This window comes from Toxorhynchites rutilus, chromosome 2 (assembly GCF_029784135.1).
Source record: "Toxorhynchites rutilus septentrionalis strain SRP chromosome 2, ASM2978413v1, whole genome shotgun sequence".
Lineage (NCBI taxonomy): Eukaryota > Metazoa > Arthropoda > Insecta > Diptera > Culicidae > Toxorhynchites > Toxorhynchites rutilus.
In genome coordinates, this window is record NC_073745.1 from 226,569,116 (window position 1) to 226,632,538 (window position 63,423).

General features: G+C 38.6%; 1 protein-coding gene across 9 annotated transcripts; it reads left to right on the forward strand.

Annotated features, from left to right (window-relative positions):
* Positions 1-666: 666 nt before the first annotated feature.
* On the forward strand, positions 667-57,973 carry LOC129765203 (aldehyde dehydrogenase, dimeric NADP-preferring-like). 9 transcript variants are annotated; one of them, XR_008741405.1, is made up of 12 exons: positions 668-1,219; positions 2,532-2,884; positions 43,599-43,633; positions 43,713-43,771; positions 44,044-44,446; positions 44,980-45,374; positions 45,441-45,638; positions 54,390-54,505; positions 54,685-54,820; positions 54,877-55,027; positions 57,501-57,594; positions 57,671-57,973. XR_008741405.1 is itself a non-coding variant. In XM_055765234.1 (11 exons), the coding sequence occupies exons 2-11, from the start codon at positions 2,572-2,574 to the stop codon at positions 57,513-57,515; spliced, it is 1,821 nt and encodes a 606-aa protein (XP_055621209.1). In that variant the 5' UTR covers positions 667-1,219; positions 2,532-2,571; the 3' UTR covers positions 57,516-57,973. The 9 variants fall into 9 exon arrangements, 8 of the variants coding, with proteins under 8 accessions (XP_055621209.1, XP_055621210.1, XP_055621208.1 ...); XM_055765234.1 differs by lacking the exon at positions 54,390-54,505 and adding an exon at positions 49,667-49,782 and having other exon boundaries at positions 667-1,219; positions 57,501-57,973; XM_055765235.1 differs by lacking the exons at positions 57,501-57,594; positions 57,671-57,973 and adding an exon at positions 55,358-55,566 and having other exon boundaries at positions 667-1,219.
* Positions 57,974-63,423: the final 5,450 nt, after the last annotated feature.

A 63,423-nucleotide genomic window follows, 5' to 3' on the forward strand; every position in this document is an offset into this window, starting at 1 on the left:
AAGTGCAGATGTTCGTTCCAACACATAATCAAAGAAAAATTATCACATTATAAGATAATGCTTTTATAGTCCAATGGAATATCGTCATTTCGCGATGGATGTGAATTCTATGAACAAGTGAACCTAGGACTAGAAAATTAATGTTATTACATACGAAGGATAATTGGCGTATCGTTGAATATTTTACGGAATCAAACTGGTTGCTCGTATGCATGTTCGTTGAGTGAATTTCACACTAGAACGCGCCTGGTTTACCTGCTCTACTGATAATGATTATTGAAGCAGCAACACGTATAGACAAAGAAGCGTAGAAGCGAAGAAAACACGTGGTCATCTCATACTTGTTGAACGTCAGGAGTATGAAATTGCCTTTCGTTCTGTCCAAAATGAAAAAAAGGTGTAAAGTTTTTGGCTTTACCATACCGAACGGACACATTGGGAGAGAACTATAAATGACTTTTGAGTGATTTGAATTCGCGGCTGCGTCGTCATACCTGGTCGCCGCCACGCATTCGTCAAACCTCGAGCTGCGTATACAAAGCAGCAAACGACCACGACAGCGACGGATAACATTGGACTTGAATTTCTTTCCCCATGTGCCCTGTCGACGGGTTCGACGGGTGTGAAGCATCAGTATCAGTTAGGGTCTCGATAGATTCAGATTGTCTCACATTTTTTCGTGCGCATCTTAGAAACGCGCGCGGTGTTCCGTGAGAATGAAGGATTGTTGTTTTCTGTTTGAGCGGATCTATTAGAGAATGCTCGCGTTTTAACAAAAATACTGAATAAAAATAGTGTTTTATAGTAAAACATTTCGTAGGTGATTCAGAATTTCGCAAATGACGAGTGACTATTTGTTCTTATTTTTGTGACAACAGAAAGATACAAATATTATGCGATAATAAGTGTATGTAAACTAACGTCAATTGTTCACATGGTGCATATGGAAATTTGGATTTATGAAGAGGAACCTGTGATTAAAGTGTGATTCAACTTCAAACTTACTTAAAGAAGGTTCCTTGTAGACGTTTTCTCTGGCTGAGAATATTAGCCGTAAGAGGGGCAGCAAAGGTGAAATGCATTAAATACATACGGCACGAAGCAGTTGGATAATATTGATAGATAAATAAACAGAGAACACAACTGAGGAATACTGCGTTTGTCGTAAACACGGCCCGGTCTATCGATTGAATAGCAAAGGATAGAAAGTAACAAAGGCGTGAGTTACTGAATGTTATTACTTTTATGGCACTTGTTGAATTTCCGCATACCTTATGTGCAGGAGTTAGAAGGTTAACATACTGGATGCTAAATTAACACGTGAAACAAAATACTGTCTCTAAAAATATGACATCAGGAAACAGTTTCAATTACAACGAACTATTATGATGGTATAGGTTGGTTGAAATTTTATAAGATGAGATATGATTCAGTTTTGGGAAAAACGATTCTGGCTTTATATAAATTATTATCCATGGCGCGAAAACTATTTCCGCATGATAAGTTTTAAATTAACATTCAGTTGTTGTGATTGCCTTCGCTGGGAGATGTCTTCGAAACGATACTTCTCATGCGTTCCGTGACTGAATGAGAACATAATTCCAATGCGTAACTTGATCCAGTAAACTAAGATGTTAATTCCATCCTATGTTCGTTCTGTTCTATTCTAATAATAGGGAGTGAATGAGCTTTTTTTGCCTTCAACTTCATCATCGATCTGCAGATATCATATTATTATTGTTAGTTTGCCCTTCTGAGTACATTCAAATTGCCATTAAATTTCCGCCAGGGGACAGTTCCGAAATGGTCCACTGGCAATATCTCAATACCGAAAACAAACAAAAAAAAGTGTTTTGTAACCGCTCTAGTTTGTTTCGCGTCGGTTCGCTTTCATGTTTTTATTGTTTCTCTATCAGAATTAAATAATATTCGGATGTTGTAACCGTTGGAGTTTCAGTGAAAGTAAAATGACTTTTATCAGTTGGAGGACATTCCATGCCAAACATTATCAAAAATTAGGACCTAATGGCCAAATATGCGTAATATGCGTAATATGCGTTTTGTTCCACAAGAAGCACGAAACAAAACTTTGAAGCACGACAAAAAATGTTTCATTTTTAGTTCCGTGGAGGTAGAGATAGGTTTGTATACACATTCTCTGCTCTATACAATGATAATATTCAAATTTGATTATCTGATTAGCGCAGATATAAGTTTAGGCAGCGACGGAGGATGACGGGAAGAAAAAAAGAGGATGACGAGTATTCCGACTGGAAACAGGTTTAACCCGGTGGTTGTATTGGCATTAGTTTTTTCTATCAAATGAAGTCGTCATCCAGAGGAAAACAGTTTTGATTAAACATCTTTCGAAAATTATTTCCAGAAGTTTTCTTACCAGTTAGATATTTCTACTTTTCTTAGCAAGGCATGATGAAATATCATTGAAACTAACTAAGATGAGAATTAGAAATGCAAACTTTCGATAAAGTTTATCCACATAAAACAGTTGTATCTTTTTTTTCTATTTTCAGATTTCGAAAAATCCTCGTCAAATATAAAGTAATTTCACTGATGGATGAAACACATCTATTCGGCGAGATGCCAAAATCAGTTGTCTCAGATGCACCACGCGATCAATCGAAGACTCCTTTCGGTTTGGTTCCAACAGAAGAAAACGAAAAAAGCTCGGGGATTGGAAGCGCCGTTAGTAGCATTCTTAGCGTTGACATTGATCAGTTGGAGGACAATGAAAGATTAAGGTACACTACATTCGAACCGCAACATAGCTCAGCCTTCACTGCTACGGCCAGTAACGAAGGTGGAGCAAGCGATGATCGGAATGAAAAAGCTCAGAACATAGTGATTGACATTGAAAGCGATGGAGGTAAGTTCCGTCTGTTAATATTATGCTGCCCTAGTTTATCGATGTGGTTTTTTACGTGGATTCTACTCATGCTTCACGTGAGTTGAATGCCCAGAGATTGTTTACATGTACATAATTAATATTTCCTGTAATGTTCAAACATTTGTGAACGATATGCCTGAGAGGAAATATTCAATGAATAAGATAGTTGGGAATAATTTTAAGGTAAAGGTTCAAATGTATAAAACCATAATAGACAACAATAATGGAAATGCTATAGATAATATACTGAACGATCGAGCAGTTACCACATCACTCTTTTCGCCAATTTTTATTGTTCTAGTTTGAAAAAAAATACTGATTTTGTTCGTTGCCGTGTTTCATGCTTTTCTGACAGGCATAAGAATAAAAAAAGGACGAACGGGTAAAGCTTGCGTTGCAAACATGCTTCTTTTAAGGGATTATATTATACTTTTATACAACAAGATTTACATATGCCTAGAGGAAAAAAACGACATACAGAGCAGACTCGATTATATACACTTTCCAAATTCTTTTCGCTGTATATAATCGAGTCAAAAAAATGTTTTTAATCGTTTTATATAACGGGCCCTTCATTAAGTACTTGTCAACTTTTTTTAATGAAACACAGTTTTTTCAGACCTTGAGTTAAAATGCTGTAGTTCAAATTTTTTTTGCGAATGTAATTGTGTTCGCATATTTTGCTTGTTGACAAAGCCAGAAATGAGCCTTGTCGCTGAAGATGATTTTGTGATGAAAATAATCATTTTCTTCAAGATTCGCTAGAGCCCAATCGGAGAAGTTTGGGCGCGTCATATGATTAAGTGACTTTAGTTCTTGAGTCAATTTGGCCTTGTAAGGATGTAATCGAAGATCTTTCCGCCAAATACGCCACAATGAGGGATGCCAATTCTCGAGAACCCCGTGCAATTGACTGATTTGGGTCATTTCGGATGGATTCACTTGCGGCTGCGATATTTCCGTTGCCTCGTGCGGGGCACGAAGGCACGAGAACATCCAACAGCGAAAATTTTGACTCAAATTTGGTCACTAAAATGTGCATAGCCTGCCGACTGGAAGATTTTGACATTAACAGGCAATTAAAATCTTTCAAGGGTTCGTTCACAAAAGAAGAATTTTATGTTTGATTCAGCTACTTAACCGTTTGAGTGCGGAGCAAATTTTGTGAGCATATGCTAAAAATGCGGATGGATTTGGGTACATTTGAAAAAATAATAAAGAACGCCAATAACTGATTAGGTTACAAAAATTGTATTATTGAAAAAATACACATAAAAAGTGGGTTTTATAAAATTCATTAACATTAACTTGCTTTTTTGTATATATATATTTTTATACAGGTCGGACTCGATTATCCGGAGACTCGATTATCCGGGATTCGATTATCTGGAAATTTAGACTCGATTGTCCGGAGTATTTTCTATTTAATTTTCGAAAATTTTGAATAATTTGTATAATAATTCCATATTGAATAGCTAATATGGGGATCAAATGAAAGGACTTGACTAGTAGAATGCAGTTATTCATGAAAAATGCAAATCCAAGATGGCGGATTTCATATTTTCTCAGAACCCCATCAATATGAGTATCAAATGGAGGGGCTTGACAAGTAGAACACAGTTATTTATGAAAAATGTAAACCCAAAATGTCCGCCACCACAGGATGGTGCTATATATATTTTTTTTCACAACCCCATCAGTATGGGTATCAAATGAAAGGGCTTGGCGAGTAGAATACAGCTATTTATGAAAAATTGAAAATCTAAGATGGCGGTCACTACAAAATAGCGGATTACATATTTTCTCAGAACCCCATCAATATGGGTATCAAATGAAAGAGTTTGACTAGCAGAATACAGTTATTTATGAAAAATGCAAATCCAAAATGACCGCCACCACAAGATGGGGGCAAATATATTTTTTTCACAACCCCATCAATATTATAGTTATTTATGAAAAATGTAAACCCAAAATGTCCGTCACCCAGGATGGTGCTAGATATATTTTTTTTCACAACCCCATCAATATGGGTATCAAATGAAAGGGCTTGGCAAGTAGAATACAGTTATTTATAAAAAATGCAAATCTAAGATGGTAGCCACTACAAAATGGCGGATTCAATATTTTCTCAGAACCCCATCAATCAAATTTACATCGAGCGGCTCTTTGTAGGTTGCTTTTTTGCTTTTATTTACAATTTCAACAGAAGGCCAGCTAGGTGTACACAGTAGGTGTCAAAGATATTGATACACTGTATTGCAAGTTTGTACATAACAATTTTTGATATTTTATCCACTGTACTTATTGTAGTCAACTTCACTTTAATGTTGAAATACTATATTTTTTCTTGAAATAAGCCACATTTGAAATATTTTTTTAAATTTTTTACACTGTATATAATCGAGTCTAAAATCATCGAGTTCGACCTATATTATTTTCGATTCTCGGAAAAAATCTTGAAGGAAATAAGACCAACAGAAAAAAACCACAGAGAAAAAAAGCATAATATCACAAAACCTACTATAAATATTTCGACGCTGAAAAAACACTATTGGTTAATTATTGATTAACGGTAATGATTAACTAAACATTTTCGAAAATAGCTAAATATCCAAAACAAAATACCTATAAGTGTGGAAATTTCTTCAGACCATGGTACAATAGTTTTGAATTGCAATTAATTATATATTTAAAAATAAAAATCAACCGGGCAAATGTTATGCACCAGGCAAACGTATGTCGACCGACGCTCGCTAAAGCTCGGTCGAACCTTACTGAAGGATAGTATGCTATGTTTCAAAATAACTGGGAAATCAGTGGAATATATGAGAGAGATCGCCGCTGAGTGGAGGCGATCTGGCGTAGTAGTAACATCTATGCCTCTCACGCTAAAGGTCACGAGTTCAATTCTCACTCCCGAAATTCTTCCAAAAATGGAAGTAAAAGTGACGAACCAGCCAAATGAGTTGAAAGTCACTATAATACAGATAAAAAAAACCGCCGCTTCCGACGGGACGTCGCCCAATTCAGATCGCGCCACTACGGCGGCGTGGGACGGTTTTCCGCAATGTGCTGCGTTCTACTAGCCAACCTCTTCCATTTGACAACCATTTCGACGGGATTGTAAATGATACGTAATTCCTTATTTTGTTACGGCGGCCATTTTGGAAGCCGCGATTGCATCCAGGTAACATGTTTTTAATCTAACAGCCAACGGGTTGGTGCAGTTTGTAGCTAAGTGTTCCCCCGGAGGAATTCCCACATTACATGATACAGAATGCACATCATTGTATTGTCATCAGCACTGAAAATTTGTGTCAAATTTTATATTAATCGGTCCACATAATATGTTGAGTTTTACCCACACAAAATACATCAATGAAAAACTAAATAAATTAAATAAAATTTAAATAATAAGGTTCTGCTACTTTCAAAAGTCAATGGATTAACGCAATGCGAAACCGTTTTGTTATACAGCGCGGACTCGATTATATACAGTTTCTGATTTCTTTCCACTGTATATAATCTAATCCTGTATATAATCGAATCAAAAAAAAAATTTTCTTTGTTTTTTTTTGCTTGTATTTTTTTTTAATATAAAGGAGGAATTTTATTTTTTATTCATCCCCTTGAAGTCAGAAAATACTTTTCTCACATGAAAAAAATTAATTTATCCAGATTCTCTCAGGGGGGTGATAGACGATCATATTTGATGAAAAAAATCATTCTACGCATATGTTCGAATTTCAACAATGACAGAGTTATAGAACTTTTTTTTTGTTTCGGACTCTGTTGCCTCAAACAGGCTCTACATTACAAAGTACGCTACGAAAGACGATTCTGTTGCTTTTATTTGAAAGCTGATAAAATTTAGTACAGGATATAGTAGTGGAACATCTAAATTAATGGATTTTAATAACATTTTGGAAGTGAAAACGTCCAAAATTTTATATAATCGAATCACATATAATCGAGCCTGTATATAATCGAGTCCGACCTGTATATACAGTCAATCCCAGAAATGAGTATATACTTCGTGCTGATTTGTTATTTTTGAGTTTTTCGGGGTTAAAAACTATATAATTAAATATGAGTCGCATTTAAATCAACGTACAATCGATCCATTTTAATTATTTAATTATTTTAATTATATCAAAATTAATTAAAATTAAAATGGTCATATTTCTACTTCATGTTTAAAATACAAACAAAAATCTCCAATTAAGACGTGGCAAAATTGAGTGTACAATTCAAGTTTTTTTTTAAAAAAGAAAATTTAAATCAGTTCAGAAATGTTAACAGAAAACAAAAATCAATCCCCTAGTATTTGGTATGGCCTTTTTTGGCGTCCAGCACTTCCTGCAAGCGCCGAGACGAGATTTCTATTCACTGTAGATGGAAGTGCCTCCCAGATCCCCGTAATCGTCGTTTTGAGTTCCGCTTTGTTCCCTGAATTTTATTCCTCAGATAGTTCATCATAGATACTCAATAGTGTTCAAGTCTGGTGATTGCAGAGATGTTTTGAGTTGATTGGGACATTATAGAGCAGGTATAAGGTCAGATTGCTTCGGGTTATTATTCTGTTGAAAGCAGTAATCACGAGGGAGACCCAATTTCTAAACGGCAAACTGCAGGTTACGTTTTTGGAAGATCAATTAAGCCATCTTGTCTATCGCCGAATCGTTAAACTCCATGGTTCCTGATGGAGCACCGCTCCTGGCACACCATATGTCTTTCATCCGAAGAGAGTGGTTTCCGGCACGTCCGTATAAAAGACCTTGTTCCAGAACTCCTTAAGTCTGTGTATATATGCCTTAGCAATCTGTAGTCGTTTGTTTCATGTTCACCTTTGAGATGAAATACTTTTTACGGCCAACACGACCTCTTAGATTGTTCCTGTATGCTGCTCTCCGGACAGTGTCTGAGCTGACAGGTCTTTCAATGATTCCGGCTACTTCGGTAGTCGATTCAGGAGTGTTTGTTTTAGGGTTCTTTCGCAATGCTTGCACTCGTTCATCATCAGAAGATAGGATCTGTTTGCGTCCTCTAACCGGGAGAATATCCATGGTTCCTTCGTATTTCTGCTTGTTTATGATTTTCTTCACTGTAGAATGGGTTCTTCCGACAGGTATTTCTTTGTTCTTACTTGCCATTTTGATTAAAACTTTTTCAAACATCTACAAAAAACAAAAACCAACACTGCCCAAGCAGTGGTTCGGTGCTGACGTCTCAAACTGACGAACAAAGTACGCTAATTCGCAAAGATCTTACTAAAAAGGTTAATTTGTTCGGAGAAATGTAAGGCGCTCACTCAATTGCTTGAAAAATTATTCTTTTAATTTTTTGGAATAAATAATAATAATAATAAATGAATAAATAAATAAATAATTTCAATAAATAAACATATAACTAATTTTAGAACTAAACTAATTTTAATAAATAAACTTTTCGCGAAATTTTCTTGTGCGCATAGTTGGTTAAATGTGTGTGTTATTAATATGCATCGAAAGCACCAAATAAAGAGAGAGTATCGTCAAGTAGTATGAGTATTAGAGTGCCAATGGATGTATGGAAAAAATGACCTTCGAATTTTCAAAGCGAACTTGATTAAAAATGTTGATTCCCACGAAAAACTACACTATTCAAAATATCAGCTCAATCGGACTTCATTTACTAGTGTCGCACAGTTTGAGAAAATCGGGGAAATCGGGGTTTTCGAAAAAAAAATTCTGATGCCAAATGTCTTGAAATTGCATGAAACGTCGAGAACTAGTGTCATCTCAAATTTTTTTTTTGTCAAAAATCGACACTCTAGGATGATTTTTCGGAATACGAGGCAAAATATATGGTTTAGAGTGCCAATGAAAATCGTCATATCGATAAAATACCCTATGCAAAATATTAGCTCATTCGGGCTACATTTATAATAGCAGGTGTCAAAATTAAAGTTTTCTGAAAATCAAAAAATCGGAAATCGGAGTTTTTCAAAAATGAAAAATTAAAAAATTTTCGAAACCCCCGATTTCCTTTGCTCCTCCCTTGGGTGATTTTTCGGTTTTCAAAAAACTCAAACTTTGACGGCTGTGCGACACTAGTTAATGAAGTCCGATTGAGCTGATATTTTGCATAGGGTAGTTTTACGTGGGAATCAACATTTTTAATCAAGTTCGCTTTGAAAATTCGAGGTGGCCATTTCTATTGGCACTCCAATGTATATACTCAATTTTGGGATTGACTTTATGTACACCAGAGAGATGATCATAGCGAAGATTGTAACCATGTCAGACGTTCCATCCACAACATAGCACGAGCGATCATTAAATGTTAATGTGACAACATTTTGTCCGAACGTAACACCAACTTCAAATACCTCAAATAGCTTTAACGGCTCAAGATAGAGATTGAGCCGTTGATAAACAACCGTACCTGAAATCTTCATATCAACGCGTTGCATTTCTTTCCATCAGGTATGTAAAATTACCCTCGACGACCAAACGACTTCCTCCGGCAGTGAAATTAAAAATATCTCCTAGGCCCACAAATACATTGCATGTTGCGTTTTCTCCCAATAATGGCTCCTGAAAAACGCGAAAAAAATCATTACTAGACATTGTTTTCGCTCACGAAAAAACTCGTTACACTTTTACTTAAGGTGGCCGTACACTGTTTGCCCGGAGGTCAAATATTTGATATTTTTTGACAGATAAGATTTGATTTGATATTTGTACAAACACTATTTTGTTTGCCACTCTTCAATTTTCAACAGTAGTAAACAATATCAAACACCGAACATGGAAAAAAATCAACTGAAATATTCAAGGTAACCTAACCATGTACCGACAGGTTCGAAGAACAGACTAAAAAAATATTTTAGGCATCCAATAATTGAATATTTGCTTGTCGTGTTTTGTGTAGAAAATATTTGATCGTACACGTTGACCAAATTTTATCTGTCAAAAAGAGTCAAATATTTGGCTTTGGTCAAACAGTGTATGAGCACCCTTAGAATATTCATTTGATACAGATAGTTTGATTTTCATTGATAATTTTGTTCTTAAAGCTGTGTTTATTTTTCCCGCCGCAGAGAAAGCGTTATTTTCTACTGCAACAAAATATGTTTCCACCACTTTTTACTTTGCGTTTTGTTTATCTAAATTCAGCTACGATGTCCGCGAAATTCGACGCAGTGCTCCGTTCAGCGGTAGCACTCCGACGGAGCACACTGCCGTAGTGAAAGGGTTAAATCTTGATTAGTAATTACAATAAAACAAACACATCTCGTGAACATCGCACAGGCACAGCGCATGAAGCTTTTGCAAGAATTTCAGACAAAGCTCAACAGAAAAGCTTTCCTGCAACATTTTCATATCGTTAGGCAAAGTTCTGCTTTCAGACATAATGGTTTTAGGAGGGGTCCAAAATGAACGCTCGTGATGTTCTGTTTACTTTTTGTAACTATTGAGTTGTTTATTTCTAACTATTTAATTTGCAATATTTCGGCATTAACATGTTGGGCCTCGTCGTGGGGATTGACACTGAAATTTCGTCTTTTTTGCGCCGGTCTTATCGCTCGGAGAGTGTCGGCACTGAATTGAATGAATGCTGGATGTAACTCTTCGATGTAATATTGATTATTTATATATTAGGTTGAGAGAAAAAGAAATCCATTGATTTTACGTAAAATTCAGAAATTGAGATTTTTTTATTATTTTGAACATTGCAGAAGTAGCATAACTAACACATGAGTTGTTTAATAGTGACACCATCTGTATGACAACCAACCAACGCCTGGTTTTTTTTTCTCTATTATAGTGATTTTCAGCACATTTCGGCTGGTTCGTCACTTTTACTTCCATTTTTGGAAGAATGTCGGGAGTGAGAATTGAACTCGTGATCTCTGCGTGAGAGGTATGGATGTTACCACTACGCCAGATCGCCTCCCGCCTATAATGGTTAATCACGAATTATTACTCAAAATTATATTCATTTGATTGATAGATACTGAGATGAAGCTCATGATGTTCAAAGTAGCGGATAGAGCAAATGCAATAGGGCACTACGATAGTATTAGGCTGTCAAAAAAGTCCTGCGGTATTTCCGCGAGGTGTCGTTGTAAGCGCGTAGTTCTAGTTGTATTCATTGTATCGAGTCATACTATAGCTTGTTAGAAAGGTATTTTTGCGCGCTATAATACAGTCCTGGGTAAACTTTCCAAAGTGCAATAATTGTTATTTTATTACCAAGAGAACGGTTATTCTAAGAAGTTAGGTATGTGAATGAAACTTAATGTGATAAAGTTCTGGTGATTGTGAAGTTGATGATTGTTAGTGGTTCTAATGTTATATAGCGACCCAAATGTGGACGCGCATTACGGGAGGAAACAAAAACAAATAGCAAATATATAACAATACGCATGGAGTAAGAACTGTTGTATGTTGCGATGATCCGGTTGACAAAGCGCACGTTTTTTCAACCACAAGTGCCGATATTTGCATACAACACAAAACACAAAGATGATAGAATGTTTTGAACAATCATGATTGAAGGTTGTTAAATTGTTCGAATTCATTTAGTTAAAGATTGACATCTGAAACAATGTTTAATCATTCAAAAAATTATTGTAAATTTTTTTTTGGAGATTATTGTAATGTATATTGTTCGATATGATCAGCGTTTCCGCGGGATGCGTTTGCCGTCTCTGGTACATTGGTCGTGGTTTTTTGCTGCATCGTTTTAAATTTAGTTTGAAGCTGATAGTGTTAACGGCATTTGGAAAAAAAACTAGCTGCCGTTCTAATTATAACTAGGGTGCGAAGTCTATATAAATTGGAGGATAGTGATTTGGTTCGACATTATAACGCACCGTTGTTCGGTGCAAACGTTGTCACCAGTTTTGGCTACAATACTTGTATCTATGATTTCACATATAAGAGCAAAAAATATAATAAAGCAGAATGTCGCCAAGGAATAATAAGACCACATAGACGACGTTATGACGTTATTTACAGCACTGTTATCATTACGGATTACTTGTTATCGCTTTTTGATTACTAATTTTCTGGCCGATTGTACTACAGGGCGGACTTAATTATATACAGTCTACAATTTCTTTTCACTGTATAATCAAACCCTGTATACAATCGAATCAAAAAACTTTTTTTAATTGACAGACTGTTATTGTTTTGACGTAGAACTACGTCTTTCATTAAGGGTGCCAAATCAGAAAACAGGTCACGTTTTTATGAAATAAAGTTAACATTAATAACTATTTTTGCCGTGAACGGAAATTTGGTGGTTTACATACGAAACGAATCGGAAATTCCCTAAGATTTGTTTGATATGCTATACATTACAATCCCATAGTCTGTATATGGTTTAAATTGATGAAAATTGGAAGCATTCCCATTTCCTCATACATTTGTTCTGTACATTTCTGTGCTTTCCCGAACAGAACGGTCAATAACGAGCAACTTATTGACGAGCAACGAAGGGGAAATCTAGAGGCGAATGAACTGAAAAGTTTAAACCCTCTTAAAGCCAAAAAAAAGAAGAAGAAGAAGGGGAAATCCTAATATAGTCCTTGACAGTGTTTTGTTTGGTTAAGTCGTTCGTGAGTTATAGTGTCGCAAATATGGAGCAAAATAAAGAGAAAATCCGACATATTTTACAGTACTACTATGACAAAGGCAAAAATGCATCTCAAGCTGCCAATAAAATTTGTGCACGGACCCGATACAGTTTCCATTACCACCGCACAACTATGGTTTCAACGTTTTCGTTCTGGTGTAGAGGTCGTCGAAGATGCGCAACGCTCCGGAAGGCCTGTCGTCGAAAATTGCGACAAAATCGCTGAATTAGCCGAGAAAGACCGGCATAGTAGCAGCCGTAGCATCGACCAAGAGCTGGGGATAAGTCATCAAACCGTTATTAACCATTTGAAGAAGCTTGGATTCACAGAGAAGCTCGATGTATGGGTGCCACACACGTTGACGCAAAAAAACATATTTGACCGTATCGACGCATGTGAATCGCTGCTGAATCGCAACAACATCGACCCGTTTCTGAAGCGGATGGTGACTGGCGATGAAAAGTGGGTCACTTACGACAACGTGAAGCGCAAGCGGTCGTGGTCGAAGCCCGCTGAAGCGGCTCAGACGGTGGCCAAGCCCTCATTAACGGCCAGGAAGGTTCTGCTGTGTGTTTGGTGGAATTGTCAAGGAATAATCTATTATGAGCTGCTTCCCTATGGCCAAACGCTCAATTCGGACCTGTACTGCCAACAACTGGACCGCTTGAAGGTAGCACTCATGAAGAAGAGGCCATCTTTGATAAACAGAGGCCGCATTGTCTTCCATCAGGACAACGCCAGTCCACACACTTCTTTGGTGACGCGCCAGAAGCTCCGGGAGCTCGGATGGGAGGTTCTTTTGCATCCGTCGTATAGTCCGGATCTTGCACCAAGTGACTACCACCTGTTTTTGTCCATGGCGAACGAGCTAGGTAGTCAGAAGTTAGCCACAAAAGAGGCCTGTGAAAATTGGCTATCCGAGTTTTTTGCCAATAAGGAAGCGAGCTTCTATAACAGGGGTATTATGAAGTTGGCATCTCGTTGGGACAAGTCATCGAACAAAACAGCGCATATTTGACTTAAAACAGATGATTGTAACTAATTTTATGAACAAATGAAAATTCAAAAAAAATACCGCAGGACTTTATTGACAGCCTAATATTTGGTGAAGTTTATGGAATGGATAATTTAGAAAATTTACCTGGTACTCTTTACGATGTGAACTATCGAGATTTTTGAAATTAAGCTTGCACGTCCAGTCAGACTGACTCCGAAAAAAACACATATCAAATTAGAACAAAAAAATTGTAAATAAGTTCATTTTTCATTCACACTAGTTCTTCACATTGTTTATATACATTTTATGGATGGTTTTTGATAAATTTATCATCTGGCTATCTGGCCAAATATGACAGGATCACCATGTTGACGAATAAATGGAAAGAGACCTAGACTTATTGAAATTAGAATGGTGTCATCTATCATCGATCGCGAATGTATGTTCAGAAGAAAACGTGAGTGTTCGAAATTATTTATTACTTAGAGGAAAAATTCACTATGACGAAGTTGATATCTGTTTATTGTACATTACAAGTATCGATAAAAATAAATTCCAAATAGCTTTCAAAAATATTCTCTTACAATATATGTTTGTAAATATATTTGTGTGTGAGCAATAACTGTTTGGTGATTTTAATGTTCCATATTATTAGAACGGCTTGTGTTAAATATTCAAGAAAAATTTTCCAGCATGTAATCATTAGAGCAGAAATACCGTATCTAACGGGAGTATTCATGGGAGTTTGGCACAACCGTATACAACTGTAATTCAAATTTAAAAATTTCTCTGACAGAAAATATCAGTCTCTTCGTGGGTTAACTTTCCCGCCGTGCTCAGTCTATAAATGCATACAATGTTTTGACACTTAATATGGGAAGCAACTCCGTTCACATTCACACAGCACAGTCGGCTCAATTACTTTTCCAACACTCGTGTGCAGTGTACAAAAGATAATTCAAAATAATTGCTGTCCGACATTACGCACACAAGACGAAAATTCTATTTTATATGAATAATATGATGTAGCGCGTTGATGCCTCCACAGTCGAGTTTCGGTTGGCGCAGATATCATACGCGGGTGTAGATCACGGTCGTTCTTTCACAGCTGGGTAAACTTTCCAAAGTGCAATAATTGTTATTTTATTACCAAGAGAACGGTTATTCTAAGAAGTTAGGTATGTGAATGAAACTTAATGTGATAAAGTTCTGGTGATTGTGAAGTTGATGATTGTTAGTGGTTCTAATGTTATATAGCGACCCAAATGTGGACGCGCATTACGGGAGGAAACAAAAACAAATAGCAAATATATAACAATACGCATGGAGTAAGAACTGTTGTATGTTGCGATGATCCGGTTGACAAAGCGCACGTTTTTTCAACCACAAGTGCCGATATTTGCATACAACACAAAACACAAAGATGATAGAATGTTTTGAACAATCATGATTGAAGGTTGTTAAATTGTTCGAATTCATTTAGTTAAAGATTGACATCTGAAACAATGTTTAATCATTCAAAAAATTATTGTAAATTTTTTTTTGGAGATTATTGTAATGTATATTGTTCGATATGATCAGCGTTTCCGCGGGATGCGTTTGCCGTCTCTGGTACATTGGTCGTGGTTTTTTGCTGCATCGTTTTAAATTTAGTTTGAAGCTGATAGCGTTAACGGCATTTGGAAAAAAAACTAGCTGCCGTTCTAATTATAACTAGGGTGCGAAGTCTATATAAATTGGAGGATAGTGATTTGATTCGACATTATAACGCACCGTTGTTCGGTGCAAACGTTGTCACCAGTTTTGGCTACAATACTTGTATCTATGATTTCACATATAAGAGCAAAAAATATAATAAAGCAGAATGTCGCCAATGAATAATAAGACCACATAGACGACGTTATGACGTTATTTACAGCACTGTCATCATTACGGATTACTTGTTATCGCTTTTTGATTACTAATTTTCTGGCCGATTGTACTACAGGGCGGACTCGATTATATACAGTCTACAATTTCTTTTCACTGTATAATCAAACCCTGTATACAATCGAATCAAAAAACTTTTTTTAATTGACAGACTGTTATTGTTTTGACGTAGAACTACGTCTTTCATTAAGGGTGCCAAATCAGAAAACAGGTCACGTTTTTATGAAATAAAGTTAACATTAATAACTATTTTTGCTGTGAACGGAAATTTGGTGGTTTACATACGAAACGAATCGGAAATTCCCTAAGATTTGTTTGATATGCTATACATTACAATCCCATAGTCTGTATATGGTTTAAATTGATGGAAATTGGAAGCATTCCCATTTCCTCATACATTTGTTCTGTACATTTCTGTGCTTTCCCGAACAGAACGGTCAATAACGAGCAACTTATTGACGAGCAACGAAGGGGAAATCTAGAGGCGAATGAACTGAAAAGTTTAAACCCTCTTAAAGCCAAAAAAAAGAAGAAGAAGAAGGGGAAATCCTAAGATGTAAAGTCTACCTGAACAAAGGAAAAGAAGAAGAACGAAGGGGAATATTTGCCTAGAGTATAAACAGTGGATCTTTCTGAGGCAAACTTCATTCTTCGTGAGGACACCGACTGAACAACACCATTGCTGGGCAAGCTGAGTGGCGAGGGATCGAATGGTTTTCTCAAGGCAATGGATGAGAGTTTTCCAAGGACCTTTTTGAAGGCTAGAGACGAATGAACTGAAGAAGTTTAAAGTCTCCTTAATTCAACAAGGAAAGGAAGGAAAGGCAAACTTTCAGTATCGTTCTAGATACGAAACAACTGAGCTGTGGACGCGACCAAATTACTCACTCGCTGATGTCTCTGGCATTGCAATCATTGCATCAAACTGACGCCATTGCATTAATGTTTTGAGCTATCAGGGAATTTTGCTATCCAGGAATTTTGAGGGAATCATCAAGCTTTGCTATCATCAGCTCACCAAGAAAATAAATGCTCTGGAATTTTGTCAGTGATTCGGTTTCGCATGACGGTAGGAAAACTCTCTTCACAAAGGATGATAGCTAAACTAATCTAGACTAGCAATATTAACAAAAAGGGCTTCTGTTGAGAAGAGCGCAAAACATAGATAAGTGTGCGTATCTTTAGTTGCTTCAAGCCATCGATATATGTATATTTGTGTGTGACATCTTGTGTGACTTTGACATTGCATCAATGCATTGAACTGACGCTATGGTGAAGCAGGTGTTAAGGTTGTGCACCAAAAATTATTAAAATTATTATTATTACCAAATTATTCAATAAGTTATAATAAGGCATTAATTTATTTGGATTCTTAGTTGTACGTCTTGAACACAACCTCCTATAATTTTTTTTGAATATAACAGAAGAATGTGAACAACGTAATACTCCGTATCAGCAAGTTAATGGTGGTACCCTAGAACAACCCGATACTAAATTCCCTGTAATGGGACTGGCCGCTAATTGGACAGAACTATCACTCCCACTATGGAAATGTAAAAAAATGCCTATTTTTTTCGATTTAATTTTCGATTTTCGAATCCTGGGACTTTTCAGTTCATGTATTAGGTGTACCGGTAAGTATCTTCGGTTTTACAATAGATGGCGTAACTTGATTATTATTCCAGTGAATCAAATTTCCAGACATTCATTGGAAAGCTACTGCCATTGCGCGCCTTTTTCAGTATATGTCAAAAAGTTGAAGCGTAAACAACATAGTTTTTTGCCACTTCGAATATGTCGAATTTCGTACCAACGAGAGTGTTTTTTCGGGGAGTGTTACTTCATTACATCAATATGAAGAAAAAAGCTGTGGAAAATCATCGCATTTTGGTTTATGTTTATGGTTTATGGTCACAATGCTCCAACTGAGCGATCGTGTCAGACGTGGTTTGCACGCTTTAAAAGCGCTTATTTTGACTTGGAAGACGAAGAACGTTCCGGACCTCCAAAAAGTTTGAAGATGAAGAATTGGAGCCGATCAAGATCCATCACAAAGAACTTGCAGATACACTTGGAGTAGCTCCCCAATCCATAATCGATCGTTTGAAAGCAATGGGAATGATCCGAAGGATAGGACATTGGGTGCCGTATGAAATGAAACCACGATACGTCGAACACCGTTTCCTCACGTGCGAACAATTGCTGCAACGACATAAAAGAAAGGGGTTTTTTGCATCGAATCGTTACTGGCGATGAAAAGTGGGTCCATCACGACAATCCTAAACGTCGGGCAACGTATGAATACCCCGGCCATGCATTAACATCGACGGCCGCGCGGAATATTCTTGGCCAGAAGGTTATGCTGTCTATTTGGTGGGACCAACTGGGTGTGGTGTACTATGAGTTGCTAAATCCGAATGAAACCATTACGGGGGACCTCTACCGACGACAATTGATGCGTTTGAGCCGTGTACTTCAGGAAAAACGGCCACAATACGAGCAAAGACTCGATAAAGTTATAGCACGACAATGCTCGGCCAATGGTCTCGAAATCGGTCAAAACATACTTAGAAACACTGAAATGGGAGGTCCTATCCTATCCGCCGTATACTCCAGACATTGCTCTGTCCGATTTCTACCTTTTTGATCGATGCAACATGGCCTGGTTGACCAGTACTTCTCCAATTTCGATGAAGTCAAAAATTGGATCGATTCGTGGTTAGCTGACAAACCGGCTATTGTCAGATTGATTTATTGATTCTTTGTTTTTAAGAGGCTTTAAACTTTGCGGTTCATTCGCCTCTAACGAATTGCCAGAAAGATGGGAAGAAGTTGTGATTAGCGATTGGTAATACTTTGAATATCAAATTAGTAACCATTTTTGCAGAATTCGCGTCATCGAAGGTACGGTGTCGCCACCTATGAAAGTTTCGCGTGTGAGTGAAAAATATGTAAACAAACCGTTGCATATTTTCTCTATAATTAATATACTGATTTCTCGAAAACTTGTACCGTGTGTTATTTTACAATTAGTGTAAATTGTTGAAAAATAGTTTTTCTTAGCTGTTTCGATGCTCCGAACCGAAATTTATTGTCATTTAGTAGTGAAAAAAAGCCGTTGAAGTACACCCTCTGTCAATCTACCTGCGAGAGAGGTAAACCGAATTAATGAAATTTGATATAAAAATATCCGCTTAGTGTTCATAAAATACCTAAAATAAAAAGATCTGGCTTCTAATCAATCACACTTTTGAAAAAGTGTGAAACGAGAAAATACTGAAGCCTTCATCGTGAACTTCTTCAACACCAACTTTTAAAAGATGTCCAGCTTTGAATACTCTTTCGCCTTCGACGGCTTCCACCCGCAGCGTAATCGAACACATCCGCAAACTCCACAGCCACGTAGCAGGTTTCATTTTCTCCGACTGATGGCTCCTGATAATGCATGAAACAAGGTCACAGAAAAACACTTATAAGTTAAATTCAGCTTAAGCTACAGCAAAGTTTTTTTCACTGCATAAGGGAAACTCATTTTCCAACCGTTTGGAAGATAAATTTTGCACACAATTATTAATTTTTATTAAAATTTAGTATCCTGAAAGTTTGTTTACTTTTTCACAAGTAAAGACAGTGTCCTTCGGATGCGGTAAGAAAACGTTTTCCCCTGCAGTAAATTTATGTGATTTAACTAAATTAGCATCCTAGAGGATAGCTCTTTCGATACATACTCACCATTACGAAAATTTCTGCTAAAAACGTTAAAAACGGTGCATTTAAAAATCACATTTAAAAAATTATTCATTGCTATTTCGAAGAAATTCTCGTACTTTTCCCGTAATACGGCACATTAGGCGGCGCACACCCTTTTCGTCCACCGTTTTGGCGATTTGATTCCACCAGTTCTTCATTTGAGTCATGTTCCTAACAAGTTTTCCCTTTGCCTTAAGCCTCCGCTTCGTGATTGCCCAGTATTTCTCTATCGGCCGGAACTGGGGGCAGTTTGGGGGGTTGAGGTCCTTCGGTATTACGCTGACTCCGTTCGTTGCGTACCATTCCATAACCGTTTTGCTGTAATGGCAGCTTGCGAGGTCCGGCCAAAACATTACTGGACGGTCGTGGGCACGAATAAACGGCAGAATCCGTTTCTGTAGGCACTCTTTTTTGTAGACTTCTGATGTCATTGTCTTGTCAGTGAGAAAGACTTTGGTTTTCTGTACACAACTGCATATCCCCTGCCAAATCATGTACTTGCGGGCGAATTTATCCGCAAACACGAACTTAAATTTTGCAGGTACATCCCCCCGAGCCGTCGCCAAATAAAATTTTTGACCTGGGATTTGCCCAAAGTCCGCCTTTACGTAGGTCTCATCGTCCATCAGAATACATCCGTCGAACTTGGTCAGCACTTGGTCGTACAGCTTTCAGGCACGGATTCTGGCCACATTGTTCTGCTTCAGCGTCCGATTTGGCTGTTTGCTGGCTCGGAATGACCTTATTCCTTCCCGGAGACGAACTCGTCGCACCGTACTGTGAGCGGCCTGGAACTTATTGGGCAAATCGCGGTCTGAAAGATTGGGATTCCTCTTGACGGCCTTGATGACTTTCCCACGCAGTTTCCGGTCGACAGTTCCACTCCGACGCTTCGAATGCGGCTTCCGAGCCGTCGTCAATGTTTCCTTGTACTGCTTGATAACACGCCATACGGTATTTCTGGGCATTTTAAGCTGTTTAGCTAGCTTAGATGCCGACAACAATGGATTTTCAAGAAAACTGTGCACAATTTTATCTCTCCGTTCGGCTTCCATGGCGGTTGTTTACAAAATGCTATCGTTTGGTGTTATGACATAAATACATGGTGAAAGGTAATGAATTTCCCGACACGTGGGTGAAAAAAGTTTCCAAATCCGTCCACTAGGAGCGCCACAATGAGCAAAAGAATTTGTTCCAATATTAAATGAAGCAGACTTTATCAACCAAAGAAAGCAGTTCTTGCTACCGACAAAATTGAACCTGATTTTGCTTGTCCGCTGCACTCGATTTTTTAGACATGCTAACAGGGGGTATAACCGGTGGGGCTTGTCCTTGAACTTTGGGAGTGGTCACATTTTTGCGCCGGGGATTCCCTTGGAAAATGAACGGTGTGCCCCCGTTAGCTGTGTCCGCTTCCATTTCGTCAACGGGCAACGTGGCGAAGACATTTTGAGTGTTGATTGATTGTTGTTGGGCAAGTGGAGAAGCGCCCTTTAAAATATCCGCAAAAGTGCGTTTTGAGCGTTCCTTCAAAGAGCGCTTCTGTTTCTCCCAGCGACTCTTGTAAGTTTCACAAGCTGAGAGCACGTGTGGGGATCCCCCGCAATATGGACACTTATGCTCAGTCGCACTGCAGGATTCCCCCACATGTTGCTCTCCGCAAGTTGCACAGCGCTCCTTGTTGGCACAATAATCTGAAGTGTGACCAACTGACTTGCATTTGTTGCAAGTCATGGGCTTTGGCTGGGCCGAACCAGCAAAAGTTACTCGAAACGAGTCTGACGGCGTGAATTTCGTTTTTCCCTCTTCTTGGGATACTTTACCTAGTTGGCGACTGTCCAAAATTTTAACGCCCACCAAAGGGAGTCTTTTGAATTTACCAACTCCTTATTTTATCAATTGGCACGTCAGACCCGTTTCAGTTACCACCCCCGAGATTTCTACGTCATGGGAGGGCACGTAGACACGATACTCTAGGGTGAACCTCTCGTCGATCACAATTGCATTTGCGTGTTTCCGATCACTCACGACAACACGCAGTTTGTTCGGCCTAACCTTAGAGATTTCGACCACGGAGGAATAAAATCTTGCCAGATCTTTCGAAACCTGAATGACATTAATAGATTTTCCTTTAGGTTTGGGCCGGAAAAAAACAACCCATGGACCAGCTCCAGGTGCATCGTCTGGATAGACCTTGACACGAGGAGAGGAAACAACTGAGGGGGAGGACGACGTCGATTGTTGAGCGGGAGCGGGATCAGTAGGACTGGGAGGCAAGTTCGGGAGTTGAACGGAAGCGGAAGATTGAGGCCACCAGCCACTGATAACGGTATAATCTCCACTATATGATAGACGCGAACAAATTTGCGACTGATGTCTTCGGACTGAGCGAGCTGAATGTATGTCATATTATGTCACTTTAGAATGCATTGGTATTGGGAAAAACTTTTAATAACTCTTCTTTGAAAGGTTTAATGGCCCTGAAAAGCGCCGTGTTTTACGGTGGCTGGTTTTGCCACCAAAGCAGTCTGTATAAACAAACTTTTTCTTTCTTCTACCTGCTGCCGTTTTGCGATTGCGTTTGCCACTCGCTGAAACTAGTTGTTGCCTTGATCAGCGCCGAACCGAAGCTCTCTTCTTGATGCGTGTTTTCTGATTGTCGTGAGCATTTTTGCAAGCCAACTCGAGCACTCCGACGGCCGAAACTCTATAATCGCTGTTAGGTATACTGGTGCTCCGGCACCAATCCGTTCGACCTAGTTACCCTTGCGGAGCAATTGGCGGATACACCTACGGGGAACTGCACACCTGCACGGTTCGAGTGGGACTTTGCCTTTCCCTTAACTTGTCCTCCTTTGTTACGTCCACAGTCCACGTTGCTGCTTGTTTTCTTTTTATGATGTGATGCGATGCGATGTTAAACGATGCCGTACAACCAAACGGGTTTACGGTTTGAAAGAAAAAGAGATATTTTTTGAGGTCCGCGCGTTTTGTACTCTAGCGGTACACACTCACAGGATAGAGACAAATCGGCAGACTCAGCCAAAGGGGCGAGTCCAACGAGACGAACGAATGAGCGTTAAAAGGCAGCGATGACAAAAAAATACATTCATTACGATTTGTTCGCTCGTTGGATTCACATGCAGGCTAAAAAGGGTCCTTTTCAGGATCACAAAATTATCTTCAATCTAAAAAGTTTATTGTTTTGTTATCACTCGATATCCCCATCTTGTTCGGGTAAACCTTCCTGTTTAGCGATTGCGTTTGCCACTCGTCACAGCTTTCATAGTTGGAAAATTTCTTCCCATCCAGCTTGTGACATGTTGTACAGTAAATTACATACAATGGCACGTCGTATTACCACCACTCAGTGTCGGATTGGAGGTAATTTTAACCTGTAATTGAACATTTGCGATGACAGTGGTACAGTGTCGACTTTCAATGTGGGGTCATAATTTGGATCTCTATGTTTACAAAAAAGTCCAACTAAATATGTCGCATTACATGTCCGTCCAATTAGCTAAATGTCGAACTAATTGTAAATTACTGTACTTTCAATCTGGAAACAATTTAAGAATTGGTGAAAATTGAATAATCAGGAAAGTCCCCAACTATCAATAAGCTCAGAACAACTGCCAAATTCACATACTCATCAGATCCTGGCAAACAAATTATGAAAAAATCAATTTGTGTTTTATTATTATTTTGGATAATGTTTTAGAAAGCATTGAACTGTATTTCCTAAACTCTTTTTTGGAAGGTTTAATGGCCCTGAAAAGCGCATTGTTTTATGGAATGGTTCCAATTTAGAAAACTTAGTACTCGTGGTTTTGAAAAAAAAACAGGAAGTGGGTTATATCTATGGTATAACCGCAAGGGTGACGTAGGACTATCGTTAATTTAGAGATCATTTGTTTGAAGTTGAATCTAAATCCATTCTGAATGAATGGATAAATGAATATTTGGGGGACTTCAAAAACGAGAGCGTTACGTTGGAGGCTCATGGTTTTATGCATCCAACATTGGATACAAAAAACCTTGTTGTGAAGAATAATCTTCAGAAGCTGCACTTGACTGACAAATCACAAAACCAAATGTATGTGGTCGCAGTATTGTATGGATAGAAAACATTAAAATAAACTCTCTTGAATTTAATTTTCAATTCCAAGGGGAACTGGCAGATTATTTTTCAGCAACGATCATTTCTTTCCAGGTTTCTTCTCGATAACCAGCAAACGAAAAGAGTTGCGCGTGTGTATGTGTGTGTGTGTGGCGGCTGCTTCTATGTCTTCCCGAGGAACCGTAATTCGATGCTGATACTCTCTTGGTCACCTTCTCTTCTTCTTCTGATCCATCGGCTTTTCTGCGCTCCCTCACAGTTAAAACCAACTGATTGCATTTCAGGTCAGGTCAGGCCAGGTAATGAATCCCTCGATCCCTCGCCGTTCAGCTCGTTCAGTAACGATGTTGTCTTGTCGATGTCCTCAGGCGTCGTGCATAAATAACGTAACGCTAAAAATCCGGATTTTGGAATTTTCTCGATGCTGTATGCCATCCAAACAAAAATTCTCGTTTCAGTTTGGCCTGCAAAAAACTTTCCTGAACTCTAATTCATCAAATTTGGAGCCCTGAAAAGGGCCGTTGATTATATGCTAAGCTAATACAGCACGCTCTCCTTGGATTCGACGGGCCAGCTGAATGTCCTTGGGCATGATGTGACGCGTTTTGCGTGGATAGCACACAAATTAGTATCTTTGAATAGGCCTCCTGCAGCGTCATAACCGCGGAACTTTGGAAGTGCTAGTCGGTTTTGAAGTCCTGAGCAATTCCACGAACCAAATGCTACAAAGGTAGCTTGCTGATCAGCAATTCGGTCGACTTCTGATAGCGACGAATTTCATGCGAAGTTCCCGGTCGATAGCGATGTGGCTTCTTCACATATCCTGCGGCTGGTGCGCTTATCCGAGCTGCTTTCGTGGTGCCTTACCACCGAAAGACTAACGAGCTGTCTGCTTAGTCCCGATGAAACGAGTCCTCACGGTGCGAGAGTAGAGTAAGAAATGAACGAAAGCAAGGGAAGCGTCATTTTATAAAATGTATCGAATGTAAACGTCAAAAGTATCGAATGTAAACCCCACCCTCTTTATTGTATTAGCTTACTGTATACTTACTTCGATGTTATTCGTTTCTCTCTACGCTACGAAAATAATAAGGGTGGGGTTTAGATTCTATTCTTTTATGGTTTATAAAATGACGCTTCCTTTGCTTTAGTTCATTTTTTACTCTACTCTCGCACCGTGAGGACGTGAGGAAAGAGAAAATGAAGATGTTTTCTGCCAATTTCCTTCAACCTCCAAACATCTTTTTCTCCCGTTTGTCGTTTTTGCGTTCGCTAATCCTTTCTCACAAAACCCATTTCTCGTTTGAGAAAATGTTGAGTAAACATCGTTTGCCAGTGCGCGTAGAGCGGGAATTCCTAAAGATTCATTGCACCTCTAATAAATTGCCGAAAAAAATCCGCAGCATTATATGAGTAGAAAGCAAATAATCGCTCGAAAATTACTTGATTTTCGCGATGTGAAACATTTTCCGTTTTTCATGTTATGCATCCAATATTGGATACGAAAATTTTCCACTGATGGGGAAAAAATATTCAGAAGCTTTCCTGTTAATTGCGATTGATTGAAAAATCACAAAACCAAATGTATTTGGTTGCAGTGTTATATGGATAGAAAACATTAAAAGAAACTCTTTCGCATGAATGTATTTTACAATTCCCAGGGGAACTGGTAGATTATTTTTCAGCAACGATGATAACAACGAGGGTTCCGCGTGTGTATGTGTGTGTGTGTGTGTGTGTGGCGGCTGCTCCGATGTTTCAAGCGGAACCATTGCATCACTCTCCTCCTGATGGATTCCCTTCTGGCCTTAGGTGCACAAACAGGCTCTTGGTGACACCGTTCATCAGCGCTTTCATGATAAACGAAATTAGCTTCACAACAACAACGACAACATGCTCCAATCGCTGTTCAATCATAACTGAGTGGGTTCACGAGCGGCGCTCGCTTATATACCGATTGGTGATTTCAATAGCCTGCTTTGAAAGCAATTTTAAGACTATTGAAACAAGTTTTTGGATGAAAAAGTAACAAGTATATGACGCGTAGACATTTTATCTTTCGAATGAAGTGTTTATCATACCATTTCGTTCAGTTGTTTAAGAGCTATTAACGCTCAAAATCTCGGTCTCCGGCGTAACGCTTTCGTTTTCGAAACTTTGATTTTACACCCCGGTATAGAAATGAAAGACGTAGTCCTACGTCAAAACCATTTCGAACGCCCTCGATGCCGCCTTGTTCTGGATTTGCCACCAAAGCAGTTTGTATAAAGAACAAACTTTTTTCTTCTGCTACCTGATGCCGTTTTGCGATTGCGTTTGCCACTCGCCTCTCGCTGCAACTGCCTGTTGTCTGTATAAACAAACTTTTTCTTTCTTCTACCTGCTGCCGTTTTGCGATTGCGTTTGCCACTCGCTGAAACTAGTTGTTGCCTTGATCAGCGCCGAACCGAAGCTCTCTTCTTGATGCGTGTTTTCTGATTGTCGTGAGCATTTTTGCAAGCCAACTCGAGCACTCCGACGGCCGAAACTCTATAATCGCTGTTAGGTATACTGGTGCTCCGGCACCAATCCGTTCGACCTAGTTACCCTTGCGGAGCAATTGGCGGATACACCTACGGGGAACTGCACACCTGCACGGTTCGAGTGGGACTTTGCCTTTCCCTTAACTTGTCCTCCTTTGTTACGTCCACAGTCCACGTTGCTGCTTGTTTTCTTTTTATGATGTGATGCGATGCGATGTTAAACGATGCCGTACAACCAAACGGGTTTACGGTTTGAAAGAAAAAGAGATATTTTTTGAGGTCCGCGCGTTTTGTACTCTAGCGGTACACACTCACAGGATAGAGACAAATCGGCAGACTCAGCCAAAGGGGCGAGTCCAACGAGACGAACGAATGAGCGTTAAAAGGCAGCGATGACAAAAAAATACATTCATTACGATTTGTTCGCTCGTTGGATTCACATGCAGGCTAAAAAGGGTCCTTTTCAGGATCACAAAATTATCTTCAATCTAAAAAGTTTATTGTTTTGTTATCACTCGATATCCCCATCTTGTTCGGGTAAACCTTCCTGTTTAGCGATTGCGTTTGCCACTCGTCACAGCTTTCATAGTTGGAAAATTTCTTCCCATCCAGCTTGTGACATGTTGTACAGTAAATTACATACAATGGCACGTCGTATTACCACCACTCAGTGTCGGATTGGAGGTAATTTTAACCTGTAATTGAACATTTGCGATGACAGTGGTACAGTGTCGACTTTCAATGTGGGGTCATAATTTGGATCTCTATGTTTACAAAAAAGTCCAACTAAATATGTCGCATTACATGTCCGTCCAATTAGCTAAATGTCGAACTAATTGTAAATTACTGTACTTTCAATCTGGAAACAATTTAAGAATTGGTGAAAATTGAATAATCAGGAAAGTCCCCAACTATCAATAAGCTCAGAACAACTGCCAAATTCACATACTCATCAGATCCTGGCAAACAAATTATGAAAAAATCAATTTGTGTTTTATTATTATTTTGGATAATGTTTTAGAAAGCATTGAACTGTATTTCCTAAACTCTTTTTTGGAAGGTTTAATGGCCCTGAAAAGCGCATTGTTTTATGGAATGGTTCCAATTTAGAAAACTTAGTACTCGTGGTTTTGAAAAAAAAACAGGAAGTGGGTTATATCTATGGTATAACCGCAAGGGTGACGTAGGACTATCGTTAATTTAGAGATCATTTGTTTGAAGTTGAATCTAAATCCATTCTGAATGAATGGATAAATGAATATTTGGGGGACTTCAAAAACGAGAGCGTTACGTTGGAGGCTCATGGTTTTATGCATCCAACATTGGATACAAAAAACCTTGTTGTGAAGAATAATCTTCAGAAGCTGCACTTGACTGACAAATCACAAAACCAAATGTATGTGGTCGCAGTATTGTATGGATAGAAAACATTAAAATAAACTCTCTTGAATTTAATTTTCAATTCCAAGGGGAACTGGCAGATTATTTTTCAGCAACGATCATTTCTTTCCAGGTTTCTTCTCGATAACCAGCAAACGAAAAGAGTTGCGCGTGTGTATGTGTGTGTGTGTGGCGGCTGCTTCTATGTCTTCCCGAGGAACCGTAATTCGATGCTGATACTCTCTTGGTCACCTTCTCTTCTTCTTCTGATCCATCGGCTTTTCTGCGCTCCCTCACAGTTAAAACCAACTGATTGCATTTCAGGTCAGGTCAGGCCAGGTAATGAATCCCTCGATCCCTCGCCGTTCAGCTCGTTCAGTAACGATGTTGTCTTGTCGATGTCCTCAGGCGTCGTGCATAAATAACGTAACGCTAAAAATCCGGATTTTGGAATTTTCTCGATGCTGTATGCCATCCAAACAAAAATTCTCGTTTCAGTTTGGCCTGCAAAAAACTTTCCTGAACTCTAATTCATCAAATTTGGAGCCCTGAAAAGGGCCGTTGATTATATGCTAAGCTAATACAGCACGCTCTCCTTGGATTCGACGGGCCAGCTGAATGTCCTTGGGCATGATGTGACGCGTTTTGCGTGGATAGCACACAAATTAGTATCTTTGAATAGGCCTCCTGCAGCGTCATAACCGCGGAACTTTGGAAGTGCTAGTCGGTTTTGAAGTCCTGAGCAATTCCACGAACCAAATGCTACAAAGGTAGCTTGCTGATCAGCAATTCGGTCGACTTCTGATAGCGACGAATTTCATGCGAAGTTCCCGGTCGATAGCGATGTGGCTTCTTCACATATCCTGCGGCTGGTGCGCTTATCCGAGCTGCTTTCGTGGTGCCTTACCACCGAAAGACTAACGAGCTGTCTGCTTAGTCCCGATGAAACGAGTCCTCACGGTGCGAGAGTAGAGTAAGAAATGAACGAAAGCAAGGGAAGCGTCATTTTATAAAATGTATCGAATGTAAACGTCAAAAGTATCGAATGTAAACCCCACCCTCTTTATTGTATTAGCTTACTGTATACTTACTTCGATGTTATTCGTTTCTCTCTACGCTACGAAAATAATAAGGGTGGGGTTTAGATTCTATTCTTTTATGGTTTATAAAATGACGCTTCCTTTGCTTTAGTTCATTTTTTACTCTACTCTCGCACCGTGAGGACGTGAGGAAAGAGAAAATGAAGATGTTTTCTGCCAATTTCCTTCAACCTCCAAACATCTTTTTCTCCCGTTTGTCGTTTTTGCGTTCGCTAATCCTTTCTCACAAAACCCATTTCTCGTTTGAGAAAATGTTGAGTAAACATCGTTTGCCAGTGCGCGTAGAGCGGGAATTCCTAAAGATTCATTGCACCTCTAATAAATTGCCGAAAAAAATCCGCAGCATTATATGAGTAGAAAGCAAATAATCGCTCGAAAATTACTTGATTTTCGCGATGTGAAACATTTTCCGTTTTTCATGTTATGCATCCAATATTGGATACGAAAATTTTCCACTGATGGGGAAAAAATATTCAGAAGCTTTCCTGTTAATTGCGATTGATTGAAAAATCACAAAACCAAATGTATTTGGTTGCAGTGTTATATGGATAGAAAACATTAAAAGAAACTCTTTCGCATGAATGTATTTTACAATTCCCAGGGGAACTGGTAGATTATTTTTCAGCAACGATGATAACAACGAGGGTTCCGCGTGTGTATGTGTGTGTGTGTGTGTGTGTGGCGGCTGCTCCGATGTTTCAAGCGGAACCATTGCATCACTCTCCTCCTGATGGATTCCCTTCTGGCCTTAGGTGCACAAACAGGCTCTTGGTGACACCGTTCATCAGCGCTTTCATGATAAACGAAATTAGCTTCACAACAACAACGACAACATGCTCCAATCGCTGTTCAATCATAACTGAGTGGGTTCACGAGCGGCGCTCGCTTATATACCGATTGGTGATTTCAATAGCCTGCTTTGAAAGCAATTTTAAGACTATTGAAACAAGTTTTTGGATGAAAAAGTAACAAGTATATGACGCGTAGACATTTTATCTTTCGAATGAAGTGTTTATCATACCATTTCGTTCAGTTGTTTAAGAGCTATTAACGCTCAAAATCTCGGTCTCCGGCGTAACGCTTTCGTTTTCGAAACTTTGATTTTACACCCCGGTATAGAAATGAAAGACGTAGTCCTACGTCAAAACCATTTCGAACGCCCTCGATGCCGCCTTGTTCTGGATTTGCCACCAAAGCAGTTTGTATAAAGAACAAACTTTTTTCTTCTGCTACCTGATGCCGTTTTGCGATTGCGTTTGCCACTCGCCTCTCGCTGCAACTGCCTGTTGTCTTGATGTCCACAGAACCGAATGTGTTCTGTTCCGAATGCGGGTTTTCTTATCGTCGCGAGCAGCTTTACCAGCTAACTCGATCACTTCGGCGGCCGAAACTATATAACGCCGGCTAGGTGGACTGGTGCACTGGTACTAACGCTCTCGGCCTAGCTACCCTTGCGGGGAACTCCAGACTAAGCGTGGAAACACACTAGACGGCTCTCTCGCGCGATTCTCGCAATGACAAGTCGCAGCAGGAGCTCGATGAAAAACACATTCAGCGGCTTTCGACGGCTTCACTAGCGGCCATTATCATATTTTTATAGACGGATGCAAGACGAGTCTATGGTACAAGGTACAACTGTTTGGACAGTAAGCGGATTAGAGGGGAGGTATATAAAGACAGAATGGTGGAAAACGGAAGAGGGATGTTTACCTGAGCGAGAGGGAGAAAGAAGTTGATCGCACACGTCTGAAATATTGCATTTCTCGATAATTTGGGTAGTATTCGAGAATCCGCAGCTACATGACCGCAGAGTGATTTTCACGTATTGGCTCACCGATAGTACATTAACTATTACCTTGCTTCATGTGCACCGCATAAACACTAATACTATCACAAAACCGTTGCGGCGCATCATCTCCATCGAGCCACCGCAGAGAATGAGGAACCTTACAACAGTGACTTTAGAACCGGCCGTACCCGCTCCGCCTTGTGTGTTTTATCTCATTCACATTCCATTATCGAGGCCCCGCGGCGGTCTGTCATTGCAAAATCCGCGCGGGGAAGCCGTCCAGTGTGTTCTTACGCTAACACGGTTCGAGCGGTTTTTTGCCTTTCCCTTCACTTTTCCTCCTTTACCATGTCCAGACATGGCTGCTTGGGTTGGTTTGTTGATGTGTTGTGATGCGAACTGCGTTACGGCTTTTTATTTTTTCACTTAAATTCTTTTTATTTCTTAATTTTGTTTACATTATAATATAATACTACATTTCAAGTGATCAACCTAGGGTTCTACATCTTTAAATTGCAATGTCAAGTTCTGTAAAGATTTTCATCATACACATTATCCGTTTGTTTCCTATTCCTATTGTAAAATCGTGCCTAAACTTTTCTAGTTTTTTGTTACCTTTTTTTTTATACCTAAATCTAACTTATAAGATACCCTCACCAAATTATTTACATTGTCCCAACTTAAACTACTTATCTAACTGGAAATAAATATATCTACCCTAATCCCAAAGCCGTTACCTTGAAAGGTAACGACTAGAAAGTCAGGTAGCATAATCATACAGATTTTGTATTATTCCGTGTATTGAGAGAGCGCAACTCTGTTCAAATTTCATACAATTACTATTGATAATTTCATCCAAGGTTTTAATCCCGGCCAGTTGATGTATCTCCGAATTTCGCGTTCTGGGTGTAGAGTTTAGAATCATACGATCATACTAATCCCAAAGCCGTTACCTTGAAAGGTAACGACTAGAAAGTCAGGTAGCATAATCATACAGATTTTGTATTATTCCGTGTATTGAGAGAGCGCAACTCTGTTCAAATTTCATACAATTACTATTGATAATTTCATCCAAGGTTTTAATCCCGGCCAGCTGATGTATCTCCGAATTTCGCGTTCTGGGTGTAGAGTTTAGAATCATACGAAGAATTTTGTTTTGTATGCGTTGAAGTTTTAATTTGTGTGTTGGAGCACAGCACTCCCAAACGGGCATCGCATATGCGATAACTGGAAATATTATTTGTTTGTATACTGCAAGTTTATTCGTTAGAGATAATCGAGAGTATCTATTGATCAGGGGATACAATGACCTGATTAAAATGTTGCATCTTGTGTCTGTTTTGTCAATGTGTGCTCTGAAGGTAAGCTTTCGATCGAAAATTAGACCCAGATACACTACTTCTGAAGACCATTCAATGCTACTGCCATTAAGACTGACTGTCATATTTTGAGGAGGAACAAGCTTTGGAGTGTTCTTGTGGGGAAACAATATGACTTGTGTCTTTGCTGCATTTATGCATATTTTCCAATTATTGAAATATCCAGACAAAGAGTCTAACCCTCTTTGAAGTTTAGATCTTAGTTCTGTGATACTTCTGCCCTTGTAAATGATGGTAGTGTCATCTGCAAATAGTGACAGTTTCCCATCAGATGGGAGTGCGGGAATATCTGAAGTGTAGATATTGAAAAGAATTGGTCTCAAGATGGATCCTTGAGGAACACCTGCATTCACAATGAATTTCTCTGATGAAATATTGTTTATAGAAACATTGAACGCTCTATCAGAAAGATAATTTTTGATAATTTTTGATAAAAAAGCCGGGGGCCTTCATATTCTTTAACGAGCGTATAACCGAGATAACCTCTGCAGTCGAGATGAGTTCATTCTCTTGAGGTACAGAATGGATATTGTCAATAGCCCTTACAGTATCATTCGCCGAAGCTTCAAATGGACTTGTAATGTTCTGGCCAAGATTGTGTGAACTAGCGAAATGGTTGCCAATTGCATTAGCCTTTTCGGCAGGTGTTATCAATCGTTCTGAATTGTCAGGTTGAAGAAGAGGAGGAATAGGATTAGACTTGGTCTTGAGAATTTTAGCGAGCCTCCAAAATGGCTTGGAGTTATTCGGAAATTTACTAATATCTTTTGCGAATTTTTTGTTACGAAGATCAATCATTCTGGCCTGGATATCCTTGGTTAACTGATTATACTGTCGTTTCCTCTCTCGAATACCAGTACGTTGATACTGCCTTCGATAGAGGTTCCGAAGCCCAATCAAATGTTTAGTAATGGAATCAATTTGAACAGAGTCGCTCGCCTGAATCGTTTCTGGGATGTGGTTTTGGCGAGCCTGAATAACTGCAGTTTGAATAGAGCTGACTGTTGCTTCGATATCTTCGGGAGATTCAAGAGGCTGATCGAGATCAATGTTGTTGTCAATAAGCTGCTGGAATTCCACCCAATTCGCACGATGATAGTCCCGTCTACATTGTGGCCTCCTGACTACGACATTCACTCCCAATTCAACCATCACTGGGAAGTGATCCGAACTCAACTCGTTAAGGGCAATAGGATCACCGATGTGGCGATCCATGTTGGTAATGAAGAAATCAATTATGGAATGTACTCCAGAACGAGAAATGCCAGTGGGGGTCGTTGGACTAAGAATCCTGTAGTGCCCACACTGTAGATCATCATTTAGAGTCACTCCATTTTGATTCCTCCTTTGGTTTCCCCAGGACTGATGTCGAGCATTAATGTCCCCGCCGATGACGTATTTCGACTGCCTTCGTGTTAGCTTGATGATATCGTTTTTAAGAAGCAACGCTGAGCCACCTCTGATTGACGTCTGTTTGGGATAGTAGACCGCAATCACGATAATAGGCCCAATCGATGTTGTGATTTCCGCCCCAATAGCTTCGATGATGTTGAGTTTCAGGCACTGCAAAAGTCGATATCTGATGTTATTTCTGATGGCTAAGGCAACACCTCCTCCACCAGAACCAGCACGATCCATTCTCAATAGACGATAATTCGGGACTCGAATATTAATATTCGGTTTAAGATGCGTCTCAGTAACGATAGCTACGTCGATGCTGTTTGTCACCAGGAAGTCAGTGAACTCGATGAGCTTTCTCTTAAGAGAGCAGGCATTCCAATTAATTAGCCTTAGAGATGACCGATCCATGGTTATAATAAAAATGTAGCATGACTTGTACTTGTTCCTGTTGGTTGCGACAACTTCTAGTCTGTCGATCTAGTTCAACAAACAGGGTTGCAAGTTCTTGCATGCTATAAAGCTCCTCAGTAGAAGAGGAATGAGGTGAAGGTTTTGGTGTAGGTGGTAAACCAATAGCTGCAACCTTACTATAGCTCGGTTGCTCATTTTTTTGGCTTTTCGCTAGAAGAGGCCGTTTGGGGGCGACCTGTAGGAAGTGGAAGAGGAGGAAGAACAGGAATCGTGCGAGAAACCATTGGAGGGAACTCTTTGTCAGTAAGTTCTGGAACCTTATTCCTATTCTGTGTTTTATCAGTAGCTTGCTTCCGGATACGTTTAAAATCCGCACGTTTTGTGCAAGCACGGCTGGTGGCTTGGTGACTTTCGCCACAGTTAACGCATTTGCGAGGTTCTTTTTCTGGAAGGCTGCAAGTGCTTGTTAGGTGGTCAGCAGCACACTTGCCACAACGAGTTTTCATGTGACAGTTTTTTGTTCCGTGTCCGAAACCAAGGCAATTTGAACATTGCGTTACATCCCGATGTTGAGGTTTGTATCGGTCCCATTGTACCGAGATGTTGAAGATCTCACTGATTTCTCTCAGGCGAGTTATGTTGGCTGATCCTTTCTTGAAGTGGATCAGATACAAAACATTGGAATACCCATTGTCTGGCGTTTTATGCCGAGTCATCCGATATACAGCCAACGGCTGAATATTGTATGATTGTTCCAGATCTTTTTTAATATCCTCCAACTCAATAGCAGGAAGACCTCGCAACACCACCTTAAATGGTTTTTCAGACGGCGTATCGCGAGTGTAAAACTCATGATTTTTTGATTTCAGGTATGATCCAATTATTTTATATTGCTCCAGGTTGGGACTAGTGATTTTAATCCCGATGCTGCATATTTTAAAAACTGGCTGCAATTTCAGCGCCAGCAGTTCAGACCTTAAAGTTCCTATATCTCTCGATGTTGTAAAATAAGGTGGTACTTTCACCTTTTTCTCTACATTTACTTTCTCGGTAGTTGGTTCCTCCTCGGTATGGCCATCCAATAAAGCATAGCGGTTTCTTTCTAATATTGGCTCCTTGCCGGTGTCCGATCGATGTCGTTTGTTGGTGCCATGTGGTATGCCTGGGTCGGTTGACCGGGTTTTCCCCATTGTAGTAGTCCTCAAGGGCAGACAGGTAGTTGATGAATCGCAGGTAGACAATCTGAAAAGAGAAATAAATAGCTTTTTAAAAATCAGGTAATGAATGGAGCTCCAAACACGTCCGTCTCTGTCGACGGTCGGAGTGGAATGAGCTCGTTACGGCAGCGGAGCGGGGATTTTTAAGCTGACTGGCTGGCTCGAGAATTACGCATGTGTGAGACTACGACCAATGTTTCGTTCTTTTTTTTTTTTTCTTTTTCCTTTCCAATCGTGCTTCATTCTATTTCGCTGCTGCTCTGGTTGCCCGTTTTGGTCGGTACGGTTTGAGGAGCACAAAATGGACTAATCAAAAATGGGCACATAGTGCATTTGGACAATGCTTGATATTTCACAATTATTCAATTATTTATCTCAAGAAAAATTAAATGTTATTTGTTATGATAGATGCGTAGATATTTTTTCTTATCAATTGATGCAAAAACCTTTGCGATCTATTGAGAAATGCTCGAGTTATAAGCATTTTTTCCTACTTGAGTTATCTTGCATTTTTTCCTACTTGTTCAGTGCCTAGATTTCCATTTCACCCCCTATATCTTCCGGTTAGACGTAGTCCTACGTCAAAAAAAACGAAGACTCCTATTAACTATCAATTGGTTGGAAATTGTCATAGGCGTACCATCCAATTCTGTAGCAAGCTCTCGAACAGTTGTGCGTGGATTGGCGTTGACTAAAGCTTTCAGTTGGTCATCGGATGGCCGACCTCTACTTTCGTCATCATCAAGGCTCGTTGCAGCACGTTACAGCTTTTGAAATTGCTTGGTAGGGCGGTCTCATTGTTTTTCAGAGTTGTCTATATGTTTTGCATCTAATTCAGGTTGCATTCTAAAATGCTTGTTTTACCACAAAGGGGAATTTTATATTTATCTGCATTTTCCGATTTTATTCTCGTTTGACGTAATTAGTAATATAAAAAATATTCTGAAATGAGCTATAAATATAATCCAGAAAATTGCCCTGTTTCGATTTTATCTTTAGGCGAAGGTGTATTCAACCAAAATAGAGTAACAAAAAAGCTACCTTTTTTTATTTTCGATGCGTGCTTTTTGGGCTTATTCGTGGCTTCTTCCCGGCTAACCTGATCTGCGGAGTATTAGATGAAGCGCTCTGTGCAAAGTTTATACTACTTTTATGATGACGATTTTGTTTACATAACACAGAAAAGAAATGATATAGAGCCACCGGCCCCAGTGTGGGCACAGAAAAAGGCAAAACAGAAAGTGAAGTGTATTTACAGAAATTGTACGCTGGATTACCCAATTCGTTCGTACTGGTATTCATGACTCGTCCAGATCCAAGCGCATTTTATCGTCATATGACTTGCGCTGGAACAACACTCTCTGTGCATGTGGTTGAAGCTATTACGACTTGCGAGTAGTAACCGCCTCTGTACATGGCAGAATTACCTTCAGTTGCGGTTGAGAATTTGTCCAGTGCGCATGCGGTTTTACTGTCAGTTTTACGTGCTGTGATATTAGCGAAGGTGTGCGGATATATTATTCGGTGTGAATTATCAATGCGTTGATCTCTAATTCAAGTTTTGTGCTCGTGATTTGTTTTCGAACTGTGATTCGTTTGTTTTTGCATTACAGATTGTGTTGTTTGTCTCGGAAGTTTTAACAATACCATAGGAAAATTGTCTTATTGATTATTCGCTCCAGCGAAGCCTTTGCTTGAAGGTGAGGAAGAGAGATTAAATATATTGTCACTGTGATGGAACAACAAATAATGCACTTATTTAGATGTTGTTCGTTGAGTTTTTGATAAATTGGCTTGTCTTGTCTCTGACATACTGACTCCGTTCAGATAGGCTATTAAGCTCAATACAGATTTTCTTTTTGCGATTCTTCAATTTATGTATCTCATACATAATGTGATTGCTGTGTAATATCTTCTTCATTTAATGAAAAACACTTTCCACGTAAAATTCACTAAATAACGTTTGAATTACCATTGCATTTCACAAGTTTCATGTGCTTGATTATCGCAAAAAACAACGTACTTTCCTCACTGTTGCTCTCTGTGTTCTATCGCAGAAAAAAATAACCGCGTTATCAACACCGGTATACCCACATTGAGCACAGATCATTAATCTGCGACCTTTGAAATGATTGTTTGGTGGGTCGATAAAAAAATCTAATTATTATGAGCCATCGATGGGAAAAACGAAATTATTCCCACACCCAACACTTATTTACATCAACCGCTATAAATTCAATACAATCAATGAGTGATAATATAAATGCTGTGCTATACTATGTAACCTGATAATTGCAAGTATGTGCCGCACTGTTCACAAAATAACCGTTCGTTCATAGTGTACCCACACACTGGTTTTATGTTATGTATGTTCACTACCGATTAGCAAAACTAAAAAACAAAAATAAAAGCACACATCCTAGGCTGTCGGGATTTGTGCATGATGCCAATTACGTATGTCGCCGTGATTCAACAGGTTTTTGCTATGTATTACAGTTTTTTTTTCTCAATTTGTTAGTGGAGACAAGTTAATTCATACATCGTTCCTTGCTTGAATAAAGATACTCCATCAACACGATTCATAGCTAACTAAGGGTCAAGGTTAACATGCTCGATCGGCATACTGACACATGAGTTAACCTGGGTTTCCTATCCTGAAGGAAATCGATATGACGATTTTATTGGAACTCTAAACCATACGTTTTGCTTCGTATTCCGAGAAAAGTCCCAAAGTGTCGATTTTTGACAAAAAAAAAATATCGAGGTGACACTAGATCTCGACGTTTCATGCAATTTGATGGTATGAAAGCATTTGGCATAAAAAAACATTCGTAACCCCTGATTTTCCTTACTCCCCCTTGGACGATTTTTCTGTCTTCAAAAAACTCAAACTTTGACGGCTGTGCGACACTAGTAAATGAAGTCCGATTGAGCTGATATTTTGCATTGTGTAGTTTTTCGTGGGAATCAACATTTTTAATCATGTTCCCTTTGAAAATTCGAAGGTCACTATTTTTTCATACATCTATTGGCACTCTACTGTATATGTATAAGCCATCTTACGATTCCATGCTTGCTGAGAATGTGAATTAAGCACCTTTAAATATCAAGAAATAAAAACGTCATTTTGGTGAGTTTAACAGTTTCCATGCATATAAATAGATATAGTATTGATATCTTAGACTGATCAACATCAGATTTAACACTCTACGATTCATACGGAAATGAGAGAAAAGTGAAAAAAAAACTTCAGTGAAACTATGTTTTGTAGAGTAACTTTGCCTTCTAAACAATGTGGTACTGTCACCTATTTATATACTACTTAGGCTAAAGTAGCCTAGTAGTGTCAAATCAAACGATTTATGCGATCAATTTACAAAAACGAAAGATTAATTGCTCATCAAAAACGCCTCTCAATTGATCCATTGTTTCGCGTTCTGCATTGTGTTTACATTTGAGGCAATATGAAAAAGTCCGTAAGCATTGACCGACAGCGGTCTTCATCGACAGTAACCTGATAGCCAACTTCATCTTTGAATAAATTCGAATCAATTATACCACCGACTCAAAAATCCGGTGATGAGGTGATGATTATTTTAATGTTTTAACGTAACTTCAGCACGACATTCTGCTTTTGTCTCATTTGACAATTGCCGAGTTTGGTGACCATCTCACTGATGTTGTATTTGTCCGACGATGTAAAATCGATGTTCATTTTAATTCATTTTAATCTCATGATCTTATCTTTATCTTATGATCTTATCATCTTAATCATCTTATCGGCGAGCAACGAAGGGGAATTATTTAGAGGCTCCGCCAACAAAGAAAAGAAGAAGATTAAGAACGAAGGGGAATATCAGCCTAGAACATAACTATTGGATCACGCTGAGGCAAACATTCATTCCATCTGAACAAGACCGTTGCTGGGCGAGCTGTATGGTGAGGAATTGAGTGCCTTTCTCAAGGCAATGGGAGGACAAGTATGAGGAAAGAGGTTTTCCAAGGGCCTTTTTGAACACTAGAGATGAATGAACTGAAGAAGTTTGAAGTCGCTTTAATTCAATAAGGAAAGAAAAGGAAGGCAAGCTTTCAGTATCATTCTAGATACGAAGCAATGAATAGGGGTAGTGGGGGCAAATTGGTCATGGGGGGCAAAGTGGTCACCTGTTTGTTTGGTAGTATATCTATTGACTATAGATGCCGTATTGATAGTCACCTTATGTTTGAAGAATTTAATGACTTTTGAGTTACTCTGTACTTCAGTAGAGCTCTCGCATGTCAAAATACAAATGAAAACAGAAATTACTCTCTCGATAGCCATTTGGCCGTAGTTCTGTGCGCATGGTATCTAAGGAATTTCTCATGAAATTTTGTTTGTTCAATCTGATATGTTGGACAAATCATCAGTTTGGACGACTGTTCACATATTCTAGGAGAGGTGAACAGATATTTTGTTTAATCTCACCGATTAATTAGCATACAAATTATTTTCATGTTTGGGGGCAAAGTGGTCATAGGTGAATAACAACTTACAATGTTCTGTTTACTAAAGCTGATATATCTCATCACAATCTGCTCTTGAAGAAGATCCTTTTTTGGTTTTGACCCTGGATAAATATGCCACTCCAACTAAACCAAGCCTCATTATGCGGAACGTTATGTGTTTCTTACTACGTTTTTGTATGCAAGAGAAAATTAAAATTGAGACTCTAGGTGAACAGACCAAGCTTATTTCATACATGTACCTACAGTAACAAATATAATTTAAACAAATTTGGACGAAAAAAAACGCATAAATCTCTCCCATTTAGCTTGATATGTGTGGGTGACCACTTTGCCCCGACTAGGTGACTACTTTACCTCCAAGCAAAAAAAAAGTTCGATTTTTCACCTTTCTTTCTAATGATGAAAAGTGTACTATTTTGAATTTTTATAGTCAAAGCCGTTTGCTATCTTGAAGAATAATGAGTTGAACTATGATTTTCTTCGAAAAACGGGATTTAAATCGGTATGTGGGCGCTGGAAATGGGCATATTCCTTAGGGTGACCACTTGGCCCCCACTTCCCCTATCGCTTGTTTCAGATTGAGCTGTGGACGCGTCTAAATTATTTACTCGCTGTTGTCTCTGGCATTGCAATCATTAAATCGAATTGATGCCATTGCATTAAGGTTGTGAACTACACAATTATGTGGGGAATCATCGAGCTAGGCTATCATCGGCTCACCAAGAAAATAGAGAAATAGTTCTGGAATTACGTGTGTGATTTGGTTTCACATGACAGTAGCAAAACTCTGTCCCCCAAGGATGACAGCTAAACTAATCTAGACCGGCAATGTTAACAGAAAGGGCTTCTATTGGAAAGAGCGCAAAACTGAGATAAGTGTGTGCATATTTAGTTGCTTCAAGCCATCGATATATGGATATTTGTGTGCGTACGTGTATACGTACGTAAAAATAGTAAGCTAAGCTGAAACCGTAACCGTGCATTGGCCCTTCGCGATGCAAAAATCGCCAAAATTTTATTAAGCTGTGATGGACGATTGTTTGGTGATGGAAATGATGTAGCCGTGATGATAAATATAAACGAGGAGGGGAGATAGCAGGAGGGAAATATTTGCGCTAGGGTATGAGTAATGAATCTCTGCTGATGCAAATATTCTGTCTTTTTCATTACTCCAAGCAGTTAATATCGCGTGTTTTCCGTCATCATAGGGGCTTAATTAGTGCCATTGACATTGCATCAATGCATCGAACTGACGCTATGGCGAAGCAGGCGTTAGGGTAGTGCGCCAAATAATTATTAGGGGTATACCAAGCTAGACCACCATGAATGTCGTGCTGGAATGTTATGAGTTATTTGGGATCGCGTGCAAGTCGCAAAACTGCCTTCAACTAGGATTGCATTTAAGGATGACCGCTTCGCTTATCTCAAGCATGGGAAAGTAATGCAACTTTTTTCGAGGCTAGTAATATTAACAGAAGCGTTTCTTGTTAGAATAGCGCAAAATGATGAGAAGTGTTTATATTCCTATTCGCTTCAAGCAACCAATGTATGGCTTTGTATAGTGTATTATTCTGCGAGGGCAAGAATGAATAATCAATCAATTATCGTCAACCAATTCTACAATAAAAAAACCTTTTCGGGTCGAGCAAACAATTCTACTAAATAGTTATTTCTAAAATTTCGCTGCATTATAAAATAATATCCGAAGTTATAAACAAGCGGCTTGAATAACAAAACAGCGTAGTTCTACGTCAACAATGCGGTCGTATCTTGGACACAACCTCCCCTAATTTTTTCCTGTTCTTTTGGTTACATAGCATGAGTCCAACTGATTTGAACCAGTTGATTGAAAAAACACTGGAATGAGCAGCAACGGTGGTTTCCAGCGCGGTTCGTGGTGGAGCCGATCACGGAACTGCTTGTTGTTTCCCTTCTTTCTCTTCATGTGGAGTATTGCGATAGGTTGAAGCTTGTAGCGCTCAACGAGTTATTCATCAACGGGTTTTGCCCGGCAGCCATCTAGCCACGGACTTGAACGGATTTTCTATGTTGTAGTCATGAGAGCAACAGCATACATGGATCATTCACACAACTTCAAGATTGGTTCCAGACAACCTCGTAGTATTACTTCTTTTGAGATCATACTAAGAGTACAAATTAAATTTTGCAATTTATTCGTGTAGAGTACTACGCGTTCTTTCAACACGTGACCGACTGCGATTGCGACGTATCTTGTTCAGAGACATTTAAAATCGACTTGCATCAAACATCATAACGTAATCCTACTTCAACTATGCAATTATGTCTCGGACACAACCCTTCACTTCTTTTGTACAGCGAACTGTTTTCGGGTGCACAAAAAAAGACCCGAGTGACCTTGGGAAAGACAAAGCGCATGTTGAGGGAAGAACATGATTAGAGTTGGCTTCACGAGTGAATCCAATTTTTTATCTTGAAATGTATTTCAGCCGACAATGACAGTTTTTTTTTGAAAAAAGCATTAGGGGAAGTGGGGGCATAGTGGTCACCCTAAGCAATATACCCATTTCCAGCGTCCACATACCAGTTCAATTCCCGTTTCTCGAAGAATATTATAGTTCAACTCATTGTTGTTTAAGATAGCAAACGGCTTTTACTATGAAAATTCAAAATAGTACACTTTTCATCATTAGAAAAAAAGGTGAAAAATTAAACATTTTTATGTACGTATATTTATGTACGTTAACTATGTCATACACACCAGTGATCATACAATGGGAAAGCCATGACCAAAACATAAGAGCAAGAACTGGCCTTTCACCGACAAACTTCGGGAATACCTATAGAATTACGATGCTCTATAAACCCGCCAGTAATTTTAAATGTTTGCATTATAGGGTCTTTTGTATTTTTTACGCTTGTGTTATAGAACTCGCATTTGCGGATTGTCACATTGACATTCTGAAGGACATTTCTACAGACGACAGACGTGTCTGCAACAGGTCGGTTATCTATACTCCTTCTCGACTATTACACAAAGATTGAACAATAATTTGCTACTACGGCGATCAGGACGCACACGTACCACCGCATATATCGCAACAATATTCATTGATTGATCTTTTAATTTACCCTTTAAAATTACTTTTTACTATAAAATTCCTAGTACTTCTACCAAAACTCGTCATTATAAAATCAGATTATTTTCAGACACAATTCTCGTTCAAGATTTTTCAACCACTTGCAAATAACATGTTGCTCCATGGAATAAATGTTTGATACAGAAAATATGATAGAATAAAGATAGCCCTAAATCGGACAATTCCTTTCTAGAGTTTTGCTCTTATCAACACAATCGGTGATCCATTTTTATTTATATATATATATATATAGATGAAAGACGATATAGGAGTGTGTTTTACCACATGTTTAAAAATCCATTTCCACTTTCGAACGAAGATCAATTTCGTTAGCGCAAACATCAAATGGACTAATAACGCTTGTCAATATGTAATTGTAGAACATATGCGAATTGAATTTTTTGAACTTTTCCATTTTTTTCAGAGTTTTCCGAAAATTTTCAATTGTCATGTTTGGTTGGAATATGTTTAGCTGAAATATGTGTATTATTTTATGGGACCTCTTCTACATTCCAGAGGAAGGAGGGGTGTCATACCATCATAGAAACATTTCTCGTACCCAAAAACCCTCACATCCCAAATATTTGCTATATTTGCTCAATTTGCTTGATTATTTCTCGAGTTATACAGAAGTTTGTGTTTTATTTGTATGGCAGATACCCCTTAGCGGGAGGGGAGGAGCGTCTATTCACCATAGAAACATTTCGTGCCCCCTAAAACCTTCACATGCCATTTACTTGATTAGTTTTCGAGTTATACGGAAATTTGTGTTTCATTTTTATGGCAGCCCCTCCTTAGAGAGGGAAGAGGAGTGTCTATTCACCATAGAAATATTTATTGCACTCTAAAACCTTCACATGCTAACTTTGGTTCTGTTTGTTTGATTTTGCAGATATTTATGCTTCATTAGTTTGGAAGACCCCCCCCCTCCTTGGGAGGGGGAGGAGTGTCTAACCCTCATAGGAACATTTTATAAACCCTAAAACATTCACATGTTAACTTTGGATTCGTTTGCTTGACTAATTTCCGAGTAATGCAGAAATTTGTGTTTCATTGTATGGCGTTATCCGGAAGATAACGGTTCCGGATAATATACTAACGAACGGTGAATCGTTATTGTTTTTAAGCTTTTGAATATTGTAGGAAAAATCCGTTGATTGAGCGTCTACAGCCTCTTAGTTTGTTTATTATGTTAAATGGGTAAATTTTGCTTGATGGGCATTTACAACAAGTTTTACTTTTTTTCGCCAGCCCTAAATAATTATATCATGAAAATATATAAAATAATACGCGCGAGCGGTTACTAAGAGCTTAAAAAACATGTGACATTTTAAAGGAACATTTCCACATCGTATCCTTACAAAAGCTGCCCGAACCGAATATTATTTTATTTCCAGTTCCAATAAATTAGCTGATAATAATTCAGTGTCCTCTTTATTTTGCAGAAAACACACATAACGACACGATGAGTTTTCAGGATGTAAGTATGAAGATATATAATGACAATTATTAAAACTAACTGTTCACCAATTCACCGAAAACTTTGTTCTATTATAAAGATTGTACAGCAGCTTCATACGAGCTTCGCTAGTGGAAAAACACGAAATGTCGATTTCAGGTAAATGTGTTTACATTTTATCATATTTTATATACGATTAATGATGTGTTGCGTTAATTGCACTATATTAGCTGTCTTACAGATTGCTTCACAATTTATGAAATACATTTTCGATCGATCGGGCTGTAGGTCATAAAATCGATTGTGTTCAATGAACCGAGGAACATTATTCTGTTTCTCAAAATAATAGATAACCAATTTCATTAATCGGTTCACCTTTGCCTTCATGATTTTGTGTGTTTTGAATATTATTTTTCCACTCCATTCCGTAGAGAAAAACAACTCAAGAATTTGCTGCGCATGTACGAAGAAAACTCCACCGAGATGGTCAATGTGTTGGCTTCGGACCTGAGGAAACACAAACAGGAGGCCCATGTGCTGGAGATAGATTTTCTCATCAATGACATTCGCAACACCATCTTCAACCTGCGCGAATGGGTGAAACCGGAGACCCCGGAGAAAACTATGGTCAACATTATGGACGGAGTGTACATTTACAAGGATCCGTATGGTGTTGTTTTGGTTATCGGTGCCTGGAACTACCCACTGCAGCTGACACTCGTTCCAGTCGCTGCCGCAATTGCGGCCGGTAACTGTGTGCTTATCAAACCAAGTGAAGTTGCCGCAGCCACATCAAAGTTCATCGCCGAGATGATCCCAAAATATCTCGACTCAGTGAGTTATTTTGTTTTGTGTTTTGCTTCAATGTATAAACGTGAGGAAAATGAAAAGAAAAAACTGATTGGAATATGGAGTTTAACAGTATTTATTGCATATTTATGAGCTGTTTTGCTGGTCTATTTTGATTTCATTCGCGTTCTGATATCGAAAACGAAAAGGAAATTAACATTCTTGCACTTCATGGCATGCAAAGACCATGAGAGTGTACTTGTAAAGGTTAAACCATGCCATATATTTACAGGCAGCGGCTATGAGACGCCCATATCGTGAGCGATTTGCAACAGTCGTTTTCACTTGAAAGTATCAGAACTCATCATAACATATTTTCGAAACCAACGCGGTCTTCGAGTCTTCCTGATATGTCTAGTATATACTTGCGCTTGCAACAATAAATTGCATAATAGCTCATGCTCAGAGCTTTTTCAACAATACTGCAAACATTTTTTTTCGTTTTTCCCACATTATACAATGAAGCAGACACGGTGGAAGCATAAAAAACTTGTTTTCCATTGATTCTTCATTGATAGGAATGTTACCGAGTGGTGGAAGGCGGTGCAAAGGAAACCTCAGAGATATTGAAACAGAAGTTCGATTACGTTTTCTACACTGGTTCTGGTCGGGTAGGGCGGCTCGTACATCAGGCGTGCAATGAGAATTTGACCCCTTGCACACTCGAACTTGGCGGCAAGAGTCCTTGCTATATCGACAGCACAGCGGACATTCCTATTGCTACCAAACGAATTCTTTGGGGGAAATTTATCAACGCAGGACAGACATGCATCGCGCCAGATTATTTGCTGTGCTCGAAGGATGTGCAGAAACAATTTTTGGAAGAAGCTGGAAAGATTCTGAAGGAATGGTACGGCAGCAATCCTAAGGACAGTCCAGATTTGTGCCGAATCATTAATCAGCAACATTTTCAGTTAGTAAAATCGCTTTGATAGGACTATGATTTGTTTGTAAATTATATTCGAATATCTCGTTTCAGACGTTTGAGTGCCATGATTAAGGGAGCTAATGTAGCAATTGGAGGGGATACAGATTCGGAGGAAAAATATATCGCCCCGACAATCCTCATCGATGTCAGCCCGAATGACCCCGTAATGCAGGACGAAATTTTCGGCCCAATCCTGCCAATTATTAACGTCGAGAATGCGTACGAGGCTATCCGGTTTATCAACTCGAGGTAATTTTCTGACAATCCAATAATATACTTGAAACAGTGCACTCGTCCATTGAGATCATTTTCACTTGTTTGTTTAAATCGCTTTGAATGTTGTTAAGTCATTTCATTAAATTTTTTTATTTTCTGTCGTTACGTTTCATTTCGATTTTGCAATGTGTTCCATAAATGCGTTGTTCCCTTTATCAAACCATGATTGGGTTTAAAATATGAACAAAAACATCAGATCACCTGCGCTTGTCATGTACATCTTCACCCAAGATAAGAAGCTGCAAGATCTCTTCATAAATGGTACGAGATCGGGCAGTATGTGTCTCAACGACACTATCATGCAGTACGCTGGTAAGAAGTTCATACGAATTGGTAACGGCAGTTGGTTTAAACATATCTATTAAGCAATGAACATTACCTGACAATTAGCGGGTTGTTAGCTAGCCAACTGGTGGTGGAGTCATGAATACAATTTTATCTGAGGAGTGTATCGAAAAGTAATCTCTAACTATCAAAAATAAAAAAATGCGAATAGGTTGCTGGAATTTTCGAATAAACACGTTTTATTATTGCTCATAGTGTTGGCAGACAGTAGAGTGAATGATTCACGCAGATCGCTGTCTTCTGTAGAATGATCGTACATTGGACTTAATGCTTCCCATCAAATTTTGCACTGGGGCTATAACATTGTCGAACTATGTTTATCTTTATCAATAAAGATAAGAAAGTTAGATTTTTTATTTCATCGACAATTTTGGTCACCCTATTTTTGATAACATAAAAATGAGTGCTCTATCATATTTAACAACTTTGTCGAAGACAGTTTTTGTCTAAAAAAATAAATATCTCTCACAAAGTAGTTTGTTTAACGCTTTCTATCTAAGTTGCATTAGGGTAATCATGAAAAAAACCGTTTTTCACTCTAACTTTTATATTTAAAATTCTACATCAAAATTGTCTTCGTACGACTTTTAGAGCTTACCAAAACCAACATTTTGCGGTGCAGAATTTGATGTTTATGTTGCTCAAAGTTATTGATGGGTTTTCACTCAAAACCTCATGATTTCAATTTAATTAATTTACTCAAGCACAAAAAAATAACATAGCTTTGAAAATCCCATATTATATAGAGTGAAATTTGTTCTTTCATATTCCGTCAGCAAACATTTTTTATGTTTGCCCCACAAAGAATGACAAACAAATGAAAAGAGCGTATTTTTTGGAATAAATAGAAATAACTTTAAGTGAAGTTGGGATTTTGACAAGTTCTGCTCTGAAAGTCGTACGAAGATAATTTTGATGTAGAATTTTAAATAAAAAAGTTAGAGTAAAAAAACGTTTTTTTCATGGTTACCCTAATGCAACTTAGATAGGAAGCGTTTACAAAACTAGTTTGTGGGAGTTTTTATTTTTTAGACAAAAAAAATCGAGGGGTTGAATCCGAGATATGACCGCTTAGGACGTAGGACTACACAATCTTTTTTTATGAAATTTGTTGGTTTATCATTTCGGATATTATTTAGGAATACTTCTAAATTTCACAAATAACTTTTTAGTAAAAAGTTCCGGGGACCCTGAAAAGGTTTAATGGCTTTCTTGCCATTGCGAGAGTAATAGAGTAATTAGTCATGTGTCGCAATTTGTTTCTTTATATCAATGCACGCATTGCACTGAGTATTTAACGAGAGGCATTTTCCGTGCATCGCCATTCAACAAGCATCAAACACGCCTCTGACAGACTCTCCCCCAACTGATCTAGTGTATAACTGAGGCCCCGGCAGCGTTCTGGAATCATCTTTGACATATGTCTCATAGTCCATCAAAATGCAGTTGTTGGAATCATCCAGAGTTCGCTCATATAGCATTCGAATCCTCGTTTTAGCACGATGTTCCGGAGTTTGTTTGGGTACTTTTTGCTTCTTGTAGGTTTTCAAACCATGTATTTTCTTAACCGCTGGATCATTCCGATGTTGGTACCAAATTTCTTGGCCATGTCACGAATAGAAGCGGGTCGATGTTAACGAATATTATCTTGAAAACAGCATTTCAAACGTAAACCAGTGACCTGCTGTTATGCAACAAGTAAACAAGTAAACAAAACATGTTATGGGTACACGTCAAGAAAGTATGCACCCGTTTGTGAGTAATAAAATATCAAATGCTTGAGATTACTTTTCGATACACTTCTTGTTTGTTAATTTTCTTTTGAACTTCTTAACCGCAATATTATCAATAATTGTGTTTCTATTTCTATGTTTGGAAACATTTTTTATTCTTAATATGCTAGTATTCCATTTGGACGAAGAAATTTATTAAGAATATCGGATTATGGATCGAAATGTAGTTATAACAGATGTATTTTTTATAATATTAATCGTCAATCGTTCACATAACGCATTCTAATCTTTGGGTGGAAATTTTATTATGTCCAAATTAAAGGTGCTAATTTTAAGTTAGTACATTTTAAAGGTTTCCCAAAACATGTCGTGATTTCTACGCCTCAAGGAATCAATGCATTGTGCCACAGAAAAATTACTTGTTCTTTGTTAATTCCAGTTTTAGCAAATCCTCCATTAGAGGATATTATTACATAAGAATTTGTGTTAATATATTTAAAACTGACATTGTCAATAATTGTTACTGATAATAGTATAACATATTAGGCTGTCAAAAAAGTCCTGCGGTATTTTTTTTGAATTTTCATTTGTTCATAAAATTAGTTACAATCATCTGTTTTAAGTCAAATATGCGCCGTTTTGTTCGATGACTTGTTCCCAACGAGATGCCAACTTCATAATACCCCTGTTATAGAAGCTCGCTTCCTTATTGGCAAAAAACTCGGATAGTCAATTTTCACAGGCCTCTTTTGTGGCTAACTTCTGACTACCTAGCTCGTTCGCCATGGACAAAAACAGGTGGTAGTCACTTGGTGCAAGGTCCGGAATATACGGCGGATGCAAAAGAACCTCCCATCCGAGCTCCCGGAGCTTCTGGCGCGTCTCCAAAGAAGTGTGTGGCCTGGCGTTATCCTGATGGAAGACAATGCGGCCTCTGTTTATCAAAGATGGCCTCTACTTCATGAGTGCTACCTTCAAGCGGTCCAGTTGTTGGCAGTACAGGTCCGAATTGAGCGTTTGGCCATAGGGAAGCAGCTCATAATAGATTATTCCTTGACAATCCCACCAAACACACAGCAGAACCTTCCTGGCCGTTAATGAGGGCTTGGCCACCGTCTGAGCCGCTCCAGCGGGCTTCGACCACGACCGCTCGCGCTTCACGTTGTCGTAAGTGACCCACTTTTCATCGCCAGTCACCATCCGCTTCAGAAACGGGTCGATTTTGTTGCGATTCAGCAGCGATTCACATGCGTCGATACGGTCAAAGATGTTTTTTTGCGTCAACGTGTGTGGCACCCATACATCGAGCTTCTTTGTGAATCCAAGCTTCTTCAAATGGTTAATAATGGTTTGATGACTTATCCCCAGCTCTTGGCCGATGCTACGGCTGCTACTATGCCGGTCTTTCTCGGCTAATTCAGCGATTTTGTCGCAATTTTCGACGACAGGCCTTCCGGAGCGTGACGCATCTTCGACGACCTCTACACCAGAACGAAAACGTTGAAACCATCGTTGTGCGGTGGAAATGGAAACTGTATCGGGTCCATAAACTGCACAAATTTTATTGTCAGCTTGAGATGCATTTTTGCCATTGTCATAGTACCAAACAAAACACTGTCAAGGACTATATTATATCGCGCAAAAACACCTTTCCAACAATCTATAGTATGACTCGATACAATGAATACAATTAGAACTACGCGCTTACAACGACACCTCGCGGAAATACCGCAGGACTTTTTTGACAGCCTAATATTACAACATATCACTGGTATGTCATTTAATACAGTAATCAAACAAATAAATCATGGATTTAACTTCGCCCCTTCATGTTCATTTATTCGCTTTTCCTGCTTCGCTAATTAAATTTTCTCTACTTGTATGCTAACCATTGTTTTATTCCTTTTTATTATAATACGCTAGGGATAAACCCTTAGCTTTGTACATCTTCAGTAGAAATAAGACGGACCGAAGAGCAATAATTGCTAACACAACTAGTGGTGGGATCTGTATCAATGATACAATGCTACACCTTGCAGGTTAGGAGTTTACACAAAACGGAGGCCCATTAAAAAAATGATCACGTCTCGTCAAGATCTCCCCAGTTCCGGAGTTTATTTATAGCATACACGAGACTTTCTGCCTTATTCGGGGAAGCTTTCTTCGGCAATTTGCCTCCTAGGCAATACTCACACTTCGACTGTATCCCACACCGAAACACCCTTCATGAGCGTTCCGAGCTCCTTCTTGTTTTTTTTTTTTTCCCAAAATATATTTTTTATTAAGGCACATGTGGCGTTAGCCTGACGGGGCCGGGAGTCCAATATTTTGACATATTTTGTCTTACAACTATGTTAGTAATATGTAACCGATTACTCGCGGTTGGCTCGAGGTTAGTATTACAAGTGTTCTCATAATTGGTATGTTGCAGTCTTCGATGCTCTATACGTGTGCCCGACACGGGCTACTTCCTATTGGGATGCAGCTGACCATTAATCAGCAACGCCCCCCTAGTCTGTACCCTATATCTAGCGTGGTGCGTCTTTCTCGACTCGAGGAATCCAGGATAGAATGGTCACTAGCCGGCGCAATCATCAGTTCGTGTAGAGTTGTCATGAGCGGTACAACCTTTGGCTCTTGTTGAATGATCAGTGGACTGCACAACCTTTGGCCCGTGCATCTGTAAAGAGTGTGTGTATGTATTGCCGCGACTAAGTAAAAGTTTATCGATCGCTAGGAGGGATATGAAACGGGGACACAACGAAGGAAACATCATTAAACGTTGACATCGGCGTTTCTGAGGAACAGGTATAGATGAAGCAGAAGATCAGGATCCCGGCTACCTAAGATATCCCGGACGGGGATATCCGATTGTCTGCCTTGTGCTCTCAGTGCTCTAGAGAGCTGAGAGCGAGCAGCATGGAACCGGATACACGACCAGACAACATGCTCGATGTCGTGGTAGCCATCGCCACAATCACAAAGATTGTTTGCTGCGAGCCCAATGCGATAGAGATGCGCGTTTAGGTTGTAGTGATTGGACATAAGCCGAGATATCACGCGAATGAAATCACGACCTACATTCAATCCCTTAAACCATGCACTCGTCGAGACCTTAGGGATAATCGTGTGTAACCAACGACCGAACTCATCTTCACTCCACATGCGCTGCCAACTAACGAGTGTGTCCTGACGAGGAATGTGAAAAAATTCATTATAGGCAATTTGCCTTTCAAAAAGTGTGCCTTCTGAAGCGCCCACCTTAGCTAGCGAGTCCGCTTTCTCATTCCCCGGAATCGAGCAATGAGAGGGAACCCATGCTAAGGTAATCTTGAATAATTTTTCGACCAAAACACTCAATAGATGTCTTATTCTTGTTAGGAAATAAGATGAGCGTTTATCAACTTTCATTGAGCGGATTGCCTCTATTGAGCTGAGACTGTCTGAAAAAATAAAATAATTGTCGATGGGCAGTGTTTCAATGATCCCTAGAGCATAGTATATCGCACCCATTTCAGCGACATACACGGAACAAGGATCTTTGAGTTTGAAAGAGGCACTGGAATTTTCATTGAAGATGCCGAAGCCAGTGGACCCGTTTATGTATGAACCGTCAGTAAAGAACATTTTATCAGATCCAACTTTCCCATATTTTTCCGAAAATATCGACGGAATAACATTGGAGCGTAGGTGATCTGGTATTCCATGGATTTTTTGTCGCATGGACAGATCAAAAATAACAGAGGAATTGCAAAAGTAAGGGAAGCAAACTTGGTTGGAGATGCCTGGTGAAGGGTGCACGTTGTGGGTAAGGTACTCATGGTATAAAGACATAAAACTTGACTGAGGAGTCAGCTGGAGTAGATTTTCGAAGTTATCAATCACCAATGGATTCATGATCTTGCAACGGATGAGAAATCTGTAGGATAATTCTGTGAACCGAAGAGTAAGCGGGGGTACTCCTGCCAAAACTTCGAGACTCATCGTATGTGTCGAATGCAAACACCCCATGGCTATACGCAAGCAACGATATTGTATTCTCTCCAGCTTGAGAATATGAATCCTGGCAGCTGATCGGAAGCAAAAACTGCCATATTCTAACACTGACAATATCGTTGTTTTGTACAACTGAATGAGGTCTCCTGGATGGGCACCCCACCATGTTCCGGTTTGGAGAAAATTGATTCTTTGCTGGCATTTCTGTTTCAAATACGCAATGTGCCTCCCCCTTTTGCTCCTTCTTGTTGATTTTATTTAAAACATCGTAATTTGCCTTGTTTGCGGGCAGAACTTCTATGAAGAGACACTTCCAACATCATCGACCTGTGACGGCAAATCAGGAACTGTTGTCGTATGAATATGACGACTAGGAATCTGAGATTTTTTTTCTGTATTGTAGTGATTTTCAACACTTTTGGCTGGTTCGTCACTTTTGCTTCCATTTTTGGAAGAATATCGGGAGTGAGAATTGAACTCGTGATCTTGAGCGTGAGAGGTATGGATGTTACCACTACGCCAGATCGCCTCCACTGGAATCTGAGATCAACCGAATCATAAAACAACTGTAGGCTTCCGCCAGCTCCTCGAAAAATGCCTTGTTATATATCAGGGATGGTCAAACGGTAGTCCGCGGTCTACCGGTCGTCCGCGTAGGTATTCATAGGTGCCCGCTAGCTGGTCTAGGATAGTGTCACCTCCAAACGCAATTGCCTTCTGCCGTGAATATTTTATAAAGTGCTCACCTTAATAAAACATATTAGTTGTAAGAGTAGATTTTTCTGCATTAAAGTTTCCGTTCTAATATTTTCTTGTAGATTGTTAGTTATTTAATATCCAGTTGCCATAACGACCATAATAATGCAAACAATTGTCACTAGGAACAATTTCACAAAGTTTCCGTCTGGAATATCATTTGTTCAAAAAATGCTGGAAACATAATAGATACAGTCGGATGAAAGTAGTCGGCATAATTTTTCAAGCTGTTTGGTTTGCTCGTTGCAATTCTGGTGTTTTGCCTTGGGAAACATTTCGGCAGCGTTTCAAAATATGAAATTCGTCGACGTTCGAGAAAGAACTAGATTCGATAAGATTCTATCAATTTACAAAATACGAAAGTTTGTTCGGTGTAATAGTTATAGGGATCGAATCGACCGTTCGATTGAATCTTACATAATAGGGTCCAGCATTTCTGATAGAGGGTCCTTATACCTCTAGGTAATTGAGGGATACAATAATCATCTTGAGTGAATTTTTATGGACAATGAGTGCTTTGTATGTTTATAAATGACAATTTCTTTAAAAAATCAACGATATTGATTGATGGGACTTTACAGAAAATAAAGTATTACTTATAAATTGCTATTACTTATCAATTGTCTTTTTTCTGGCTGGAGAAGAAATTACGACTGTTCTTACGAAATTTATCGTTTTGTTCTGGGTTGTAGGAAACAGACGTCTCGAGCTTGATTCCTTCTTTCCGCAAGAAATTCCGAAAGTTTCGTCAAAGCTTTGTAGTCCTGCAATACCTCGAGTGCTTCCGTTTTCGAGTTCTGGAAACATACCACGGTGTTACGACTTGCATCGCCAATGAAAATCAGAAAATAACCACTACCAGCTTTATCGGCTCTATTTTCAAAAGGCCCCAAAAGTCCTAGTAGGTAGGCTCCATGTTTCGCATGGACGTGCGGTAAGTATTTCACAGAATCCTCCACGTGGAATTCCAATCACGTTACCATTTTCTCCCAGCCGGTTCATCTCATTGGTAGAGAGATGGCCAATCCGTAGCCCCTTTCGATAGAGACCATCTGTTTCACAACCAACACCGGACTTGTCAACTGACTTTTTCGATACATTTTTTACAAACCGTTGGGTAGCAAACTGCACATCCAGGTTTCGTCCACCTTGAAGCTCAGCTTCCGAGTAAGCACAATACTTCGAGTAGAAACAGCTGTCCTCAAACGTTCGTGTTCATTGCTTAGTTTCGAATCCTCCTCGTTATGTTCCTTTACGACACATCAGGTCCACTCATTGATGAGCATCAACGCCCAGGAAGCTTTTTGATTCGCGAAAAACTTCTCTTGCTTGTACCGAAACGACATCTCCGAGTAATCACATTCCGTCAGTTGTTTCTACGAAAACTTGCCTGGACCTGATATGGCTCTCAAACTCTCAAACTGGTGTAAAACAAGACGCTTAGAAATGTACCAGCTGGTGGGCAAATCGTGACGAGATGTGACTAATACTTTTGAATGGGCCTCGATACTTTCCCCAATGATTTGAAACTGGAAAAAGTTTGTTCAACTGTCGTTTTGCCTGAACCGAACTCTAGGTGTTGTACATTTTTAGATCGAGCAGTATTGATAAAATGCGTTTTTAGAAGATCGTGCATTTTACAGGTCAGATTTGTTTAGAATCAATGGTGTGGAATATTTTGATTATACTGTGATTATCACTTAACATTTACTGTATGCTTAGAAAACACTGAAATTCATTGGATTAAATAATATCGAATCATTTAGTTTGTAGTATAAATGTATTTAATAAATCATTATTCACAATGCACAGGATGCACAATCGTCGTATTGCGAACCCGAGACTGATAACTTATTTAGATTTAACTGAAACATGTTCCCCATACTTCTGCTAGACAAAACGCACTGTCAATGTACATCTTCAGCTGCAAGAAATCTGACATAAATCAACTAATTGCTAACACAACTTGTGGAGGTATCTGCGTCAACGACACTTTGACACACTTTTCAGGTTGGAACAATAATTATCTAGTCTTAGTTAGGCTTTTAAAGCACTGAATTGTTAAAAATGTATGTTAAAACTTCTAATTGGTGGAAGGTTCAGTTGCTAGAAGTATCGATGAATAGTTAATTATAGATGTCTATGGCGAAATACATATAATGCTATATTTTATCATCCCTATAAAACAGTTGAAACATTACCTTTCGGCGGCGTTGGTTCCAGTGGAATGGGCGCGTATCACGGAAAGTATTCGTTCGACACGTTTACTCACAGAAAGTCTTGTCTATCGAAGGATTTCAATGTCATTGGAGAGACTCTGGCAGCGTAAGATTATGTTCAGTTGTACATTCAAGAAAGAGTCATTCAAACTTTCCTTCCAGTTCACGATACCCGCCGTATTCTGATAACAAGCTGTCTTTTCTGACGACATTGCTGAAAAAGCGACAAGGATTCTCCACCAAGTACCTGCCGTACCTTATGATGTTTGGTGTTGGTGTCGCAACGACGCTTATCGTGAGTTCAATTATGAAGGTAAATAATCTATTTTAAAGACAACAGCGGTGGTTTGGTTTCAGTTCAGTGCTATAGCTTATTTCGTTCCTCAATCAATGCTGCAGTATACATCGTAACTAAATGCTCTCAGTAGTGTTCTCAAAGCTTTTCCTTCTTTTGAATAAGTCCCAACCTCTTGTGAATAATTTCTTTTAAAGTTTATATCTAGATTGCTTCGCTTATTTCCTTTAAGCGCAATAGATAACTCCATTTTTATATGCTTTCGTACGTTTCAATCTGTTCCTTATTGGAAACTATCTCCTTCACAAGCAGTTTATGGTGCTAATTTACGTTATTTTCCATTTTCAGAAACGTATGCACTAATCAACTGTGAGAGTAAAATGCTTCACAATGTATTACCAAACTGTCACAAGTTTTGGTTTTGCTAACACATGTGAAAAGTTCGCGAGCAAAAGCAGTTTTAGAATAGCAACGAGGGGATTTTTGGTTGAAAACAACAATAGAGTCTAGAATAGTATTTATTCGTAATAAATTAATCTAACAATTAATATCTGTAATGTATGTGTATTCATTTGCGATCTCGATTCCGATGCTCTTTTTTTTTCTAATGGAGCGGCTTCGTATTGTTGAACTGATTTTCAACTATTGCAAACGTTGTAGGCTTCGAGTCTGCAGCTCAGTAATGTTCTCGTATTTTATTCAAATCTCTTTACAAAATCATTTTTTGATGCAGTAATAACGCAAAGTTATTCAATGACAATTGAGGGCTTATTAAAATGATATTTCGAATATAAAAAAGTTTCAAAATTGTGGTATGAGAATAAGAAGAGGTCCTGTTCTCATTTTTATTTTTGTTCCAAGTATCCAAAAACTGTTTATTTGACAACAAACCGCAAGAAAATTTCGCGATAAGTTGCTAATTATTTTTTTAAAAAAATTGAAAACAATCTTCATTCAAAAGCATCGCTGAATTGAGTGTACACCTCAAATATCTTACTAAATTATTTTTTTTAGTATCTTTGCGAGTTAACATACTTTTTTACGTCAGTGATTGGTGTCAACACTTAACCACTGCTTGGGCAGTGGTGGTTTTTGTTCTTGGTAGATGTTTGAAAAAGTTTTTATCAATATGGCAAGTAAAATGAACGAAATAGATATTGTTACACGTACAATGATAATAAGTAAGACTTGTCGAGGAAAGACATTGCGGAAAATAGCAGCTGCTGTCGGAAGAACCCACTCTAGAGTAAAGAAAATCATAAACAAGTGGAAATACAAAGGAATCATGGAAAATCTCCCGGTAGAGAACGCAAACGGATCCTATCTTCTGATGATGATTGGTAATTGGTAATTGTTGGAACATTGCGAAAGAAGCCTAAAACAAACATTACTAAATTGACTACCGAAGTAGCCGGCATCATAGGGAGACCTGTCTGCGCAGACACTGTCCGGAGAGCAGCATACAGGAACAACCTGAGAGGTCGTGTTGGCCTTGAAAAGTATTGAATCTCAAAGGTGAATATGAAAAAACGACTACAGTTTGCTAAGGCATATGTAGACAGACCTAAGGAGTTTTGGAACAGGGTCCTTTATACGGATGAGCCAGAAATCAATATCTTTGAAACGGATGGAAGACAGATGGCGTGGAAGAAACCAGGATCGGTGCTTCAGATTCTGCATTTGGTTACAACAGTAAAACACGGCGGCGGTAGTCAGTTGATGTATGGTACATTGGTGACGTATGAAACTGGAACTATGGAGTTTATCGATTCGACGAGGGACAAGATGGCTTCATTGATCTTCCTGAAACGTAACCTGCAGTCTCCCGTTCAGAAATTGGGTCCCCATCGTGATTACTAATTTCAACAGAATAATGACCCGAAGAAAACTGACTTCATGGTGAGCATATGCCTGCTCTATAATGTCCCAATCAACTCAAAATACCTCCGCAATCACCGGACTTGAACATTATTGAGTATCCAGAGTGGGAAATCAAGAACCATCTGAAGAATAAAAATCCAGGGAACGAAGCGGAATTCGAAACGACGATTACGGAGATCTGGGAGGCACTTCCGTCCACAGTGACCAGAAATCTCGCCTCGGTGCTTGCAGAAAGTGCTGGACGCCAAAGGAGGGCCATACCAAATACTAGGGGATTGATTTTTGTTATCTGTTAACATTTCTGAACTGATTTCAATTTTCACTTGAAATGTACACTCAATTTTGCCACGTCTTAATTGGAGATTTTTTGTTTGTATTTCAAATATGGAGGAGAAATGTGAACATTTTATTTTTTTCTTATCACTACATGAGAGTAAAATGGATCAATTCTACGGTGAATATAAATCGCATCTAGTTATTTACTTTTGAACCCCGAAAAACTCAAAAATAACAAACCAATACCAGGTGTATACTTAATTTTGAGATTGACTGTACATACAACCATGAACAAAGCATAGTAACAATTTGTTTCTTTTCTCCACATCCACAGGATAGAGACGATTAACGTATTCCGATCCTGAACGACACAAGATGCTTACACATCTTTAAACAGACTGTAAACAATGAGACAAACCGAGCAGAATGTACGGTAGAAATGTTATTATTTCTAAAACCCTTTTGTGATAAAGCGTACTTTTTCTTCTGGTCAACTGGGTATAGGTTTCATATTCAACCTTAATATATTAGCTGTTGCACAATTGTTATATTATTTTATTCACAATATGATTAGAACATATAAAACATTGTTTTTATTTGCGTAAATTTTAAACAACTACTATCGGAGGTAATAAATCGTGGGTTAGCCTCTCGTATAAGGGCGGCATACAAACGTACATTCGAACTGGTCATATAGAGATTAAGAGTGGCAATAGACTTGCAGATTGTGTATTGGCAAGAATATTTCAGTTAAGTATACTCATGTATGGATGAATATATTGAATAAAATATTTTTGCAAAACTGTCTGTGTCCTGTTAGTCTTTCAGCGTACAAGAATTCCCTTTATTCCTCTGTTCAATTGGTTTCAACTTATATGAGACATCCATTGTTGCGCGTCTTCAAATTTTTTCCGTTTATCGTATAGGTATGCTGGAGGCAGCGTTCTTCAGGTGATTCAGGGTTCTGGAATGATTGATGTAAACGAGCGATTTGAGGTAGTTTAAGGTCACAGGAAACCACACATCACCAACACCGTTTCGCCATCTGTTGGTACGAAAAATTCACGGATCTTGCATGTAGACTATTTGTTTTTTTGTTCATTGATGAATCCATAAATGCTCAGAATTCCTCTGGCTTAATTAAAAGCACGAAATTATAAATAAAGATGCCAAATGTAAAGATATGTTTTTATTTTGAAGACATTTCACTTATTGTGAAGTCATCGAAATTTGTGAAGACAGTTAATATATATGAAGACGATCCCAGACTCCTTAACATATTAAGGACCGTACGTTTTGGAGCAAACTTGTACGCTTCATTTGTTCGGATGCTATGAATGAGATCGTTTTTTTTTCGGTGTGGATGAGACGAAGGCGAACCATCGGTAGGCCTTGTGAGATTCTTGGTAGACCATGGATTTAACCATCAAGTGTAGAAAACACGCATTATTTCCATCCGTAGCAGACGGAACGCGAAACACGAGAATTCTCTTGAGCGGTCCGCAAAGTGTTAATGTTATGTAATTTACATTTAATACGACATGCCGAGGCATCACTCAGTGTCGCATTAGAGGCGATTTTGACCTGTAATTGGACATTGGCGATGAGAGTGGTACAGTGTCGACGTCTGGTGGCGACCTTCAATATGGAGCCATAATTTGGGCTCCGAACTCGATGTTTGCAAAAATGTTCAATCTATATAAATAAAAATGTAAGGCAAAATCTGTTGGTAAGCGGAAAACCCGAAGAAGGAATGGTCCGATTTTAGCCTTCTTTATTTTGTTGTATTCGTCTCTTCCCGTGAATCAATATAGTGGAGAGAAAAATCGGAAAACTGAAGGAAGGTCGGAAAATTCGGAAAATTGAATAACCATTTCGAAAATTACATCATAATAAGCGTTGTTAGTCCATTCGATATTTGCGCTATCGATATTGATCTTTTTTCGTAAGTGGAAATGGATTTTCAGGCGAAATAACGCATTTCCATATCTTATATCTATAAATAAAAATGGAAGGCCAAATGTGTTGGTAAGCGAAAAACCCGAAGAAGGAATGGGTCAATTCGAGTCATCTATATATCGTTGTATTCGTCTCTTCCCGTAGATCAATATAACGGAGAGAAAAATCGGAAAATTGAATTCCCATATGTTTTACAATTAGCTAAGCGTTGTTAGTCCATTTGATGTTGGCGCTAACGAAATTGATTTTTGTTCGAAAGTGGAAAAGGATTTTCAGACGGAATAACGCATTCCTATATCTTCTATCTATATAAACAAAAATGCAAGGCCAAATTTGTTGGTGTGCCCTAAACCCAAGGAAAGAATGATCCGATTTGAGCTGTCTTTATTTTGTAATATTCTCTGTAGCAAACATGTATTCCATGCAACGGAGAAACATCTTATTTCCAAATGCTTGAAGAATCTTGAACGAGAATTGTGTCTGAAAATAATTGTATGTTATAAGGACGAATTTTTGTAGAAGTACTAGACAATTTATAGTAAAAAAATTGTAAAGGGTCAAAGGGTAATCAATCAAAGAAGAGTTCAGTGATTGGAATCACTTAGTAACAAAACGTGGATGTTTGAAAGTATTCAAATCAAAAAATCTATTTTGGGCGGGACGAAGTTCGTCGCGTCAGCTAATTAGAGATAAAAATGTCCAAAATAACGTGTCGCATTACAGGTCTGTCTAATCAGCTAACTGTCGCATTAAATGTAAATTACTGTAATATCATCATTATTTTTGACTGAAAACTGGTTATTTAACTTAGTGGCCAGTTTTGTGTTTTCTACACTGGTGACCTTTTCAGAGGTGAATTTTTTTTAATAAAACATTTGCCAGTGAAGACATTCATTCGCATTTTTTTAAGACATTTGAAAAACTAATCTTTTCTCAAATTCTGAAAAGAACTTAATAAGTGACTTCATCAACGGTTTTTAAAGTTTTCTTTCTCATATTGGAAACAAATACACATATGATGAGGATTGAACAATGATACAATCGGTCGACGCGATGCCAGATTGGCACTGTTATGGCTCGAAATTGGTTTGATAACCATATGAAGGATAAGTCGATAAAATCTGGTACCGTTCTGGTACAGAAATGTAATGTGGGTTGTTTCCTACAACTGATCTAGATATATTTCATAGACATACTTATTGCATACATTTAGGAGTATTCAATATGTGTTAATCCTTTATAAGACCGTGGCAACTATATTGCACCTCACAAAAAATATCTTTTTGCACATCACAAAAACATTTTTTCTAACCAACAACTTAACCAACACTTCTAAAAGTATCTGGCAATACTCCCAAATAATAGCACTTTTTTGGGATGCTAAAAATGTACAATATTAATTTGGGAGTCATTTTTATTTATAAAAACTGCGATGCTAGAGCTCCGGCAGAAAATTCTGAAAATTTGTTGAAAATGCAACAAGTGGATAAGCTTTTCAATGTAAGGGCGGGATTCCATCTATTCGATTTGATACATCCTAGAAGTCAATGGTTCTTGCTTATTGGAGTGTATCTTTCCACGACATAATTGGTTTTGTGAAGCAATGTTGGCCTTATCAAATGGCCCACGGATCGATGCAGCGTGTGTAGTACGACATGTGTGACAATATTGGAGCAACTACGTCATTTATTGACGATTACCATAATTTACTATAATAATGGAACAACAAAATATTTAATAATAAAAACAATAACGTCAGAACAGATATGTTGGAGCAGTGAGCGTCAGGTATGGGCAAAATCGCATCGAAAATCGTTCAACAACACTCATTCACAGATTAAACTCACCCTTCTATTCTCCGTTTATGCCTCACTTTATTGGAGACAGAAAACATTCACCTATCATCTTCGCAAAGTTCATTCTCGATTTGAACGGAAAAATACTGCCTCGATTCCGCTCATTTATACTCAGAGAATTTTTTATTCCCTCATTTGGCTCTCGAAATGACTTTAGATGGTGAGAGAATCAAATTGAAAACTTTTGCTTGAGCCAGCGAGTGTCTATGTAAAATCATTCGTTTTTCACTCAAATAGCAATCATTGTAGCCTCGATCGGGCAGTAAAATATAGGTAGATAGTTGAAATCAAGTTGTTTTCTGTGCACTATTGCAATGATTTTTTTTGTTTCTAGCATGAAATGATCGAAGCCAACCCAAAAGACCAAGTTATTGGTAAGCGGGAAGGTGGATTCATGTACACTTGAATGCTGACAAGGAAAAGAGCACAAGGGAAAATAAAATCATACACACACGCAGATTGAGTCTAATTTGACTCACTCGTTATTTCGTTTCGTGCGATCCTTCCAAAGGAATATTCATTCATTGAATGTTGTTTTCCACTTTTTGTTTTGTTATGTTCACTCTCAGTCCCAAATGAAGATGGTCGGAGAGTGAAAAATGATTCATCGTGCGATCTCACGATTGCTTGTTGCATTCTTTTCGCCATGATTATTCCAAGCAGATACAAGAGTGATTCATACTTAGGTGTGGAGAAATGAGCGAATGAACTCTTCCATACTTGGTGGGCGTTCGCATACTACTGTGTTAAATATTAGAGTGCCAATGAAAATTGTCATCTCGAATTTTAAAAAGTTACCCCATAAAAATGTTCACCACCTCGAAAAAACACCCTATGCAAAATATCAGCTCAATCGGACTTAAGGGAGAGTGAGCGAAGCCGTCAACGTTTGAGTTTTTTGAAAATCTAAAAATCACCCAAAAAATTGTTTGATGCCAAATGTTTTGAAATTGCATGAAACGTCGAGATCTAGTGTCATATCGAAAAAAATCGTCGAGATTTACAGTTATCTCAAATTTTTTTTTGTCAAAAAAAAGAAGTTTTTCTTGCACTTGATTTTTTTTCAACCCCGATTTCCGGTGACTTTTCGGTTTCCAAAAAACATAAATTTTAACGTCTGCGACACCAGTAAATGAAGTCTGATTGAGCTAATATTTTGAACAGTGTATATTATCGTGCAAATCAACAAAAAATTTTGGGTGATTTTTCGATTTTCAAAAAACTCAAACTTTAACCGCTTTGCCCCACTCACCCTTAAGTCGGATTGAGCTGAAATTCGGCATAGGGTGTACTTTCTAGGTGGTGAACATTTTTTATAGGGTAACTTTCTGAAATTTTAGGGTCGATTTTTTCCCATACATTCATTGGCATCCTAGTAAATATGTGTTCTTCTCATGTAAGGACTATATTCTCTAAAGATTGAGTCGATTATTTGCCTAATTTCCACGGCCTTATAATGGGTTAACACACGGTTAAGCTCGGATAAGAACTCGATTGTAATGTTGTACTCACGTAATTTTTCGATTCGCAATGTCGAAGGTGGAATTTTGGAAATCATCTTTGAACAGTCGGGAGTACAACGAAGTACTTCAGGATCACCAGAAAAAAATATTGTTTTTATATTGAACTACTATATTTTTAAATATTGGATAGAATGATTCTTTTAAGTCTTGCCAGATGAGTGATTTGTGATTTTGAACAACAAAAAAGTTTTTTCATTGGATTTTGAACATTTTCGAAATACTCTCTTTTTAATGCTGAGTGGGGATGAGAATGAGTCAAGCATAAAATTGAATATATACAATTAAGCTGCAATGTACATGCAAAAATACACCAATAAACTTACAATTAGTAGCAATTTTCCAAATTCAACGCTCATTACACCGCCCCTTGGTGTGGCTTTTTTTAGAGGAATTGGAGGTACATTTTTCGCACATATGAGGAGAAGATCGTTTCCTTAGCAACAACTTTGCAGAATCCACGTTTTCCAGGATTGTTGAAGCCGTTAATTGAAAGCATTAAGGTGAAGGTGGAAGCTAGCCACAAATGGCTGCCACAATCGCGCTTATTTCTTTCATCTCCCTCCCTCACCCCTCGCCCGAAAATCAATAATTTTACGAAACAGTGTGAAGAAAATGATCGTTTTCGCACACTTCCCATCAAGTAATATCAACCAAACTCTAATCGATTACTCACAAGATATTAAATTTTTATCAGTGTCGAAAAAATATAAATGTTTTCATTAATACAAACAAAACCATTGCCGAAGATTGAAAAAAGAAAATTTAACTTTCAGAGCACTAGCTCGAGTTTTCCGACGTTTTTCACTATACAGTGCGACAGCAGATGAAAATTTCATATCTTGTGAGTAATCGATTAGAGTTTGGTTGATATTACTTGATGGGAAGTGTACGAAAACGATCATTTTCTTCACACTGTTTC

Excerpts from the sequence above, each read along its gene's own strand:
- LOC129765203 (XM_055765234.1), top strand. The coding sequence starts at position 2,572 with ATGGATGAAACACATCTATTCGGCGAGATGCCAAAATCAGTTGTCTCA. Across the intron at positions 2,885-43,598 it reads TGACATTGAAAGCGATGGAG|AAAACACACATAACGACACG; the intron begins GTAAGTTCCGTC and ends TTTATTTTGCAG. Across the intron at positions 43,772-44,043 it reads ACACGAAATGTCGATTTCAG|AGAAAAACAACTCAAGAATT; the intron begins GTAAATGTGTTT and ends TCCATTCCGTAG.